Below are 72,089 nucleotides of genomic sequence, written 5' to 3'. Positions count from 1 at the left end.
AAGTGTATCTTAAAATGCTTAGTTTCTTAACAAATGTGGACTTTATTCTTTAATCAGTTCGCTTTGTCCTCTCTATTCTGATTTTATTTCATCGCGCTAGGTCAAGGGAACGACTAGCACGTGTGGCCCCCGTGGCCTCCGGCAGGGAAGGCAGACGTCCTGGCCTGTAAACACCACTGGGACCCATCTCACTCTTTGTCCCCTTTCCCCACCACGTTCTCGCGGGGAAATTCTGAATCTGAACACTCTCTTTCTCTTGGTCATCACTCACACATTCTTTCAGGGCTGGCTTCCAACAAGCAAAGCTTCCAGAACAAAGCCACCGTTTATTTATTCCTCTCTCCTCTGTTGAGTGCATGCTGTGCTAGCACTCGCTTGCTCATATTTTCTACGTGTCTGGTTAGGGACTCATCTTGTTTCCTTGATCAGATGACGAGCTCGACGTGTTCATTCTTACTTGTGAACATCTTTTCTGGCCCCAGAGGGCAACGCCAGAGCACTGTAAGGGACTTCCTTGCTACAGGTATGGAAAGTTGCCCCTGACTTGTCTGTCCCTGTGGTAAATGGAGAGGAAGGAGGAGAAGCCCACCATGGTTCACTGGCCAGGCTTTCTCCCAGCGGCTTTTGCAGCTGAAGTGAGAGGTCAGCTAATGGAAGCCGTCCCACTCCCTCAGGTTGCACAACCCGAGCCTGGAGAGGCTGCAGCTGACCGTAGGATGAGGAGCAACAGGATCCAGGAGCTGCTGTGGCCAAGTGGGCAGAGAGGGTCTGTGCAAAGCCATGCCCTGCCCCCAATTCCCTCCAGTTCTCCTCTGCAGGGGAACACGATATTCAGTCTCTTGAGACAGTCTTCATTTTTATCAAGGTATGGAAAATAAATTTAAGAAGGCATTGGCATTATTTTTTTCTCTTTTTTAAAATTTCAAAATATTAAGGAGGTACGAATGTTTTTGTTACATGGATACCTTTCATAATGCTTCAGTCAGGGCTTTCAGTGTGCCCTTCACCTGAATAGTGTTCACTGTACCCAATGGGTAAGTTTGTACACCTTTCCCTCCTCCTTGATTTCCAGTGATCTTTAAATCTCTTTGTGCCCATGTGTGCTCATCATTGAGCTCCCAATTATTAGAGAGTATATGTGGTTTTTTTTTTCCATTCCTGAGATACTTCACTTAGGATAATAGTCTCTAGTTCCATCGGAGTTGCTATAAAAGACATTATTTCATTCCTTTTTATGGCTGAGTAGTGCTCCATGATATCTATATCTATATCTATCTATATCTATATATCTATATCTATATATATCACATTTTATTAATCCACTCATGAATTGATGGGCACTTAGGTTGATCCCATATCTTTGCAATAGTGAATTGTGCTGTGATAAACATTCAGGTGCAAGTGTTTTTTTGACAAAATAACTTCTTTTCCTTTGGGAAGATACTCAGTAGTGAAATTGCTGGGTTAAATGATAGCTCTACATTTTATTTCTGTGGGGAATCTCCATACTGTTTTTCATAGAAGTTACACTAATTTGTACTCCTACCAACAGTGTAGAAACATTCCTTTCTCTCTGCCTCCATGCCAGCCTCTGTTGTTGACTTTTTAATAATGGCCATTCTGACAAGGGTAGGGTAGCATCTCATTGTGGTTTTAATTTGCATTTTCCTGATGATTAGCAATGTTAGCATTTCTTCATATGTCTGTTGGCCATTTGTCTGTCTTCTTTTTCAAAGTGTCTGTTCATGTATTTTGTCCACTTTTTAATGGGGTTGTTTGTTTTTGTCTTGTTGATTTGTTTGAGTTCTTTGTGGATTCTGGATATTAGCCCTTTAACAGATGTATAGTTTGCTAATATTTTCTCCCATTCTGTAGGTTGTCTATTTACTCTGTTGAGTATTTCCTTGGCTGTGAAGAAACTTTTTAAATTTAATTAAGTCTCATTTATTTATTTTGTTGTTGCTATATTTGCCTTTGGGAGTCCTAGTCATAAATTGTTTGTCTAGGTTGATGTCTCAAAGAGTTTTTCCTAAATTTTCTTCTAGAATTTTTATTGTTTTATGCCTTACATTTAAAGCTTTTATACATCTTGAATTAATTTTTATATATGGCCATAGATAGGGGTCTTGTTTCATTCTTCTGCATGTGGCTATCCAGTTTTCCCAGCAGCCATGTTTTCCTATTTTATATTGTTGAAAATGAACAGAACTTTCAAGAAAGAAAGTATCTAGAGTGCTCTACCTGCTCCTCAGAATTGGAGATTGACTTGGGCCTGAGAGAGAACACCTTGAGGAGATATGAGTCCTGAAGTGGCTCTAAAGCTCGGGGGGCTATTTAGGGATGCAATGTGACCTAATGGCCTAGCACCAACCCACCTTGGCCCAGCATGAACACTACTGGCATGTCTGGCCAGAGCTAGGTTGGACTGATGATCAGTGGTCCATTCACTGCCTCACAACTCTTCTCCAATCACTCCCCTGTCTTCTCATGATAAAGCCCTGAAGTCTCAGAGAGATAACCAGGACCCGGAAGTCCTGGTTTCTAGGCCATTCCACAAATATTTAGGTGCCTAATATATGCCAGGTACCAGCTAAGAGACAAGACCAAGCATTTCAAATTTTCTGCTTTCGTGGAACTTCTATTTTATCAGGATGAGACAGACAACACACAGAAAAACAAACGAATGTATATTATGTCTTCATTTAACATCACTGATAGGTTCTTGGTAACTTTGACTTTTAGCAGAAATGACAACGTATAACAAAATCAATGTTACCATAGGCTAATTGACATAAACAAGAGTTAAGTTCCTATGGCATATTTCTGATCACAAAAAAACATAACCAAACTTCTAAATAAAGACCAAAACATTTTTAATATTAAACATTGAAATGAATGTGAGCTATATGTACATTTAAGAAGGTTAATAAAAGCAGGTCGGATAATTATTTATCCAATTTGTGTTGAATCCGTGAGTGACGATGGTCTTGGTGGTGGGTTAAATCAAAGAACAAATATTTACAAAGCAAAAACTGTAAGGAGCACCTTCTGCCACCGTGCAATTCAAAAACAATCACAAATCTGGCAGGCTTGCTGGGCACTTTCCTAGCACGTGGTTTATTGTCGTGCACTTGTGTGATTATTGTAGACTTTACAAATTTTTGACGATAATTTGTGTTTATTAATTCACTCATTATCTAACCCATTTATTCCAGTTCAGGGTCGTGGGTGGCTGGAGCCTCTCCCAGAAGCTCAGGGTGCTGAGGCAGAACCAGCCCAGGCCAGGACGCCATCCCATGGCAGAGCGCACTCACACACCCCACCCTCACTCACACTGGGACAATGCAGACATGCCACTTAACCTAACATGTTTGGGATGTGGGAGGAAACTGAGTACCCAGAGAAAACCCACGTAGACATGGGAAGAACCCATGCAAACTCCACACAGACAGTGGCCCCAGGCTGGAAAGAGATTTTTTTTTCTCATTTATGTTATAGCAAAATGACATTGAATGGTACGACATTATTTGAGAACCTGTAGTATAACATAACGTCAGGTATAACATGAGATAAAGAAAACCAAGGCTCCATAAATGGGTAGAGGGTGACAAGATGAGGGATGCTATTTGAGGTCACGTGGTCCAGGCATCTCTTTTTGAAATGACACCTAAGACTTGAATATAGTGAGAAAACAATCTGTGCAGATATTTAGGGATGAGCATTCAGGCAGAGGGTCAGCAAGTGCTGACCTGAGTTAAGGGTGTACCTGATCTGTTTAAGGCTGAGTCAGGAGGCCCATATGGCATGGGGAGAGGAATGGCATGAGATGAAATCCAAGAGGGTGGCAAGATCTAGATCTGATAGGACCTCGCATGTCACATCAAGGATTCAGAATTCCTCTGAGTGTGATGAGAAGCCACTGGGGGATACTGAACAGGAAAATAATTAATTTGACATTTTGAAAGGATCACTCTGGCTGCTGCTTGGGGAGTCAGGGAGCTGGAATGGAAGCAGACAGATCAATGAGGTGATTGGAGCAGTCCAGGTCACAGTTAACGGTGGCTGGGCTGAGGGTGGCATGGGGACCATGGCGAGCACCTGTCAGATTTGGGCATATATTGTGAAAGTCCAGCTAACAGGGCCTGCTGATGGACTGGATGAGGATTTCAAGAAATAGAAAAGGATGACTTCAAAGCTTTTGTTTTCAAATATTTTTTTTTTCAAAAAGGAAAGGGTATCATATTAGAACTTAGGATGGATTTTTTTTTTTTTTTTTTTTTTTTGAGACAGAGTCTCACTGTGTTGCCTAGGCTAGAGTGAGTGCCGTGGAGTCAGCCTAGCTCACAGCAACCTCAAACTCCTGGGCTCAAGCGATCCTCCTGCCTCAGGCTCCCAAGTAGCTGGGACTACAGGCATGCGCCACCATGCCCGGCTAAGTTTTTCTATATATATTAGTTGGCCAATTAATTTCTTTCTATTTATAGTAGACTCTTGCTCAGGCTGGTTTTGAACTCCTGACCTTGAGCAATCTGCCCGCCTGGGCCTCCCAGAGTGCTAGGATTACAGGCGTGAGCCACCGTGCCCAGCCAAGGCTGGATTTTAAAAAAGAAAAGAGAGAGAGAGAGAGAGAGAGAGAGAGAGAGAGAGAGAGAGAGAGAGAGAGAGAGAGAGAGAGAGAGAGAGAGAGAGAGTAATCAGCTCTGTGAATGCTGCTGAGAGATTAATTAAATCGAGGAGCCAGAATTAACCATCGGATTTAGCGACATAGACATTATTCATGATTCCCGCATCAGTGACTTCAGGGAGTTGACTAAAAGCGTGATGAGGATGGTTCCGAGAGGAAACGGGGTTGTCACTGGGAGGCAGCCTGATCAGATAAGGGAGCAGCTCATGGTGTAAGCTGAAGCCATTGGTGATCTTCAGGGTGTGTGACAGGTTCACGTGGATTCACTAGATTAGTGTTAATATGTGTTATGTCTTACATACATATTTCATATACAGTTGATTTTTGAACAACAGGGGACTGAATTGTGGTCCACTTATACACAGATTTCCTTCTGTCTCTGCCACTCCTGAGACAGCAAGACCAACCCCTCCTCTTCCTTCTCCTCCTCAGCCTATTTGACCTCAAGACAACAAGGATGGAGACCTTAGTGACGGGCCACTTCCACTGAAGGAATAGTAAATATATTTTGTCTTCCTTATGGTTTTCTTAATAACATTTTATTTCCTCTGGCTTATTTATTGTAAGAATGTAGTATACAATACATATAATATCCAAAATATGTTTCAGTCAACTCTCTATGTCATCGATAAGGATCGTGGTCTACAGTAGGCTATTAGTAGTTAAGATTTTAAGAAATCAAAAATTACACATGGAGTTTTGACTGCATGAGAGGTTGGTACTCCTAACTCCCACGTTGTTTCAAGGGTCAGAGGTATTCTTTCCTATAAATCAAATGTTACATTTAAAAATATTTTAGATTTAATAGAGAAAGAGAATGGAAAGAGGAATATAGATCATTCTTTCAAGGAGGTTCGTTGCTGAGAGTGGCAACTGGGGGTGCTGTAGGGGTGTGGTACCTCTATACAGCACGCCCAAGGTGATGTATTTGCTTGTGGATGGAGATGATCTTCTAGCAGAGAGGGAAAGAATGACAGTGGAAGAGACAGGTGGGTCATTTCAAGAGTGGAGTGCTTGGTTATCAAGAGGGGATGGGATGGGGAATCCAGCGACAAGAAGAGGGTTGACCCAGGACAGGGCAGAGCAGTCTCTCTGCTGTTGTAAGAAGGTAGGCAGAATGCAGAAGCACAGATAGATGCACATAGGTTGGTAGATTTGTTGAGGGAGCTCCAGAAATCTTTTCTCCAATTACTTTTGTTTTTTCAGTGAAATAAGCAGCAAGGTCAGCATCTGAGAGCAGGAATGGGGGAGGAGGTGTTGGAGCTTGGAGAAAGAGAGGTGTGAGTGAGGGAGCGGGAGAGAGAAAGGACGTGGGAAAGTGCAGGGGGGCTGGGCTGAAGGCCCATCTGTGGTTCGTGGTGATGAGTTTAAAACACACCAGCAGCGTGGTGGTGTTCCCTCCAGTCCTGTCCAGCTGTTCAGGGTGGACTAGGAGAAGGTTGAGAGTTGGATTTACCCAGGACTGGGTTTTTGCCAGGCTAGTGTTTTGGAGGGAGGGGGTAAGGTCATTGAGAATGAATGCAAGGAAGTGATTATAATGGTAGACAAAGGAATCTGAGCTTTGTCAGGAGGGGAGTGAGGCCATGGGTGGGGTCAGGGTGAAGGCCAGTTGCGAGGCAGTGGGGTCAAGGGATTACCAGTCATGGCAGGGTCAATGACGAGCTGCCTGGGAAGTGCTAGAGGAAATATGATGGAAAGGGGGCAGCTGGTGTTTAGACAGTAGGACGCTTGAATCTGAGATTTTAGAGGCAATTCAGTTATTGATGATGACGAAATCCAGGGTATGACATGGGAGTCTGTGGCAAAAGCAGGTTGGAGGCCAGGATCATTGGAAGTGAATTCAGAGGCCAGAGTGTTGCAGAGCCAGTCTGCGTGAATGTTGTCATCATTGCACGGGGAACAGAGTAGTGATAGAGGGAGGGGCCCCGAGTCCAGAGCTGAAGTCGTCGGTGAGTGAGGAGGAGTTTATAAGGCTGTAATGGGGAGGAAATGCAGACGCTACAGTCCTTTAAAGTCCTGGGGGCTGCCAGGAAGATGGTGCCCACACTGCCCGGAAGAGGCGGTGAGGAGCAAGGAGGACTCCTGCTTCCCACAGTGTTCCTTGTCTGTTTCCTTCCCATTGCTCTCCGCCGTGCCTGCTTTCATAATTTGCTATTATGATTCAAGATATGTTCATTCTTTGAAACTCAACTTCTGCCCTTGGAGAAATGACTAAATGAGTCATTCTCGAATACGTGTGTCATCCCGATTCTGATTCTCCGTCCTTGACAAGGGATGCCCAGGAAGAGATAATCGGCTGCTCGGAACTTTCCTGTGGAGATGGAAGTGAAGCTGGAGAAGGTGCTCTTTCTTTTGAGGGGGGAGGTGTAAGAGACAGTGTCTTGCTCTGCCATCCAAGTTGGAGCGTGCAGTGGTGCAATCATCGCTCACTGTAACCTCAAACTCCTGGGCTCAAGCCATCCTCCCACCTCAGCCTCCTGAGTAGCTGGGACTACAGGTGCATGCCACCATTCCTGGCTAATTTTTAAAAAAAAGTTTTTGTAGAGACGTGGTCTTGCTATGTTGCCCAGGTGAGTATCATAGTCCCGGCCTCAAGCAATCCTCCCATCTTGGCCTCCCCAAGCACTGGGATTGCAGGAGTGAGCCACCCCACCGGCCCTAAAAGGCCTTTCAAGCAGGATCACAAACAAGTTTCACCAGCAGAGACTGGAGCAGGGAGAGACTGAAAGGAAGGAAGCCAGCCTTCAGGGGCGCTTTGGCAGTAGTTGCAAGAGAATGGAGGTGTGCAAGGAAGGAAGGAAGGAGCAAATGCAAGAGGCGTTTTGCAGAAAGCACCCACAGGATGTGGTCATTGCATACAGGAGTCGAGGGAGCGGCAGAATGAAAGATGACGCCCAGGTGCTAAGCCTAGAGGTGGGAGAACACTGGCACCACTGAAGGAAAGAGGGGGATGACCAGGAGGGCTACGTTTGGAGGCTAAATAATTTTTTTCATTTGTGAAAATGTGTATTTTTTGTTAACCAAAGGAACACATAGTCATTGTGTTTTTATATTAGAAAATATGAGGAAATATGAAAAAAATAAATATTACTCAAGGCAAAATCTTAGTATACGTTTTTCCAACTGTGTATGAGTGTGTGTGTGTGTGTGTGTGTGTGTGTTTTAAAGCTTTGGAGGAAAGTTTGGAGGAATGAATAAATGAATGATCTTCCGATATTTACTGAGCACTTTTCAGCGTGAGAGGTTGACATGTGCTTCATCCAAACCATGTGGAACACAACTCTAAGCGAGCGGCTCTGTGTGGCTCCTGGGGACAGAACAAAGACTCCCTGGTAGAAGATACAATGGAGCAGATTCTATAGAAGGAATCATATTTGTTCTGTTGTAACTGCTCAGCAATGGTATGGGTAGCAAATTCCCTATTATAGGAAATGTTTAGGCAGAGGCAGAAGAGGTTTAGAGAAGACACTCACGTGGGTGGGAGTTCAGACCATATGACTCCTAAGCTTTCTTCTAGGTCAAAGATGCTGGGTTTTTTTTTTTTTTTTTATTAAGTTGGGGTTATGAGGCTGGATAAAACCATATGGTAAGTATACTGGTCACTGTCAGATGCAAACTGACAGTGACCCACTCTGGTGGCCCAAGTGGAAAAAAGATATGTTTAATAACGGATATTAGGCTGCTCACAGAATGGTTGGGATGCTTTTCAAAACACGATGGAGGCTGAGCTCCAGGAACTGAAAACCACCAAGGGCTGGATGCCCCCATTACCAGGAGAGACTCAATGGCCCAGGAAATGTTTACCAAGACCTGGCCTCTCTCTTTCCCCTTCTTCCCTTGGCTCTGCACCTGTGTCTCCTTTTCGACTCCATTTTTTTCTTTTTTGACAATTGCCTTTATAAGATATAAGTTCCATGTTTGCAATTTCTCTATGTATTATAATACATGTATTGCACCAAATCCTTTCTTCTGGGAGATAAACAGAGTTGGAAAAGAAAAGTTAGTGAGACCAGTGATTGTGACCACACATGTAGCATCAATCTTTGTTGGTGTCTACCTCCTCCGGCACCACACAATTGAGTTAATCCCAATGTGATTATTTGGCCCATATTTGTCTTTGTTTTCTCTCTTCCTTTTCTTTTTCTTTTTCTCCTTAGGGGTGAGAGATGAGGAGTAAGTATTTATAAAGTAAAAATAAAAAGCATAGGAAGAAATTTCCTCCTTTAATCCGTGCCTTAGAGGTAAGCATTTGTCATATCTTAAAACTAGGAGATTTTTTTTTAAGGAATCCAAACTTGCAAAATACTGTATTTAATTTTCTACTATTGGTAGGCATGGGGGATTTCCCTATTGATTGTTATTTCACACAGTGCTACACTGGGCACATGTATCTGTAGGCATTTGCTGCTACTGTTGTTATAGGATATGACAATCTTTGTTAAAGAATCTTTGAATCCATCTATGACCTATACACCCCCACTTTGAGAGGTCCTGCCTTTTCAGTACAAACCAATGTATACCTTCCATATATTGATTTATGATTTTACCTGCAATTCCTGTCTCCCTAAAATACATAAAACCAAACTGTAAGCTAACCACCTTGGGACCACTTGCTCAAGACTTCTTGGGTGTGGCCCCTGGGTGGGCTGTGGTTACACACATATTGGCTCAGAATAAATCTCTTTAAAATATCTTACAGAGTTTGAGTTCTTTTCTGTTAGCAGATATTAATCCTTTGCAAATATTTTCTTCCTAGTCTGTCATTTGTCTCTAATTCTATTAATAGGGTCTATAATTACGGTTAACTTTGTCAGTCTTTTCCTTTATGTTACCTGGGTTTTGCTTCATGCTGTGAAAGGCTTTCTTCACCATGAGTTTATAAAAATATTCTCCTACATTTTTCTTGTATTTTTATACATTTAAAAAATTTTGTTATTTAACCAATTGGGAATATTTTGTTAGTATGATGTGAATTGGATTTAACTTTGGTTTTTCCTGAATGAATGGCCATTTTCCCTGGTTTTTAAAAAAATCATTTTTTGCCCATATTTTAGTTTATGCTAAATTACCACAAATATCTCCAGAGCTGTTTAGTACATTCTAATATGTTTTATTGCGTTTCCACTATTCTTATTTCAGTAATATATTGCTTTGATTATATTAGTGTAAATTCCTCCCTTATTCTTCTTTCCATTATTTCCTGGACTACTTTTGCATAATGTACATTTCTTTTATCACTAATGATGTTCAATATTTTTCATGTTTACACTTTGATTGTTCGAATGTTAATTCTTTGTGTGCTTTGCCCATTTAAATATGTTGATGATGAGTTGGAGCCTTGATATTTCCCAACCGATTTGCTGGGCAGACGCAGAAAGTGTGAGTTGGGAGGGTAGGGATGAGGTCCTGGCTGGAGAGACTTAAATTTGCGAGTCATTCTCATGATTGAAGCCAGGGAAGAAGTTGAGTTTGTAGGGACCAAGGACCTTGAAGCCCTAAAAGTTTGCTGAAAAATCACTGACATGAGGCAGATCGATTAATGGGAGAAAAGGGCATACGAATTTATTTAATGTGTATGCACAGGAATCAGAATGAAGATGCAACTTCCCAGTGAGGTACACAAGTTTATGAAGAATGGGGGCTTGGATTGTGGCAAAACAGGTTTCAGTGGCAAGACAGGTAGCTTACAGGAAGGAGAAAGGAAGAGACTTGGCTAGCACAAGCGACGTTGTTATATGAAGCAAACCTTACTGGATGCAGCCCTCACAGAGAATAGATGGTAAATGTTTCTTTTTAGATCTTTAAAGACTCTCAGTTACTCTCTCTTTGACAGGATAAGGAAAAGCCTCGCTGTGCCAGGGCAGATTCTTTACTACTTTGCCGAGTGACTTCTGTCTGCTGGACCTGCAGCAGCACATTTCAAAATGTGTCAAAGAAATACACTTTGGAGTAAAATATTCTGATTTTTCCTTCAGCTCTCGGAAGAAGGCTGTCAGGAGAGAGATGAATAGGGGGCCAAGCACTAGGAAATGGGGACAGTAAACAAGGGGAAGAGGAGCCCGATTAGAATCACAAGCCCAGAATCAACAAGACTTGCAATGTGGGAAGTAAACTATACAGATCAGAAAAAACAAAAAAACAAAACCTAGGCCATGTGGGAAGCTCTTGCTGAAAAAACAAGATCTTCAGGTTCCCTCTTTATGGGGATGACCAAAAGGGTGCAGGCGTCGTACTGCCAGGCGAGGATGTGTAGGCAGCTCTGCTGTCACGTGGTCAAGGGTTCATACCCTACATCCACGTTTATTAGTCATACTTGGAGGATGATGTTTTTTGTTCTATTTTTCTATGCTGGTGAAACATTCCAACTAATTAATGTACTCTGTTCTGGCCGATATCCCCTGATGACTCAGGACACCAATTTCAAGCCCACAGCTAGGGACAGAGCAGCAATCTGTGAGAATGGGCTGGATGCTAATTGGGCCACCCAAATTCTGAACTCTTGCCCTTACTCCTAATCAACAAAAGAGAGTGATTGTATTCAAAGAAATAGCAAGTCTGATTTTGTGTTATGTGAGAAGTGTATCTGTTTTGTTATTTAGGTGAGAGGTAACAAATTTTGGATTTCTTCCAGAATTGTGGATTTTAAACACTGGCATATAGACAACCTGAAATACTGTGTAAGGCATTTGAGATAAATGTGGTTTATATAGACAGTTACTTTAAAAAATGCATACTGTGTGGCTTCTATCCTGCTGTTTAATGATGTTTCAATCATCTTTTATTGACTATTCAGGAAATTCACTATAGTGGCTCTTTTACTTTTTTCATACTCACTCAGCTTGCTCACTTTCAGCAGTTGATTTAATCTTTTATTCTACAAGAAGATGTAAGCCATTAGTTTTAAGTTTCCTGTCATTCCCCTCAGCCCCTGTCAGCTTCTCACCTCAAAATATATTTGTCTATAGCCTTCATCTCTGCTGCTGAGTCTCTTTGTACTTCTACCCACCTCTCTTCCTTTCTCCTTTTAGGAAGATATAATCCTTCCACATTTTGGAATGAGTTATTGACATGCACTTGCCTTAACCTACACACAAATTAAAAAGTCAAATAATGTTGAAAGGTTTATTGAAAAATCATCAGTCCTCTGGTTTTACCCCGTTCAACTCTTCTAACTGTTTTTTCTTGGTATTTCACCTCCACATTTAAACAACAACAAAAAAATACATCTACCACTTTCTCTTGAATCATTTGTGCAACCGCCCAATAGAGTTATAATCACAATTCTCTATTACATTCATATTAAGTGTAAATGTGTAATTTTCAAGTAGTATACTATGGTAACATTTTCTGCATCACATAATCTTGTTTTCTGGGAGAAGTACTTACCTCATTTTTTTTTTTCCCGTTAATTTTGTTTTGTTTTGTTTTGATGCTTGCATTGTCTCTTCAGATTGGTTTTTTGTTTGTTTGTTTGTTTTGTCCTTTTAGCATGCCTTATGATTTTTTGTTGAAGGCTGGGGCTGGACATGGTGTATCAGATTAAAGGCAGATAGGCCCTTCGTGTGAGGTTTCATGTTTATGTGGCTGGGAGTTAGGCTGTGTTTACCGTTCGTTGCAATTGTGGGTCAGAGGCTAAAATGTCCTCTATAGTCCTTGTCTTTGTCTCTTCTATCATCTTTGGGTTTCCCTAGGGACTTCTTCTTAAATAGAGTCTGAGGCTTTAGCTATAATCCCTTGTTATTATACATGTGCCCTACTGATGTGACGATAAGGAGGAGGGAGCAAAGTGTTGGAAAAGGGGAATTATTCTACAGTCTTATGATTGGATCTCAGTCTTATAGTAAGTCTGAATTGGGTATTTCTCTTCCTTCATATTGAAAGCCAGAGGGAGCTAGGGTTGGGTATTTATTTTCCCCCTGGGAAGGGACCTATGGGGTTGGGGACGGGTAGTGCCTGACTATGGTGGGCAAGAGTGGTAAACTGGGCCGTATTATAATTGCTCCTGTTCTTTTAGGCCTTCGCCTCCCTGTCTCCTGTCATAGTATCTCAGATCTTGACCCTTTCTGGAGTGATGCCGGGTAAATCGCCTTGGTTCTCATGCATATCTCACTCAGCTAACTCACATGCCAGCCACATCTTTGTTCCCTTTCCATATACTAACTCCTCTCAATTTCATTGAAAATAGCCATGCCTCTTATTCTCCTCATTGCATCGGGGGTATTTTTGAGAGACAAAGAGAGTCAAAACATCTTGACTCCAGCAACCCAATGCCCCAAGTCCCTGATGTGCATGTTTCCGGCTTCTAGACATAATAAGCCTTGTGTCAGGACGTGTTTAGCTGGTGTCCAAACCAGCGTCAGTCTATGGCAGCAACAGTGTTACTTAGGAGGACAGGACAGGGGGTTGGGGTTGGTGGATCCAAACCCTCAGCCTCCCTGCTGCACTTGGAAGATAGGGGCCATTTAGGAGCAGTCAGTTTTTGTAGGATGCAGAAGCAACCCGGAGTCCAATCCAGTGACTCTGTGGTCTGCTTCAGCTCCAGAGAGCTCAGCAGAACTGCACCTTCCTGACAATCCATTTGCAATTATCTTAAAGCCTTTATGGAGCTCCATTTTTTGCCTTTTTAGTAGATTTTTGTCCACCACCTCAATATGCTTATGTTCCCTTCTCCACCTCTGCAGCGTTCCAGCTGCATCCTCTTGTTGTTACGGACTTTTTAATATCTCCAGGTTTAATATCTTGGGACATTAAAAGTCTACAATCAGCACTACTTTAGATCCCAGCTGGTGCTAGCTATGCGATTTTGCTTCATGTTTCCCCCGAAACTGCCAGTTCCCCCTTTCCTTAAGCTTTCCTCTGTGCACAAACATGTGCAGAGTTCCCCATCTTGAAAAAATTTTCTCTGAATTCTGCTAACCCCATGAGTGACATCCTTTCCCCCTCCTTCCACTGGCCAACTTCTCAGGAGAGCGTATACTTGTGGCCTTTGTTTTATTTTTTGCCTCCTACAGCCTCTCATTAATGCCTTACATTGTAACCCGGCTTCCGTCCTCATTACAACTGAAAAATCTGTCTCCAAGCTCATCAAATGGACTAACTTCTAGGTCAGTTGTTTTCTCTCAAGAAGTTGGATCATCTCCGTTTTGAAATGCTCATCTCCTGAGCTTGAAAAAAACTTTATCCTGGGACTCCTGTGTGAGTTCTCTTTTTTGAACCTTCTTACTCTACCCCGTCCACCCCTCTCAATGGAGACGTACACCAAGGCTCAGCCCTTGACTTTTAGTTGTTTCTTTTTTAATACCTTTGCCTTACCCACTATCCTAGTATCAAAGTGTCTGGTCCAAAGTTCCAGGCTATAACTGCCTGCTGAGCTTTAATTCTGTATCTTCATTATGTGCTTAATGTCTTTACTTATATCTTTGACTGGCACTTCAAATTCAACGTATTTAACACTGAACTCATCTTTTGCCAAAATTAATTACATCTTCTAATGTACTTAGGTATATCTCTGGTCTTACCATTTTATTTTCAAATAAGCTCAAAATCATCTTTTAGCCCTCCCTCCTTCCTTCCTTCCCATATTCAACTGGTCGTTTTTCAAATTGCCTGTATCTTTCCCCTCCTTTTCTTTCTTTCTTTCTTCTTCTTTTTTTTTTTTTTTTTTTTACCAAGGTAGGCACAATAAACCTCATTATCTAGGTTCCTGTGGTTGCTTTCAAAGTGGTCATTGGGTTCCAGAATCTCTTCTTTCAATTAATCCTGTGTGTTACTCCCAAATCAATAGACTTTAATTAATATTGTCCTGTCTTAAAATAAGCAGAGGTACCTTGCTGTTTGCCCTTATAACTTTACTACTCAAAAACCTTCAGTGGTTCCTGAGTTGGGCTGGGCCCTTATAGGTTTGAATCTTGGAATGTAAACCACTCTCACTTTTGTTTTGTTTGCAAATAAGCAGAGTGAGGATACTAGTGGGTAGGAACAACTCCCTTTTTCCTCCCTAGTATTTCATGGAAATGTGCTTGATATTTGCTTGTTCTGAAAACTTCTATGGAATGAGGAATTTGTTAGATCAGAGAAGCTCAGAACCCCAGTGTCACTTCCTTTTCAATCCCTTTGGGCTTGTCAGAAGTGTACTGGGAGAAGTGAGGCATGCTGGCGCCTAAGCCAGTCCGCAGTTACACAGTTCTGTGTTGTATTTATTGTTGTACTGTCAGACCTATCTGATGTTTCAGCAAAGGAGGCTTGGGCTATGGCCTATCATAGAACCGTCATCAGATGTGAAATGCGGTGCTGTTGTGACCACTTCCCCTCCCTGTTTACAGGGCAGACATTACTAATCAATCACAGCCTCTTTTCGTAAGCCAGGCTGTGGTTTGAGAAGTCTCAGCATTCTGTTTCGGCCCTTAAGAAGGGCAATCCATCTCTTACCAATGGATTCATTTGTCCACTCACTTATTCCACAATTATGTGTGGAGCACCTACAATGGGCAAAGGGTGATCTAGGTGTTGGAGACACTGCAAAAAAGAAAAAAAAGCCAGATGCTTGTTGTCAAAGAACTTATATTCTTGTGGGAGATACAGAAAATAAACAAGCAAACAAGATAATTTGAGACGGTCATAAACTCTATGAGAAAAATAAAACAGGGCAGTCCAATTGGGAGTGGCTGGAGGTAACTACTTTGGACAGAGGGGTCAGAGAAGGCGTCCCTCAGGATATGGTTTTTGTTCTAAGACCTGAATGAGGAGGGGCAGGCGGTCCAGTGAAGAGCATTCCAGAGACCGAGCAGGGCAAGTCAAAGGCTGTCAAGTTTGGCTTGTTCCAAGAACAACTAGGAGGCCAGTGTGGCTGGAACAGAGTAAAGAGTGGGGAGACTGGTGGAAGAGGAGGGGAAGGACAGCCAATGTCACAGTCCACAGAGTGAAGTGACAACTGACGGGGTGGGAGGAAACATTCACAAACCATATATCTGATGAAGGGTGAATATTCAAAATATACAGACAACTCAGACAACTCAATAGCAAGAAAACAAAAGACCTGATTAATAAATAGGCAAAGGATTTGAATAGACAGTTCTCAAAAGAAGACATACAAATGGCCCACAAGTATATGAAAAAAAAATGCTCAATACCACTAATCATCAGGAAAATACAAAGCAAACCCACGGTGAGCTATCACCTCATCCCAGTTGCCAAGGCTGTTATCAAAAAGACCAAAGATAACAAGCGTTGGCGAGGATGTAAGAAAAGGGAACCCTTGTGTGCTGTTGGGGGGAATGTACATTAGTACAGCTGTTATGGAAAACAGTATGGAGTTTCCTCAAAATATTAAAAACAGAATTATTATGTGATCCAGCAATCCCACTATGGGTATATATCCAAAGGAAATGAAATCAGTATGCCAAAGAGAAATCTGTATCCCTGTGTTTATTGCGGCATTATTCATAATAGCTAAGGTATCCACTAGTGGATGAGCAGATAAAAAAATTGTGGTATATATAACCAATGGAATGCTATTCCACCATAAAAAGAAGGAAATTCTGTCATTTGTGACGACATGGATAAAATTGAAGGACACTATGTTACGTGAGATAAGCTAGGCATAGAAAGACAAATACTACATGGTCTTACTTATATGTGAAACAAAAAAAAAATGTTGAACTCACAGAAACCGAGAGTAGATGGTGGTTACCAATGGCTGCGGTGGGGAGATGTTGGTCAAAGGATGCACAATTTCAGTTAGACAGGAGGAATAAATTTAAGAGTTCTATCGTACCACATGGTGACTATATTTAATAATAAGGTATTCTTGAAAATTGCTAAGAGAGTAGATTTTAAGTGTCCCCACCACAAAAATGGTAAGTATGTGAGGTAATACATATGTTAAGTAGCTCAATTTAGCCATTGCACAGTGTATGCATATTTTAAAACAACATGCTGTACATGATAAATAATACAATTTTTGTCAATTAAAAAATTAAATGGTTAACTAATTATAAAAAGAGGAGGGCAGAGATTGTTTGTCTATTTTAACTGTTGCATTCCCAGTACCCAGAATAGTGCTCAGCGCAAAACAGATATTTGTTTAAGGAGTAAATGAAGGTAGATCTGAATTGATGTCATGATGAAACCTATTAAAGGCTCTTTCCTATCTGACCCCAAACTACTTTTTCAGTCCACTATTTCCTTGCAAAAAAACCCACAACTATCTTTTTTCCCTACAAATACACTGTGAACATTTTTAAATTTTTTTCTTTGATGCTTTGCTTCCCTGGATTCCCTGCCTCCAAGTATCTTTTCTAGTTTTCCTCTCTAAATCCCAAATATTGTCATATTTTTCTTTGTGAAACTTTTCCAATCAACTCAAAATAGGGTAATTTCTCCTTCCTCTGAATTTCTGTAACGATTATTCCACGTATCATTTAGTGACACTTAACATAATGAACCAAATGACTTATTTATTGTCATCTTTCTTTATCCTGTCTCCCCAGTTCAGCATTGTCTTTGAGGGCAGGGGTTGTCATCTGCATTTTGAAGTCTCCAAGCACCTCACTGTTGTCTTGCCCAGAGTTGTGGTTCAGTGAAATTGTCATTGATGGTGTAAATTCCTTCTCGTTGAGGTTGAATATCTCACTGGTGAGCTGAGAGCTCCTCAGGTTGGTTTTGTGTTTGGGCCCACGTGTGTCAGCCAGCCTCCTTCTGCTCCCTTGGAGGAGGGTTCCCATGGCCCTGGGAGCACGGTTGGAGGAGTTGAGGTGAGAAAGGCCTGGGTGAAGGCACATGGACCATGGAGGAAAAGATGATCAGATTGATGACCACCTTTGCTGAAAATCATCACCACGACCAAATTTACCAAAGTAAATTTAAAAATTGTCCTTTCTTTTGATGCATCCATAACTTGACCGTCATATTCAAAGCACAGCAAGTGATTAATCTCTTATCTTCCAGAGAACAAAGCATTTGAAGCCAACAATGTAGATGTTTGAAGGTGGTTGTAAAAAACAAAAAAACCAAAATAAAACCAAATAAATGAGAAGCAGCAGTAGCAGTTATTCACACTTGAGAAATCCAGAACTTAATAACCATGAACAGAACCGTAATAAACAGAAAGTTCTGGAAATAAAGTTTAATTATCATGGAATCTTTATTGTTGGGTTAAATGAATTATCATCTGGGAACAGCTCTGAGAAAAGCTTTGATGTCCACCTTAGGAGATGCATATGCCTTTATGTGCCCCTCAGAGACAGATGGATTTCAAATGTGAAGCATTTAGTTAACTTGGTCCAGCTTTTTAATCACTGCTCTAAAATTAAAAATTAAAAAAAATCTTTTTTTCTTGTTGGTTAAATAAAAATAGGAATAGATACAATCTGCCCCGAGCAAACAGACCATATATCAGTAAATGAATACTTAGCCTAAGCTATTTTCCACGAGACCCATGAAGCATTTCTAATTGAAACTTAACAAGCTACAACCCAGCAATCACTCTCATCTTCAGCTCTAGGAGGAAGATGTGATGTTGGATGCGGCTGTAGCTTTTTACATTGTAGCTGGGAGACAGTGTGACTGTGAAGTTGTGTGGTGTAATTTTTTTAATTGCTGAAGTGTCATTGTTTGTTATTTCACATTTATTGAAAAATGTAAATGCCACATTTAACAGAATAGCAATAAGTTTTTGTTCCGGTCTGATGACTTAATTTTACTAATCATGATAATAAATGCTAGCTTGAGTTGGGAATATTTAATAAAATACTGGAATAAATTTATTTTGTGCTTACATTTCAAGGGAATTAATAAAAGTACCTTCATCTGCAACATTTAAAACTTTATTGGCTTAAATTTTCATGACATAGTGCAGGGAAGATCACTGCAGGGGAGAATGGCTGTACCTCTGTGAGGACCTTAGTCATTCAACACACGTGCAGGTGTGTGGAAACTGAGGCACAACTTGCTGGACAGAGAGGTAGATATTTGCCCATCTTTCATTTTTCTGGGTTTTCCATCTTTGCGTCACCTTTGTGCACAGTGTTTCATTTGAGCTTCACAAGCTTCGGAGGCTGCCAGGACAGGCAACCCCATTTTATAGATGAGGAAACCTGGGCTTAGAGAGACAGTCCCACCCCAAATCACAGGGACGAAGCCCAGGCCTTCTACTCCCCACCAAATGTGTATCGGTTATTCACAAATCCTATTTGCATACATAGCAAATGGATCCTGTGGCTCGCAACTTATGTCAACAGGGCTCTTTGGCAACTGGAAAAAAGTCAGGGCTCTATTGTGGTGCAGGGGATGGGAATGTTGCTTGGCCCAAACGCCCTCTCCTCTTTCCCTCCACAGCTCAGGTGGCAAATGTGGGACCCAGGACCTCTGGCTCCAGCAGAGTTGTGGCACAACTTCACACACATAAGCTACTTGCTAAGTCAGAGCTGAAAGCCAAAACGTGTGATTATTCAGAAAAAAGATGCAAAAGGGTAATAAAGATGACAAAAATATTACCCAAAGGAGAAATCTTGTTTGTGTCTTTTTCTTTTTTTTTTTTTCCGGGAGAACAATCAAGAACTATGATTTGAAGTTCACCAAGTTCACCGGGGAAGTGAGAGATCCCATTAAAGAACAAGTACTGGTTTGCAATGGTTAAAAGGTAACAGTAAAAGGGAGAGTAAAGCAAAGTCCCAACGCAACCCATAAATCTACTTATATTCCTTGAAGTTCTCCTAGACTGGGAGGCCGAGCAAGGGCCACCCCTCCTGTGTGCTGGAGGGTTGCGCCCCACGCCAGCATCTTACCTAAGGAGGAACCCCTTCCCTCTGCACTCGGCCAAGGTCCGACTTGGCTCTCCCCACTGGCCCTCCCTCTAGGACTCCAGCCAGGTCCCGCTGGGCTCTAGCCATGTCGGTCTGGAGTTTCTCCGGCCTCGGAGGGGGAGAAAGGAGAGAACAGGTGCTCCCCCGCTGACGCTCCGCGAGGGCCGGGCGAAGACCCCGCGCCCAGGTCGGGGAAGGTCGCTCGGCCGCTTCCCTCCTCGACGCACCCCGGCTCCCCGGCTTCTCCCCGGAGCGCGCGGATGGCGAAGGGAAGGCGGCGCAGAGAACTTGAGCGTCGCGGACGCCCCAGCGCGGCTCGCCGGAGCTGGGAGGAACAGGTGCGGTTTCTCCGACGTCCGCGAGCGGCGCCTGCCGCACCTTGCCCGCGCCGCGCCCCCTCCCGGGCGCCCCTCGCCCTCTGCGCCCCCGCCCCCCAGTGCCAGGGCGGGGGCCGGCGCCCGCCCGCAGGTAATCATTGCCCGCGGAGCCCGCGGGGGCGCGGGGGTGGGCGCGCGGCGGGGGGCGGGCGGCGCGGCGGGGCGCGGGCATAAAGGGGCGCGGCGCGGGGCCCCAGCGCCCGGCTCCCGCGCAGCATGCCCACCAGCGCCCCGCCGCGCCGCCCGCGGCCGCCGCCGCCGCTGTCGCCGCTGCTGCTGCTGCTGGCCCTGGGCGGCCGCCGGCTGCGCGCCGAGCCCGGCGACGGCGCGCAGACCTGGGCCCGCTTCGCTCGCCCTCCCGCCCCGGAGGCCGCGGGCCTCTTCCACGACACTTTCCCCGACGGCTTCCTCTGGGCCGTGGGCAGCGCCGCCTACCAGACCGAGGGCGGCTGGCGGCAGCACGGCAAGGGGGCGTCCATCTGGGACACGTTCACCCACCAGCCCCCCGCGCCCCCGGGAGGCCCCCCGGTCGCCGGCCTGCCGTCGGGCGCCCAGACGCCGCTCCCACCGGCCACCGGGGACGTGGCCAGCGATGGCTACAACAATGTCTTCCGAGACACGGAGGCGCTGCGCGAGCTCGGGGTCACCCACTACCGCTTCTCCATCTCGTGGGCGCGGGTGCTCCCCAATGGCAGCGCGGGTGCCCCCAACCGCGAGGGGCTGCGCTACTACCGGCGCCTGCTGGAGCGGCTGCGGGAGCTGGGCGTGCAGCCCGTGGTCACCTTGTACCACTGGGACCTGCCCCAGCACCTGCAGGACGCGTACGGCGGCTGGGCCAACCGTGTCCTGGCCGACCACTTCAGGGATTACGCCGAGCTCTGCTTCCGCCACTTCGGCGGCCAGGTCAAGTACTGGATCACCATCGACAACCCCTACGTGGTGGCCTGGCACGGCTACGCCACCGGGCGCCTGGCCCCTGGCGTCCGGGGCAGCCCGCGGCTCGGGTACCTGGTGGCGCACAACCTCCTCCTGGTGAGTGCGAGGGGCCAGGCGAGGGCCGCGCAGGGGAGACGGCGCCCCTGGAGGTGCGGGGCGAAAGCGGGCCGAGTCCCCAGCCCGGACGAGGCCTCACCTGAACACACGGGTGAGGTCACCTCGGATTTGCACGGGGGAAACAGGGCAGCTCCTCCTTCCCACGGAAGGTGTGGAGCTAGGGATGCGAGGGAGATCCCGCAGCGGGCGCGCCAGTGAGTGCCACTGTGCAGCCTGTTTGTCAAAAGGCAATGGGAATGATTTCCTCCGATAAGGAAGGGGCACGCCTTTCTCTGGGTGTTGGGGAATTCCTAGAGCTAAGGGCGGAGAGGATTTACCTCTGGTAGCTGCAGGGAGAGAGAATGAGGAGTTTGGGATGTTCGGAAGCCGCACGGGTAGCATTACTCTCTGCCAGAGTTTGTGGAGATGTCACAAGTTCAGTGTTAATCCAGTAAGATCTGTCTTGCTCGTGGCACAGATTCACACTGTTGCAAAGGTGTCAAAATCTCATCTCCCCGAGAGACTCAGGTTGACTGTGTTTGGAGGTCCCGTCTGCGGGCAGGGTAGGGACCTGCATCCATCAACCCTACTTGATCACCGGAGGCCGAAGACCACTTTGTACAATCTTATCCCTTGGCATAAAATTGCAGAAACAACTGCAGGGTGATATAGATTGTGTTCTACAACATCTGTGTTTCCACCGTGCTCTCTCCAGTTGAAAGGGTACCTCGCTTAGGAGATTACTAACCCGGCAAAATTAATTTTAACACCCTTGTACAAAAGATTTCATACGTTTTGACATAAGGAAATATTGATATGCCATGATAAAGTTGTCTCTCAAATATTTCTTTCTTCTTTTGTCTCCTGAGTGCTCAAATTTAGGCATCCATTGGTTTGGGGGTTCATTTATAATGATATAAGTTGTTGGTATACTTTAAACAGGGTTTTGTATCATGATAGAATATTTTATGTACATGTATAAACATTTTAATAAAAATGCTTAAATGTGCAATTTTTGATACCCTATTTTGGTGACTTGGAGGCCTACTGGAAGACCTTTTCTTAAATTTAGAATTAAGCCCCATATCCTGAACAAATTCGATATGAAGACCATATCTAAACACAATTAAAGCCATAGATAATATGGGCCAAACAGTACTGGGTTACTGAGGTGACTTAGTGCTCTGAGCTGCTGGCAGTGTTGTAATAATGGCTAAATTAGATTGTATGTCAGCTCCACAAAACTTATTTCTTTTTTTTTTTTTTTTTTTTTTTTGAGACAGAGTCTCGCTTTGTTGTCCAGGCTAGAGTGAGTGCCATGGCGTCAGCCTAGCTCACAGCAACCTCAAACTCCTGGGCTCGAGCGATCCTTCTGCCTCAGCCTCCCGAGTAACTGGGACTACAGACATGCGCCACCATGCCCGGCTAATTTTTTATATATATATCAGTTGGCCAATTAATTTCTTTCTATTTATAGTAGAGACGGGGTCTCGCTCTTGCTCAGGCTGGTTTTGAACTCCTGACCTTGAGCAATCCGCCCGCCTCGGCCTCCCAAGAGCTAGGATTACAGGCGTGAGCCACCGCGCCCGGCCTCACAAAACTTATTTCTGACCACCGGTCATAAAAGAATATTGGATTTGTTTGACAAATTGTGAATTTAGTGATTTCATATTGATACATATCTTTTCATACTGGTACTTTAGACCAATGATTCTTAAACTTTTTCAGTTTGTCAATCCTTTTAAGGAATCAAAAGACCCTACATACCACCAGTTTATGCTCCGTGATAGAAAAACTATGGGAACAACTATCTCATCTTTTGAACTAAACAGAAGCAAATTATCAGAAACAAATAAGAGATTTATGCATTGCCTGGAGAATCTAATAGAGCTGTCCTGTAAAATCACTACGTTAGACTTAAATCAAACAAGTTCTGTTTTTCAGAGTGCACATAACAAACTCTATGTATACAAAATAGTCAATTGTTATTTCAGTGACTTATAAGAGCTCATGAACTCTCTGGTAACTTGGTGTTTTAAATAATCAACATGCTTTAGATCTTTGTGCCCACTCTGGGCCCTCTGATTATCTTTTCAGGTATAGTTTTGAATCCTTACACACAAAAAACTTGCCAAAGTTAGTTGGTTAGTTGCCAAAAACTAACCATCCTTCCCAGAAACACAGTGGACTTTGTATTTATACGAAATTAGTAACAGGTGGATGCTTGGTTTTGCTGATGCTGCAGACAAAACATTAGTTGCTGTAAAATATTAATTTTGCTTTCAGATTTCTTTGGGTTTGACATTGAGTACTTGTGTTTTATTTAGAAATAAGTTCCCATCATCAAAGAAAGTATCCTAAATTAATTTTCTTGGTTGAGATACTTTCATTCTATCTTCAGTGTTCTCTCTTGGTATGTAAATGGGGGAGAGGGGAGACAGAGAAGTTTTGACTGTATCTAAAAAAGGATAAAACATATCCTGTGGATTTTGCTAATAGGATATTTTGGCTGGACCTTAGATATTGCTGTTGCACAGACTTAGGGGCCACTGAGCCCTTAGCAGAGTCATTTGCTTTTAGAGTCTGATTTTCCTGAAGGATGAAGCAGGCCAGCACCCCACCCCACCCTACTAATTTAGGAATGGGCTAAGGAGACACCCTGGAGAGATGGAAACTTGAATTCCACTAGAGATCCCAGAATCATTGTCCGATGGCCTAGAGGATAGGGGGAAGGCCACGCAAGCTGCAGGCCAATTGATGGAGGTAGGGGGCCATGCTTAGAATGGAGGTCTTGGGTGTGCGTGTGTGTGTGTGTGTGTGTGTGTGAGAGAGAGAGAGAGAGAGGGAGAGAGAGAGAGAGAGAGAGAGAGAGAGAGAGAGAGAGAGAGAGAGAGAGAGAGAGAGAGAGAGAGAGAGAGAGAGACTTAAAGAATGAGCTGCTTTGCTCATCTGAGTATAACTCAGAAGGTGGACATACCTTCTCTCTCTGGCTTGAAGATGAACCATTCAGGTGTCACAGATATTGAAAGAAGGTTCTTTATGTCCCCTCCCTTCCCAAACCAGCACTAGGGCCTGTAGTTGGAGAGTCCAGCCCCAGCAGTGCCTCTGAGTTTTTGTTCTGTCCATGGGTTCCTAGGAGGACCAGAACCAAGTTGAAGATACATGTGTCCCCCTTCCTTCCCTTTGTCCCCCGCTCCCCGACTGAGATTCTTGCAAATACTTGTGCAAGGAACCTGAGAAAAAGACAACTTCTTTCAAGTAAGGAGGCAGGGCTAGGAGATGGGAATCTGGGCATTGCTGTCTGGTACAAACATGGCTGGTATTGAGCATTAGCATCAGTGCTCACATCTTAGGTGATCTGTCTGCAGCATTTGTTGAAGCCATCACTCTCTTTTTCTTGAAGTACTTCCTCAGCTTGGTTTCTAGATTCCCACTCTCTCTTGCTTCTCCTTTCAGCTCCCTGGTGATTCCTTCTGTCTCCTTTGCTTCTTCCTCCTCAGCTTGCTGTAAACAGCTGAGAGCCCAGGGCTCTGTCCCAGGGCCTCTTGTCTAGATTCACTTCCGGTGATCCCTGTGAATACCATCTGCATCCTGATGACTGCAAATTTTGAGTCTCCCACCAGGCCTTCCTTGAGCTCCAGACTTGGACAGACAATGGCCTTCTCCACTTGGATGTCTCATAGGCATGTCACATTGAACGCACCCAAAACCAAACTCCTGCCCACCCCCCTTATGGCAGCTTTGCTCCTCCAGTTGGTTGGGTCCCAAATCTTAACTCCTCCTTTCCTTTCTCATCTTGTTTCTAATACATCAACAAACCCTACAGCTCCATTACTTTCAGAATGTGTCCTGAATCAATCCACTCCTCTTCTTATCTACACCTATAGCTGAAGGCCAATCCACCATCCACTCGCTGCCTGGGTAACTGGGACGGCCTCACAGCTGGCATTCTTGCTTCTGCCCTTGCCCTCTGCCGTGTGCCACAATGGGTGTTCTCCTGGCATCATTATGTGTGCACAAGACACAGTCTCTGCTTATTAAAGTTCCACCTATTCTTCAAGAAGCAGCTCATGCCTGACTGCCGTCGCTTCCTTCTGTGGGAGCCCACACCGTGCTTTGGTTTGCTCTGTTCCTCCTGCCACTCTCTTCCTTTCACCTAACTGGTTTTCTCCTTTGGGCCCCTGCACTAGCTGAGCCAGTTTCTTAAGTGAGGAAACCTCCTTCACTGCACTTGTATCTCCTAAAATGGCATCTCGCCCTTGGTAGGTGCTCATGCTTCTAGAGTTTTCTCTCCTTGTCAATCTTTCTAGACACTTTCTGATGGAATGGGAAATAGCAAATCCTAATCAGATACAAAAATCAGTAAATGTAATAGTGCAGAAGTTGACATCTTCAGTGAAAATTTAACATTCATCATCAAATTTATGACTGCATTGTAAAAATCTGCAAGTAAAACCTATCTATAGTCACAGGCAGTATTATGAAGAGGATTTCAGAATGGGACCAGGCAGTAGAATCACCTGGCTAGCTTTAGGAATATATATGGGAAGGGGCTTTGTTATCTGGTTAAATTTTCATGCCCATGTAATAAGTGTATTAGGTACATGGCTAGAATAATGAGCTGGGTTGATAACTAATGTATTTTATAGAATATGACTGAATTCAATAGAATGTTTAATCAGAAATAGTTAAAATATCTCCCAAAGAGCTTGACTCACTCTTCTTTGAATACCTGATTGAACACAGTATTTTTTTTAATCTTACAGTTAAACTCAAGGAAAAATTTAAAATAGGAAAAGAACTAATAAAGTAATTTTCAAATCATAGCAATGTTTTAACAATGTCTATTATTTTGATTTGAAAAAAGGAAGAAAATCTAAGCTAGTAAGCATTCAAATAATGCCAATGTGCATTTCTTAGGTGCATAATGAATAAACACACAACTGTGTTACCTGAGTATTTTGTCAGTCTTGGCTTTTGCACACAGAAGCTTTCTGAGCTATCTTTTTTTTTTTTCAAAATATATTGCTCTAACATAGAATTTTATCATAATTTGTGTCAAAGGTGCCTTTCTTTCAATGAATGTTATCTTATTTAAGAATAAAAGAAATTTTAGGTATAGAAGGAGAATAGAATACATGCCTATTGGGAGGACAAAAAATAAAAGAGTAAATGAGTGAAAACACACACTGCTACTGAACCACATCTTCTCAAGAAATGCCAAAGTTATACTTGTAATCTATATTTAAACAGATAAACATAATGTACCTTTTATATACTCTATTTTGTTATGGGCTGGGCAGGAATTAATCTAAGGAATTCCTATACACTTTCTCCCCTCTCTCTTGGGATACTCTCTTATTTACCCTTCAAAGACTTGACTCAAATACTCTCATTTTGCAATAACCACCGGCAGAGTGGATCATTTATTCAATTGTGGCTCTCTGAGAGCACAGACTACATTTTTTTTTTTAATTTTTAGTGTTTCTGTCTCTATGTGGCACAGAGGAAGTATTAATAAATGCACAAATGCAGATGTAAAATAATTTCTTCTGGTTTCATTATGTCCATTTCCTTTCTTGTAAATTGAATACTGGACTTGAGAGAAAGCAATCTGCTTTCTCACACAGAGAAGGAGTTTAAAGCGTGAGTAAGGACAGTGAAAAATGTCCTAGCCAGATATGTACATGACCTTGATCCTTTGATTTTTCAGAACAGATAATATCCAATTTCATCTGGTAGACAGGGAAAGAGAGGAAGAGGGAGAAGATGGCCTCTTAAGCGCCTTCCCAGGAAGCTGTGCCTATAACTGTCCTATGGGCAGAACTTAGTCACGGTGCAAAGGGGTCTGGAACTATTGTCCCCTGAGGAGCCGTGTGCTCAGCGAATGATTCTATTATGTTGAAATCAGATCACTCAGGACAACCAGCAGTCGCCACCACGTTGCCTAACTCCCAGGCATATTGTAGGAATTAAAACCAAATTATATATGTCAACATGTATCAAAAAAATTTATATTTTTATGTTTTATAATAGTAATAATAGAAAAAGTGCCTCAAAAATGGCTCTCTCGAGCTGTTTAGAAGAAAGGAATTAGAAAAATGCACTAGCAATTGTAGCCTCACTTAACTTCTTAGTTTGTGCCTTCTTTGAAATTATTTCGATAGCATTTGATCGAAGACTATAAAATTATTTTTGAGATAATCTATTTTATATGAAACACATTACCAAGTTCCTTTCTGGACACAGGTTGGTGTTTAAAAGATATATCCTAAGGTTTATGACTGATATACTTTCACATATTGACTAAAGATAAATATTTAGTGAACTTTTGTGGCCGCAGTGTGAACAGATTTTTTAATTGTTTGAAGCGTGGATGTGACAACATCATCCATGAAGCAGTGTCGTTATAGTTTGACAAAATGCTCAAACCGATAGCAGTGATGTGTATCAAGTTTAAATGTAATGGTTAAGCAAATGTTGTCTCCATGCCTATAAGTGCACTTTTCTTTGAAAATTAGAATGTTATTTTAGGATTGGAAGGGACCTGGGAAATCCCAGGTCAGATTTCTCCCCAGGACAAACTCCTGCAAGTGGCCGTCCCGGGGTCGTCTAGTGTCTGCTTGACTGTTGGCAGCAAGAGGCACTCAGTTCCTCTCAAGTGACCCACTTGATTTCGTCTTTTACACCGAACTGAAACCTGCAGCCGCACAGGACTCGTCTCTGATGGTCTCTCTGCCTTCCTAAATCTCGGAGAGCAAAACGAGTCACTCTTTGGAGAGACAGCTTTCACACATTCGAAAAGGACACTATGTTTATTCTAAGTATTTTCTCCTTCACGCTAATATGCGTTCCGAGAAGCCGTGGAGGGACTAGACATGAGGGACATTTCCAGAGCTTCCTGTGCAATAGGCAGGTGCCGTGTTGCATTCTGAGAATAGGAATGTCCCTTTGAATGGGGATCTTTGTTTTCTGACACTTGCAGGTGAGGTGGAGGGGAGGGGACAGAAAGTTGACCTGTCTCTCTCCTCGGCAGGGAGGGGCTGGGGTTGTCTGTGATGGGTGCAGATGACTGAGGACAAGTGGAAGGAGGTCTCTCCCTTGGCTCCCAAGCTGTGTTTGCAGGGCTGTTTTGGGAGGGTCCAGGGGCTGCCTGCAAAGCCACAGTGGAGGGAGGGGGGGGGAGGCCCGGGCCGTGGCCTCTAGGCTCTGCAGAGCCTTTAGGGATGTGCCTCCTCCTCCCCCCTGACCCTTTGCTCTTTGGATTCCTCATATTTGTGGTCCTCTTCAGCCCCGTCTCCTAGTCACTGTCCCCAATTCTTCCCCCGTGTCCTGTGTCCCTTTGCCCCACGCCAGGGCTTTCTGCCAGCCCTGCAGAGGTGAGGGGACGGTGGTAGGAATCGTCTACTCTGGGCTCAGGTATGTTCTTGCTGAAATTGTCTGGAGTCAAACACAACTCATAGAGGGGGTATTTCTTACCAAAAGCACACTGTTTGGGCTGCATGTGAGACTCAGTTTCCTGCTGTTTACCTGGCTTGGGCTGTTAGGGGGCCCTAACACAGAGGACCCTTTACACATTCCTGGCTGGGGTTGTATTTCCAAGTCTCTCTGCACTGATGGGAACAAAAGGCTTCTCTCTTGTTCTGCAGATTTGCCCCTCACTCCAGGAGGGGCTGGGGTTGGGGATGGGGCTGGGGTTTAGGGTGGCAGGTCTCACTTAAGTTGCCACAAAAAGAGGGATTAAATTAAGACCCCTGCCCTCATGTCACTCACAGCTTCATAGGAGAGAGATAGTAGTTGTCAAAGAATTACAATAAAACGTCTAAGTGCCTTAAGAGAAATAAGTATCTTCTCTCGAGCAGGCACCAAGAGAGCTAGGTTAGAGTTTTGGGGGCATGGTAGGGGAAGGGAAAACTCTACTGATGAGATCAGAGGCTGGCAAGGCAAACTTTTCCTGTGCAGGGCTAAGTTTTAGGCTGTGCAGACCCCACAGTGTCTGCTTCAGCTAGTGCTCAGTTCTGGCGTGGCAGCGTGAAAGTGGCCACAGGCGATGTTATCAGTGAAGGGGCACAGCTGTGTTCTAATAAAACTTTATTTACAAAAATAGGTGGCGGGTGCTACTGCTGGGCTGGGCGTGCCAGGCACGCAGAGTAGGAAGAGCACCGTGTCCTTCTGTGAAACAGCCCCTGCAAAGTCGGAGCGGGTGAGACGGTGTGGCTGTTCCTACTTCCGCGTATGGTCCCTTGGAAGGGCCGAAGCTTCCGGTGGGAGAGGACAGGAAGCTGGGGGAGAAAGCCTGGGAATTTCCAAGACCTTTCTTAACAGTTGCTGTATAGAACCAAGCAGTGCTCCAGATGTTCAGAGCAGACTTGAGTGATTACATTTCTTGTTCTGGACACTGAATTATGTTCCTGCCGTCCAAGACTGCATTAACAATTTTGGCTGTCACCTCACTGCAGACTCAAAGTAGTTTGTAGTCAGTAAAACCTCTCAGGCTTTTTTTTTTTTCCCCTCTCCCTATGTGAACTGCTGTTAAGCCAGATGTCCCCTGTCATCTCCTTTTGTAGCTTATTTTTGAACTTTTAATCTTCTTGAGTTTCACCTTCAATGTGCAAAGATAAGAGGAACTTTATTACAGGTAGTGGGTTATTCTTAAAAACTGGACATAACCTAACTGTATTAAGGTGACCAGTGACAGGAAGAGTGGCATACCCCCACAGCGGAATACTAACCGGCTATGGGAGTGTTGACGTATATTATTAAACAGTTGCCCATGGCACACTGTGAAGAAGAATCAGCCAATTGTGTTATACTTTTGTGTGTCTCTGCTGCATGCATACTGTGCTCTTGGGCCGGGCTGGCTCCAGCCTCTGCCCTTCCTTCCCCAGGAACCCCTTCCCCGGCACCTGTGCCCAGGATTGGGTTTGCCCAGGCACGCCCAGTAACTCACAGAATCAAGAGAAAAACGTAAGTTCGTAATAGTGCAGTTCCCTAAATTGGGAGGTGGTCTATGTCGCAGGAATAGGTAACTGAAATAATGAGAGAAAGGAAATAATGAAGTGATTCCAGAAAATTTCCTAGAACCGGAGGGCCCCAGTTTCCACAAGGAGCGGGAAGTGCTGGGGAACCACTGCAGAGCACACCCGCCGTGGTGGCCCGGCGTCCTGCCTCCCAGACCCGGCCACCTCTTCAGCGAGTGAGCGAGAGATTGGAAACTGGCTAAGTGTGGGGACGGACCAAGGGCCATCACTTTTTATTTCGCTCTGATCTGTGAGCCGTCCTCACAGCTCCCCAGCTCTGGCAGTTAAGCGCCACTTGCTACCTGGCCTTCATCACTTCAGGGTCTCAACAGCCCCATGGATGGCAACAAGCTCAGCTCTGTGGCCACCTCCCCTACCGTCTGCCTTGGCCTGGAGAGGAGCACCGCCACTGAGTTTCTTGTGATGCTGGTGCACCCTGATTTAGCCTATTTGGTGAATGATGGTTTGGTGAATGGGTCTCTCTGCTTGGGACTCCTGGGAAACATGGTCTTGTTGGTTCCAGCATGCCTGCTTATCTCAAAGGTCTCATCTTTTTTTTAAAAAAATAAAAATAAATTTTTTTTTTTGTAGAGACAGGGGTCTTGCTATGTTGCCCAGGCTGGTCTTGAACTCTTAGGCTCAAGCGATCCTCCCACCTCAGCTGCAATTACAGGTGTGAGCCACTGTGCTTGGCCTCACCTCTTAATACTATTCCAATGGCAATGAAATTTCAGTGTGAGTTTTGGAGGGGAAATGCACTCACACCATAGCACTATGTATAATAATACTATAAAAAGTATCTGAGGCTAGTTTGGCAGACTTACTCTATGAGTCCATGTTGCCTCCTAGCTATCCTCTCTTCTTTAGAACCATTGTGTTTTTATTAACTATTACATAATTTTGCTTATGGGATTATTGTTTCTGAAATCCATGTTTGTTTCCCTTTTAAAATTAAGAAACTTTGCTTTCTTCAAGCACATTATTTTTTATGGTCCCTCCAAGTAACTGATGGCTTTTCCATGATCATGAGTGCAAATTGTTTTGCTATGCCACTCTTGGAGGTGATGCATTTGGAATGGCACACAGACTCCTGATGTGCTTGTCTTCTGAAATAATGAGGAACCTACATTTAAGAGGGATTAGATACAATAGAAGGGCAAGGTGTAACAGAATCAAAACTGCTCTGGCTACAACAGCTAAAATGATGCCTCATGATACATGAGGACAATCCAAGAAAGATCTCGAAGACACGGGCAGAGCTGATGTTCCCCAAGAGACTGAACAAATGTAGGGAATCAAGAAAGTCAGAGACTCTGGGAGGCTGAGGCGGGCGGATTGCTCGAGGTCGGGAGTTCGAAACCAGCCTGAGCAAGAGCAAGACCCCGTCTCTACTATAAATAGAAAGAAATTAATTGGCCAACTAATATATATAGAAAATTAGCCGGGCATGGTGGTGCATGCCTGTAGTCCCAGCTACTCGGGAGGCTGAGGTAGAAGGATTGCTTGAGCCCAGGAGTTTGAGGTTGCTGTGAGCTAGGCTGATGCCATGGCACTCACTCTAGCCTGGTCAACAAGCAAGACTCTGTCTAAAAAAAAAAAAAAAAAAGTCAGAGAATTGGAAGGATCGGAATCTGCAATCTCCAAGTGCAATGTTGACTGCCAAATCAGCTTTATTATGTTGGGGTGATAAACCGATTTTGGAAATATTTACCTTTTATATAAAAACAATCAATCAATCAAATATTAATGAGTGCCTGTACCTAGATGGGGTGTTGCTGTGTTGCCCAGGCTGGTCTCGAACTCCTGGCGTCAAATGATCCTCCTGCCTCAGCCTCCCAAAGTGCTGGGATTTAGGTGTGAGCCACTGCGCCTGGCCTCTATTTTACAACTAACATATTGGGAACAGCTTATAATCCTGGATTTTCTTTCATATAGATACAGTTCTGCTGAGGAAGCTTGAGTAACATGCGGGTTGACGTTGAAGCATTCCTAACCTGCTGGCAGAGCTGCTGCAAAGTTGATGCCCAACAGGAGCCAACAGCTCGTTTTACTGGGTGAAGTGAGGCAGGGATAGAAATGGCTGTGGCCTTTGGCCAGCATGGGTCCCAAATAAATCCCTTCTGCAGATCATTGTCAAGAGGGAGGAAGTGTGATCCTGCCAGATTCTCTGAGTTTTTAAAAGAAACTAGAAATTAAGGATTTTGTGAGAAATTTCCTGATTTGTCAAGGTGAAATAAAAAAAAATTTTTTTTTTTTGATATGTGACAAAGGCCAAACAAATCTTCTGTGTGGACTTAGAGTTTATAACCTCTGACCTGCAACCTCTGGCTCACCTGGAAGCCCTGGCAGCAGTGTGACTCCAGACCCTCCAGTGTACCTTGTTCGTCATCATCTGCCTGGGGTTCTAGACTGGGGCTGCAGCATGCAGGGTCCTGCCTGGGATTCGCCTCCCACTGGAGTGGTGCTCACAGACAACTTAATTTTCCCAAATTGAATGGTTACATATGTTGGAGAATGTAGATTCTGAGCATAACGGCTCCTCAATGTATGCATTGGATAGTGCCAGGCATTAGACCCTGAAATATCAAATACATAATGGATATTAATTTAAATTTATTTTATTGATGAGATAAATAGAACTTGTTGAGTCATTACACAATCTACTTGATCACAGAGGATGCTCACGCTCTGTTGCCACTCCCAGGCCATCAACTGGAGGCTTGTTTTCTGGAGTAATTGAAGAGAGGGAAGTGGAACTGTGGGGTACTGGGCAGAGCAAAGGACAGGGGTGAGGCCCAGGCCTGAGCACAGGGGTGCAGTTGACATGTGCTTACAGGATTCCTGTCACCTCCTGGCAGCCTCTTCACTGTCAGCAGATAGCTTCTATCTCCCTGGTAGGAAAAGGGAAGATTTTTTTTCCTCTCTGAAGACCCTGAATGGCTCCAAAGTAAGGATCCTACCCACTATCATCAGGTTTGGGTCCCCAGTGGAATGATTGGTTTTCTGACAAATCAACACAGTATAGAACTTATTCTCCCTAAGGTGCCCCTATGCCCATAATTTTTGACCAGTTTTTAAGTACTTTTAAATGTGAATGGATATCCAAGCATCAAAAGACATTTGCGGAAAGCTCTCAACATGAAACAGACAAGAGTAAAATAAATAAACAGAAAAGCAAACCAGGGAAAAGAGATTATGCAGGAAATTCAATACGCACCCACAAACTGAAAAAGAAACAGAGAATATGAAAAAGATTCTTGAATCAATAACATAATTGTTGAAATAAGATGTTTAGTCAAAAGGTTGAAAAGCAAAGTCCAAGCAATGCCCTAGAAGTAGTGCAAAATGACAAAGAAATAGAAAGTATTAAAGAAAGGTGAAAAGATTTAAAAGCGTTTTACAACGATCCAACATCCGACTAATTGGAATTCCAGAAAGAAAGAATAAGGAAATGGAGGTCAGGAAATTATTAAGAAAGAAAACAATATAACAACATGCCCCAGAGCTGAAAAACATGAGCTTTTAGCTTTAAAGGGTCTACTGAGTTCCTAGCACAACAAATTCACAGACATTTAGGGATTTTGAAAGCTCACCTTCGATGTAATGCTTCCTAAGAGGCTAATGGAAGACATGCACTAGCAAAATTACAGTAAATAAAGAAATGGGAAGAAATAGGATGCAGAAAAGGTATGGTTTCAATTCATAAGAAATAAGGAAAAATCCCAGGATAAGAGCAGCTATAGACAGCGTCTAGTCCAGACTGGACTAGAAGGATGGATGGTATCAGAGAAGGGAGAGCTCTGAGGGAAAAAGTAGACTCAGCAGAACAGTATGGCAGACAGCGTGGTGGAGAATCACAATTTTTTTTTTAAAAAAAAACATCCATCTTCTGGTACTTTCACCACTTTCAATCTTGTACCATTATTATTTTTGTGCCTATGCCTTGACCCCTCATAATGCCTGCATAATAACTTGCCTATTGAGTAAATATGCGCTTCATGAAACAATCATTACATGAGAACTCAAACAGCAGTCCTGAAAAAATGCGTTTCAATTCAGCTCTCTTTTTCTTTTCCTTCCCGATTCTCATTTCTGGAAAAATGAAAGAAACCAAAGGATCTCCCATGAGGAGTTACAGTGTAAGCTATGCGTGGCTGTTCCCCGTGTTTACTGCTGCTCCGTGAGAAAGGAAGGAGACGGGGGAGTGAAAAACCATGTCATTCACAATTTGATTAAAAAGCTTTTTTTTTCTTTTCCTTTTATGTTTAAGCCCTGCAGTTTTAAAATTTCCCTTTCGTCATACAGGATCAAGCAGCTGTTACTGCTGCAGTTCACTGTTCTGGAAACACCCTTGCAGGTGTTTAAGAAATTTGGCCTCAACTCTGGCTCCTGCCCCCAACTCACCCTCATCACCATCAGCCACACTGAAGGTCTTGCCTTGTGCCTTGGCCCCTATTTTTCTGACTCTTCTCTACCTGGAAGGTTCTCCCCACCTTGCCTTACCTCCATAACCACAGAACCCACTTCCTTTAAGTCTGTGTTCAGAAGACATTTTCTCAAAGGAGGCACACCCTGACCACTCCATTTAAATCTGTTTCTCATTTCCTCCAGCCTCACAAACAGTAGAGAAGACTACTTCCGGGGGTGGGAACGGGGGCTCTAGGAGACAGGAAGTCACCAGATTTATAGGTACTGCCGAGGAAACCCTGTGATGATGAATTTCTCCCGCATGGTTTTTAGCGTCTGAATAGAAGAACTAATAAGAGCAATTTTTTTAAAAAAAGATAACGAAAACAAACAAAACCCCTCTGGCATAAGAGTGACCATTGAAAATGCAATCTGAGATTCCTTACAAAGTCCCCAGACAGAAGCCATTTCTTTGGATTTAGTAGTTGCTCCACACTGTAAGGGCTAAGAGGCTTACAGAGTGTTAATTAACACCCCTTGACAAACATTTGTGAATGAATCTGACCAAAGCCCAAGGAGACCAGGTTTTTTTTGGTGATAAAAAAATAATCTTTGAAGATTATTTATGATCACAAAGGGAGACTGTAAGAAAAAATTTTCCTAGACTTGGAAATGAGGCAGGATTACTGGTGTCCCTTCCGAGCAGGGGCCTCAGGGCAGGCCTGCCTGGTTAATCCCATTCTCTGATTCTGATTCTCTGGGGGTGAAGAGGGGAGTATGCCTTTGTTCGATTTGCTATTTACCATGGATTAGGGTGTTTAAAATTCTGTAAGGGTAGTTGTTAACGTGTAGAAAACTGATAGCGATGGGAATGATTCTTGCCTAATAGGAACACGTATGGATTTTGTTCTGCAGAGATATCAATAAAAAGATTAAACCCACAACATATTTGATGGAAGGGAAATAAAGACTCTTGTGAGTGTCACAAACAACAACAACAAAAAAACATCTTCTCTCTTTGGCACCCCTGGCCTCCCTTATCTCTCTCTCTCTCTGTTTTCCATAGTGCTCATTGTCTTCTAACGTTCTTTAGAATTTACATTTATTATGTTTGTTGCTGAGTCTTCCTCCTAAAATGGAAGCCGTGAGGGCAGAGGTTTTTGATTTGTTCACCTTTGTATCCCAAAGTGCTAGAATTGCGCCAGGCATATTATAGGTGCTCAATAAATATTTCTGGAATGAAGATATTCTTTCACTTAGATCATTGGCTTTCAAATATTTTTGACCTTGACCTGGAATAACAAAGGCATTTTACATGTTGACACACACACAACTGAAACGAATTTTGATGGAACAAAACCTACCCGTAATATATGTGGTGTGCTCTGATATTTCCTGGTCTCTTCTATCACAGTTTAAAAAATTACTGAGGGTACTCATGGATTGATTTCACAAACGGACCCTGCAGTATCAAAAACTTTGATTTAAGACTGTGTAGAACCTGTTACCACAAAAAAGTGAATGAGAAGGAGGAGGAAAGGGAAGGCAGGTTACTTTCTGTTATCCACTATTCCATAAATCGTATTTCATTTCCCCGTAATCTTATCCTGTCTGATGATGCAGAAATCCTCACACACTTACCTGTCACTTTTCCTTTTGGTGAAAAGTGTTCTCTCCTGCATGGGGAATTGAGTTATTTCAAAAGCAAAGAGCTATAAATGAGCCTGTTAAAGTCTCAAGGAGAGTCTGTTGGCATCTCCTGTTGATAATTCAAGGCAGGAAAATTAGGTGAGGAGGCAGAGGAAGAACATTTAGAAAGTAAAGGTGACTATTATGGAAGAAAAACTCTTGTCTCAGTTTTGTTGAAATTGGAGAGTAGCTATTCCATGAGGGTGTTATAGCGTGACTTTGGTGATTATAGTAATAGATGTGTACTGAAAAGATCCTATTTGAGTGATGAACCACAGAATACTTGTGCTGACCCTGTGAATACATCACTTATCTACCTTCTTTATCTTCTTGTCTCTTTTTCTCATCTAGCTTTATGCTTCCCTACCTGCTCCCTCATGGTTCTCATTTTGCTGCTGTTAGAAAAACAAAGATATAAAAACCAGAAATTGGAAGTCCTCTGCGTCTCCAATAAAAATGCTGTGATTAATGGGTTAGATGGATTCGGGTCACAAGCTGGATATTTTGTTAACAGCCTAGCATCAGTGATTTGGAAGGATTTTCATAGCAGTGTGATTTAGTATTAAATAGAATGATTTAGCTGATGTTGATTAATTCTGAACAGATAAATTAATGAGGCAAGAAACTCAATCTCTGATTTATTGGTGCGTTTATCCAATGTGAGTTATGAAATCATTTTTATCTCATTTGAAGGAGTTTTTTTTTATTTAAATACAAATGAATAAGACTTTTATTGTAACCTACTTTGGAAAAAATCTAGAGAAAATGATCTCACGTAACAAAACTCCAAAATTACAACATGATTTTTAAAAATCTACCTTGGCCTCTATCTTGCCTGGTTGTTGGACCATGCCTTTAACTAAGTGAGTTCTTACAGAATCTCAAATTTTGTTATATGTGTATTTAAAAACCCTGTATTTGCATTTGACCTACCCCAACTTAAACTAACTTAAGGGAGAAACGGGACTTTATGAAAAAGACACAGAATTGAGAAACAACTCCAAAGACTTCAGGTTTTAGGAATCATACTTGGCTTGCAAGTAAGTAATCATCACCATCAAGAAGGGGTCTCTTTCTCCCCACTACACACACATACACACATGCACATACAACCACACCTCCCACATATACACATGCCACACGTGTACACACATACCACACACGTGCACACTTGTGCTGTGCCAGCTTGGCCCTCATGTCCCACTGCACAGGGTCTTTTCCTGCATCAGCAATTTCAGATTCACTTGCTCTCCAGGTGTGGGAGAGCTGCTTGCCTCTATTCCAGCAAAAACAAAACGAAACAAAACAAATCTCAGGGAAGATATCTCATTGGCCTGGCTTGGGTCATTCAACTTGCAGTGGAAGAAGAGAAACCAGTGTTCTTTTACTTTCCCAGCTTTCCTGTAAAACCAATGGATTACACTAAAAGCTTCCTGAGAACAGGTATTATACTATATTCAGCGTCTCTAAAGCCTAGTGTGATAGTTAGTTCATAGTAAATCCTTAATAAACCAATTGTTGAATTGTACCCTTAAAAATGGTTAAAAGGTTAAATTTTATGTTATACATATTTTACTACAGTAAAACAAAATAAAATAAACCTATTATCAATGTTATTGTCCATTTCTCAAAATTAGCATATATTATAATATTTTGCAATTTCTAGAGGACATCTAATGCCAAATTTAGTTCTTTATGACATAATAATAAAGGGTTTTAGCAATCGTATGCAGCAGTAGTTTTCAATCTGAACATCTTAACAAAGGTTTGAAATCAAATGCTATGATATGGAACATGCTAATGTTTAGGGGCTGGGTGAAATCCCTTCCTATTAAGATAGGGATTATATATTTTCTTTTTTGGTGTGTCTTGGGGACATTGGAGGATCAGTTTTTCTGTCTATACTAGTATGCAGTAAGTAATGGCACACAGGGAATCCCAGAATTTTGTTCATTTAGTTATTCTCAACACTTATATGTCTGGCATATAGTAGGTGTTGAATAATATTTGTTGAATAAATGACAAAAATTTCATGTAAGAAAACACTTTCTGGTGGAGTCAAGATGGCAGACCAGAGACATCAGCTGATGGATTGTCTCAGAAGGAAAAGTTTTAGATGAAGAAGAAAAAAACAAACAAACAAATATAGGTTGGGTATAATTCTGAGGGAAATGTGCCAGAACCTACCAGAGACTCCACAGGAAGAAGTTGAGGAGCAGAACAGGAAGGAGAAAGGTATCAGCAAAGATCAAAGCACTAGAGGCTTGAAGTTCAGTGAGAAGGGTAGGTGGAGTGGTTATTTTCTCCCTGCCTTGCATCTCTGATGGATAGTGGGTTCCTGAGCTGCTGGAGAGACCTTCAGCCCATGCGAGCCCAGAGGCTGTTGCCACCAGTGAGCTGGGACCTTCTTGTGGACAGAGCAACCAGGCTCCCAGCCCTCCGGGGTGCTTCCCACCCCACAGAACTGAGCTGGGATGCAGGCACCATATTGCTTCTCTACCCACTGTGCACCTTTGTCCTCCCCAGTGGGCTTCAACTTCTCAGGTTTCATCTTGCTTGTTCCCACACAGGCATTTTCCAACTCTGGCCCAGACTGCAGGAGCCACAGTGGTCCAGTGTGTCCCAGGTTACATGTATGACTCCAGAGCTTGGACATTCTGTGTGGGCAGCCTCCTAGGGGGAGGGTTGGAGATGACCAGAGTGCTAGTTTTACTCTATCAAGACTGTCTTTCTTCCTTTTCTCTCCCTAACCCATGGCTGCCCAGAGAGATAATTAAGCTACCACATTGAGGCTTCCAAAAAGAGTAGGTCTCAGACCTTTCTTCTTGGGGTTCTGTAGCACACTGAGGGATGCTTGGACTATGAGCTCCCTGCCTGCTGGCCTTCAGTGGTGCTGCTTGTCCAGTGACTCCATCTGAGTGAGGCATGTCCTGAGGCAGAGGGACATCAAATCTGCTTGGGTACCCCACAGGCAACTTAGGACCAGTGTGCTTCCCCTTGGCATGGTCAGGGATTGATCTTTGGGGACCTGGGGATGGACCCGCAGGCCAGAGTTCATACTCTCATATCTCAATTGTATTTCTTGGGGGTAGGGAGGTGAGATTTGTGAATAAGTCTTGGGAGGCAAGGGAGCCCCATGGGCAGAGCAAGGGGAGAGTGCAGTATGAGTCCTAGCTGCAGGGTGCTCACAAGGCATCCCTACCCCTACAGGAGAGCTGGACTCTCAAGTTAGTCCAGGATTCTGGGCAGGGAACTTCCTGGCCTGCATCACAGTCATGGGGGAACTCGGCTGGCTTGAGCTCCTGCCTACTGGCAGATGCCGGCTGGGAGAACCTCAGAGTAGTGGAGGATGGAGAGGAGTGAAGCCCACTCCAGATCACCAGATTGTGAATCTCAGATGGTGCCTTCTGCACAAGTAGGACTTTCTAGTTGGGTGGGGCCACTTCAGCCCAACTTTTGTTGCTTTTGAGGCTTTGCCCAAAAGCTGGAAGCAGACCTTTGATCCCTTCTGAAACAGATACCTTGCCAGGTCTTGTGGAGCCCAACCCAGCCTGCCCATCCATACTCCCACACCCTCCTCTGCTGTGGCAGAGAATTAGGATTCATCTGAAGTTCCAGGACCCCACTCACCATCTGGGGCATTCAAGTGTTTATCTTGAGGGACTAGAGCTGGTCATAGGAATCAAAAACAACATGGCAGCTTGTTCCGTCCAGCAAGCGCCACCTACTGACAGTCAATTTGCATGCACTTTACAACATTTTCCGACTCAATCATACAGGGTATGGTTGATTCTCACCCACAAGCACCACCACCTACTATCTCAGAGATTAAACTGGGCATGGCATTATTTAAACAAAAGAAAATCCAAAAATAAGAAGCAACAAATGCTCTAGATGAGAAGGAATCAGTGAAAGAACTCCAGAAGTATGAAGAATCAAAGCAAAAGGTCTTCCCCCAAAGGGAACACTAGCTCTTTAGCAATGGATACCAACCAAAATCAGAATATTGAAAGGACAGATAAAGAATTCCAAATATGGATTATAAGTAAGCTCAACAAAATACCAGAGAAAATGGAAAACTAACACAAAGAAACTACACACAAAGACTCAGGAAATGAATGAAAAATTCACTAAAGAAATTGAATTATTTAAAAAAATTCAAATGGAACTTCTGGAAATGAAAAATTCATTCAAGAAAATGCAAAACACATTGGAAAATCTTAAGGATAGCCTAAACCAGGCAGAAGAAAAGAATTTCAGAGCTCAAAGACAATACCTTTGAATTAAACAAGACAGTCAAAGATAAAGAACATACAATTAAGCGGAAGGAACAAAACCTATAAGAAATATAGGAGGGCATATTTCAAATATAAAGAGACCAAACATAAGAATTGTAGACATACATGAGGGTGATGAAGAAATCACACAAAGGTTGGAAAAATTATTTGAGGGAATAACAGGAAAATTTCCATGGTCTTGCTGGAAATTTAGATATCTAGGTACAAGAAGCTCAAAGGACACCTTGGAGATTCATCACAAAGACACAATCACCATGACAAATAGGCATCAGACTGGTCAAAGTTAACATGAAGGAGGAACTTCTGCAAGCCATAACGTGAAAACATCAGGTGACTTACAAAGGAAAACCCTTCAGACTGCAGACTTCTCAACTGAGAACTTACAAACCAGAAGGGATTGGGTTTACAAATCTTCAGTTTTCTTAAACAGAACAATGGTCACCTAGAATTTTGTATCCTGCAAAACTAAGCTTTTTATATGAGGGAGAAATAAAGACTTTTTCAGACAAGCAAATACTGAGGGAATTTGTCAAGATCAGACCTGCCCTGCAGGAAGTAGTTAGATCTGTAGATCTGTATTATACATCAATCAGCACAATAGACATCCACCAGCGTAAAATCACCCCAAAGCTAAAGCTCAGATCTCATATATAATAATGGTTCAAGAGGTAAAACAAAACAAGATTCTACTCAACAGGATGAACAGAAATGTATCCCACTTATCAATCCTTTCAATAAAAGTGAACAGAAATGTATCCCACTTATCAATCCTTTCAATAAAAGTGAACAGCCTGAATTTCCCACTTAAGAGACATAGGCTGGCTGATTGGATAAAAAAATACAGCCAAGTATCTGCTGTCTACAGGAAACATATCTAACCCACAGGACTCATTCAGACTCAAGGGGAAGGGATAGAAAAAATACTCTATGTAAATGGAAATCAAAAGAAAGCTGGTGCCATTTTTGTATCAGACAACTTAGGCTTCAAATCAATAATTGTAAAGAAAGACAAAGATGATCATTATATAATGGTAAACAGAGCAATTTATCAAGAAGACATAAGAATCCTAAATATTTATGCACCTAACACAGGTGCACCCAGATTCAAAAAGCAAATCCTACTTGATCTAAACAAAGAAATAAACAGCAACATCTTAATTGCTGGGGACTGCAACACCTCACTGACAGAACTGGACAGATTCTCCAAGCAGAAAATAAAGAAACACTGGCTATAAATGGGACTCTAGAGAAAATGCGCCTAATAGACATTTACAGACATTCTACTCCCAAACTACTGAATATACATTCTTCTCATCAGGACATGGAACATTGTCTAAGATAGATCACATCTTAGACCACAAAACATGTCTCAACGAATTAAAAAAATAGAAATTATACAAAATCATACTAAATTCTCAAGGGTATTAAGTTCTTAAGTGTGTAGATTGAATCCTCTCAACTCATTCTATGAAGTCAGTATCACCTTAATACAAAAGCCAGGAAAAGAGACAACAACAACAAAAAAGAAACCAATATCACTCATGAATATAGATTAAAAAATCCTCAATACAATTCTAGCAAACTGAATTCAGCAGCACATCAAAAAAAATGATAATAATAATAATAATTCACCATGACCAAGTGTGCTTCATCCCAGTGATGCAAAGATGGCTCAACATATGTAAATTCATAAATGTGATTCACCACTTAAACAGAAGCAAAAACAAAGATCAAATGGTCATCTCAATAGATGCATTTGACAAAATGCATTTGACAAAATTCAGCATGCTTTTATGATAAAAACTCTTAACAAAATAGGCATAGATGGAACATATCTAAAAATTATAAAAGCCATATACAATAGACCTATGGCCAACATTATACTGAATGGGAAAAAGTTGAAAGCATTCTCATTCAGAACTGGAACAAGATAAGGGTGCCCACTGTCACCACTTCTATTCAATATAGTACTGGAAGTCCTAGCCAGAGAAATCAGGCAAGAAAAGGAAATCAAAGGTATCCAAATGTGGAAAGAAGAGATCAAACTATTGCTCTTTACTGATGATATGATTTTATATCTAGAAGTCCCAAAAGATTCTGCCAAGAGATTCCTGGAATTGATAAATAAATTCAGCAAAATCTCAGGTTACAAAATCAATGACCACAAATCAGTAGCATTCCTATACAGTAACAACTGTCAACCCGAGAATCAAATCCAAGACCCAATACTTTTCACAATAACTACAAAGAAAATAAAATACCTAGGAATATATTTAACCAAGGAGGTAAAATATTCTTCAAAGAGAACTATGAAACACTGAGGAAGGAAATTGCAGATCGTGTAAACAAATGGAAAAATGCTCATGGATCTGCAGAATCAACATTGTTAAAATGTCCATACTAACAAAGTGATTTACAGATTCGACACAATCCCCATCAAAACATCAACATCATTTTTTTTGCAGATGTAGAAAAAAATAATTCTGTGCTTCCTTTGGAACTAGAAAAGAACCTGACTAGCCAGGGCAACCTTAAGCAAAAGGAACAAATCTGGAGGCATCACTTTGCCAGACTTTAAGCTATGCTACACAGCTATAGTAACCAAAATAGCATTGAACTGGTGTTTCTATGGAAAACAGTATGGAGATTCCTCAAAGAACTAAAAGTAAACCTACTGTTTGATCCAACAATCCCACTATTGGGTATTTATCCAAAGGGGGAAAAAAGTCATTTTATCAAAAAGATGCCTGCACTAGAATGTTTATTGCAGCATAATTCACTATTGCAAAGATCTGGAATCAGTCCAAGTGCCCATTCATTCATGAGTGGATTAATAAAATATGGTAAATGTATACCATGGAGTACTACTCCATCATTTAAAAAAATGAATTAATACCCTTTGCAACAATCTGGATAGAACTGGAGACCATTCTCTTAAGTGACATATGTAAAGAATGGAAGGCCAAGCATGGTGACTCACACCTGTAATCCTAGCACTCTGCGAGGCCAAGGTGGGAGGATTGCTTGAGCTCAAGAGTTTGAGACCAGCCTGAGCAAGAGCAAGGCCCTGTCACTACTAAAAATAGAAAAAAAAATTAGTCAGACAATTAAAAAAAGAAAAAATATTAACCAGGCATGGTGGCACAAGCCTGTAGTCCCACCTACTCAGGAGGCTGATGCAGAAGGATTACTTGAGCCCAGGAGTTTGAGGTTGCTGTGAGCTAGGCTGACACCATGGTCAGCCTACTACTCTAGTCCCAGCAACAGAGCGAGACTCTTGTCTCAAAAAAAAATAATAAAAATTAAAAATTAAACAATTTACAAAAATAAAAGAGAATGGAAAAACAAACACCACATGTACTCACTATTAAATTGGAACTAACCTATTAGCACTCACGAGCACCGATGGAAGTAAAACTCAATGGGAATCATACAGGTGGAAGGGGGTGGAGGAGATGGTTGAAATCAAACCTAACAGGTACAATGTACACTATCTGGGTGATGGGCACACTTGTAACTTTGACTCAAGCAGTACCAAAGCAATCCATGTAACCCAAACATTTGTAACCCCATAATATTCTGAAATTTAAAAAAAATTAAAAAAAGAAAGAAAAAAATGACTAAATGTCTTGGCATGGGAATTGGCCACATATCAAATTAGTTATCTTTAAAAATCAACAAAGACTTTTGAACCTGCAGATCCAGCCAGAAAGTAACAAATATCTTCACCTTTCCAGATTGACTCATTTTTTTAGTCAAGCTCTATAATATATATGAGCTGTCATCTCCAACACTTTCTTTTATATTGCCTGCATCTTGTCAGTAACAATGCAATGTAGACTGATTGAATTAAAGGCCCTGATTTTGTCATCTCTTCATTGTACCCACACTCTTTGCCATGTAACTCTGCTGTGTCCTCTGGCTGTGCATCCAGCCCCACCTTTGACTCTGGGCTTAGGCATATATGGCTTGCTTTAGCCAGTGGAGTGTTAGCAATCAATGAAGCATTCAGAAGTGCTTGTGAGTTTCAGCTTAGTCTCTTGCTTCTCCACAATTGCAATGAGAAAATGCCCGGGCTAGTCCACTGGAGGATGAGACATGTGGAGCAGAGCCAAGCTGTCCCATTTGTCCTAGCCAACACTATCCTACATGAGCCAGATGAGACCAGGGCAGAAGAAATGCTCAGTGGAGCCCAATCCAGCTCATGAATAATACTTGTTCATGAGTGTGTGAGTGATGTGTAACTAACATACCATGCTCTTTTCATTCTGCACTTCCGAACATCTCTCAGATTTTCCTATTTTCTTATTTTCACTTTCCAATAGTCAACACCTTTGTCTAGGACTTTAATTATATCTACATTTTGGCAGCATCATTCCAACTTTCAGCGTCCAGCTGTTCACATTTTAATCCATTCTGCAATGGATGATTTTGAGCAAATGATGTTGATTATCACTGTCTCAGAAATTTTATGCTCGTCTTTTGAGACCTCTTCTATCAAATTTAACTAACTTTACATTCAAATTTTTTCATATTTGGTCTCATAAACTCTATTGTAAACTTGCTTTCTGAAAGCTACAAACTATTAATCTGTTACTCTAATTCAGCTGGTATCGTTTTTTTCACAACAAATTGGGTACATTCTTATATACATGCTCTTAATCATAATTTCCATGCTTAGATATTCCATTGCTCTCCCTAAGCAGCAGCCAAATTCCACTATTGGGATTATTTTAAAGGCTGTCTGTCCCCAACCTACCTGCCCCAGAGGTGGCACAGACTAGAAAAGAAAGCCTAATTGTTTAGCTCAATTGTTTGGATCTTACAGTTCGTTAAGAGTGTTCCAGATGATTCGATGAAATACAACTTGGTCAAACACATTTCAGTGGAGAATAATTTAGTCAACCAAACCATTTGGTTAAAAACAAATCCCAATTACTAGACTTCCTAGTATTAATAATTTTGGTGTTCTAGGAATCTTTTAGTCATTTTTAACATTTTTTTCCAGAAATTATAAGGTTAAAATGTTGTTCTTCTATGTTTGTGAGATTTCAGAACAACTGAACAACTGAAAGACATAACAATAGGAAATTTTGCAAACCAAAAATAATCACTGAGTGATGAGTGATTGAATTAGCTGGAACAATCTATGCCATCCATCCTGAGAAAAGAACAAAAACACAGCTAAACAAGTAGAGCAGGCATCATCAGCTTAGAAAAACAATGCAGCCAATAATTTGAAGCAGAAAATTCTCCAAACTTGAAAATTCCAGTTTTTCTTTTTTTTTTTTAATTTCAAAATATTAAGGGAGTACAAATGTTTTTGCTACATGGATACCAGGTATAATGCTTAAGTCAAGTATTTTGTATTTGTTTATTTTACGTTTTCTTATTAGAAAAACAATGTGTATTCATTATATAAAAGTCAGAAAACCAGAGAAGCAGGAGAACATAAAAAATGCCCAGAGACCCACTCAATAGAGATAATAACTGTCACCCCTTTAGTACAAATCCTTCAAAATCCTGTCCTACATGTATTTATTTTATATATGTACATATGGTTTCATGAATTAGGTAATACTGTCCATGATCAGTCTGTAGCTAACTATAATTTTTTAAAGTCACTGGTAATCATTTGTTGCTAATACTTAATTTGTTCCATTTCATCTCTTATTCCTAGGCTTTTAAAATTAATCCCTATTATTGGCCCTTTAGGTAATTTCAACTAATCTAAGAATTATGACTGGCAGGCACATGGTGGCTACTCAATAAAATATTTGACTGAAACAATAGATGCACAAATAATCCCGTGTTGTTGGGTGTTCAGGTTGTTTCCATTCAACTCTGTTGTTGATGAAGAGTTTAACATACTCTTGGTGAAGAGCCACCAACCGAAGAACCATGGAGAAGCGTGGTGTCCACGCCAACCGCATATGGGTAGGGTACTGTGGGAAAGGAGTGCCTAAATGAGTCTGGGGAGATGAGAATTGAGATGAATTTGGAAGGAGTGAGAATTTTTCAGTGAATAACTAGGGAAAATGGTACTAAGAGTAAGTGGGGTTAAGTAGGGATGACTTCTTAGAGGAGGCAAGTCCAAAACAGAAGGCAGAAGGGGATATAGATAATTAAGGAAAAGGAGAAAGTTACTTCAGCATTGGTAGGTTGTCACCCAAGTTAGGTACAGCCCTGGGTGAGATTTAACGAGAAATTGCCCTGGCTGTGACAAGAAAGCTGGGCTGGGGAGTGATGCGCTATACATTTATACGAAACTGTGCTGGCTCTTTCTGTTACTTTGTGGGAGGCTGTAAGGCTTGGTGCTTGGAGCCAGACATTCCACTTACTTGATTTGCTAAGAAGTCCAGAGCAAAGGCAAGGGAGCCCAGCTGCTGCCTAGCCCCGTATATTCATCTAACTGGGTGTCAGGGAAGCAGATAGGAGGCTCTGAGCACAGGTTAGACCCTGAGCAACTTTTAAGGAACTGCACACAGAGACTACTATTTTTGTGGAGAAAAGTTGTAGATGGCTATTTTTTTGGAAATTATTTGTGTTCTACTAAATGGTTGTTTTGTGGGAGGCTATCTGAAATTCTATCCTAAGGAGCTGCTGTTTATAATCCATGGAACTGTGCTAATAAAAATAGAAAGAATAATTTTTGTCTGTGAAAGCAAGCACCAAGAACCAGGCTGGTTGGAGTGCTTGTGTCAGCACAGGGTAGCAGTGACTTCTAAGAAAGTCCTCAGACATGTAATCATGATATTGTTCTTGCAGTTGAGGTAAAGGGATGCCAAAAAGAAAAAAAAAAAAAATAAGCCAAAAAGCAAATCTCTGGTTCTCTCTGAAATTATTTCAATCTTTTGACCTTTCCAAAGCATGCATATTTAATTCGGAACCACAGTAACATCTGGAGGGCTCTTGCTGGGGAGAGAGTAGATACAAACGAGCTGTTTGAATCATTTTCTGCTTATGGGCAACATTTCAGCTCTTCCACCCTTGGTCTCAGTCCATTTAATTAAGGTTATTTGTAGGATTACATTAATCCTTTAAGAACTATTCCATTTCAATTTTTTAAAAATCTAAGGAATGATAGATAAGGAAAAGTGACCAATTCAGTATTACCCCTGAAATATTAATAGATTGGAGTGATTGTTAACACCATCCATGTCTACTCCAACTAGATTCACACACTTGGCTGCCTACCAGGCATTGAGGTAGAAGACCCACAACCTAAACAGAACTCGGTCCCTTCCCTTCCCCAACTCCTTCTTTTTTGCTTTCTTTGTTGTCTTTGATTCCCTCTTCCCCTTCACAGGCCACATGAAGCATCCAATTCATCCGTAAGTTCTAGTGCGTCTGCTTCCAACGATAGCCTCAATCAATCTGCCCCCGTCTCCCTCTCTCCTCTGGCCCACACCACGATCATCTTTTGCCTGAACCACTGTAAGAACTGCCTAGCTGCTCTCCTTGCTCCCCACTCTTGCCCTCTTAGAGCCTGTTCTCCACATAGCAGCCACTGATCTTTTGAAAGTCATAAATCAAATTACATTACTATTAATGCCAGACTCGATAACAAACACTAACCTGGCACTTACTACATGCCAGTAATAATTCTACATGCTTTCCACATATTGACTTATTTAATCCTCGTAAGGATGTGGTCCTTAGGTACTATTGTTATCCCTGCTTTACAGATGAAGAAACAAAAGCACAGAGGTTAGATGATTTATCCAAGGTCCCACTGCTAATGAGAGTGCAGAATTAGAACGGCCTGACTGAGTCCGTGCCCTTAACCACCTGCCCAACTCCACCCAGAAGGCCTTTCCTTGTAGCCCCTGCCCGGTTTTATTTAGCATCCTTCACTTTGTCTGTTGCAGATCGGGTTTCTCTTCAAACAATGCCTCCTCAAAGAAGCCTTTCCTATGTAAAAACTACACTCTCCCATCCTAATCCCTGTTGCCTTCTATCTTTTCTCTGCTTTATTTTCATTCGTTATCACTCTTCCTGCCTAGAATGTAAGCTCTATGATAACGGGATCATATTTTGAATCTCTTAGAAAAGTTCCTAGTGCAATATTTGTTGGAATGAACAAATAAGTGAATGGATGAATGAATATCAATCCCTGTAATTCAAAGCTAAATAACTGTGAATTTTTTAAAAGTAACAGATACTATTGTAGTTTCAGAGACAACTTTGTTTCAGAGAAAATCAGTACTTTCTTGCCACATAAATTGCAGATAATTATATACCTTTGCCTATGACTAAGAATCACTATTTATTTATTTATTAATCTATAGACCTTTAAAATTGATGCACCTATTTTATGTGCAATTTGATGAGTTTTGACAACTGCATACATCTGTGCAACAAATATCCCAATAGAGGTATAGAACATTCCCATTACCCTGGAAAGTTTCATTTTCAGTATTCAGTACTCCTCCTTCCAGTCAATTCTAAACCTCCATCGGCAGCTACTGTTTTGATTCCTTTCATCAAAGACTGATTTGGGGGCTTTATGTAGATGGGATCATCCAACTAGGTGAATGTACTCTTTGTGTATTGGTTCTTTTGCTCTGCATAATATTTTTGAGATTAATCCATATCATTGCATAGAAGAGTTCATTCTTTGTATTGCTGAGTAGTATTCTGTTGTATAAACAGACCGCACTGTTTATACATTTCTCCTGTTGATGGACATTTGTGTTGTTTTCAGCGTTTTGCTATTGTGAATAAGATGGTGATAAGCATCTTTGAACAAATCTTTTTTGTAAGTTTTATCTTGATATTGTACAAGTCTTTTTGTGGGATCATTTTATCATTTCTCTTGGGTAAATACCTAAGTATGGAATTGCTATTTTATAGAGAAGATCTATGTTTCATCTTATAAGAAACTGCCAAATAGTTTTCTAAATTGGTGGGACTATTTATATTCCCACCAGCAATGTGTGAAACTACTTAGTTGCTTTATATCTTTGCCAGAATTTGTTGTTAGTCTTATTAATTGTAGGCATCTTAGTAGGTGTGATTGCTTATTGTGGTTTTAATTTGCATGTCCCTAATAATGTTGATGTTTAACACCTCTCTATGTGCTTAGTGGGCATCGGTGAAGATTCTCTTGTGAAATGTCATTCAACTCTTTTGTTCATGGTAGGAAGGGTGGGTATTTCTTTTTAAATATTGATTGGTAGGATTATGCATTTATTTTGGATATAATTCTTTGTCTCATATATACTAATCATAAAAGAAAAAATTGATAAACTGGACTTCATCAAAATTAAAACCTGCTCATCAAAAGTTAATAAAATAAAAAGGCAAACACATACTGAAGGGAAATGTTCAATATATATAATGTGGATGTATGTATATATTTATACTGTATAATACATATATATATATATATATATATATATATACTATGGGAAAATGTTTTTTATATATGTATATATTATGTATACAACTGTCTCAAATTTTTATGTGAGGCATTAGGTTGGGGGTCTATTTTTGTTGTACATTTTTCCCAGTTGTCACAGGGTCATTTGTTGAGAAGCCTTTCCTTTTGCCATACAATTGCCCTGGTGTATTAGTTGAAAATCAATTGGCCATGGGTTTACTTTGGGATTTTCTGTTCTGTTCCCTTGATCTATTTATCTATCATTATGGCAATATCATACTACATTAATAATTATAGCTTTATGGTAAGACTTGAAATCAGGTTTTACCTGATTTCAAATGCATCAACGTTGTTCTTTCTTTTCCCAGTTATTTTGACTGTTCTATGCCCTTTGATTTATCATATATATTTTATAATCAACTTGTCAGTTTGTTGGGATTACAAAAAGTTTGTTGGGATTTTCGATGGGATGGTGTTGAATCAATAGATCAATTTGGGGAGAACTGATAATGATATTGAGTCTTCCAATCCATAAAATTGTATCTCTCTCTATTTAGTTCTTCTTTAATTTCTGTTAGCAATGCTTTGTAGACATAATTGTAGCAGTCATGCACAATTTTTGTAAATTATTCCTAAGTACCTTATGGTTTTGGTGCCATTGTAAGTGTTGTCATATTTAAATTTATTTTCCAACTGTTTGGTGCTCATATATAAATTCAATTGATTTTTGTATTAACTAACATTGTATTCTGCCAACTTGCTAAATTCGCTTATGAATTCTAAGAGGTTTTTTTTTTTTTGATCCCTTAGGATTTCTACATAGACAATCATGTTTTATATGAACAACAGAGGCTTTTTTGTTTGTTTTACTTTCCAATCCATATGACTTCTATTTCTTTAACTTGCCCTATTGCACTGGCTAGGATCTCCAGTACAATGTGAATAGAAGTTGTGAGAATGGTTAAATTAACTTTTATGTATTTTCTTTTTTTAAAATTATTATAAGTGAAATTATGCTCTTGATTTGCTTTTGGGGTTGTTTATTGCTACTGTATAGAAATACAATTGATTTTCTTGTGTTGATTTTATACCCTGGAATTTTGCTGAACTTGTTTATTATCTGCAATAGATTTTTGTGGATTCTTTAGGATTTTCCAGAGGTAGAATTATGTCATCTGTGAACAGAGATAGTTTTACTTCTTTTACAACTTGCATATACCTTTTTTTCTTATCTTCCAATACAACATAGAAGACCAACAATGAAAGCTGGCTCCCTCTTGGTTCTGATCTTGGGGGCAGTTTTCGCTCCACTGAGTGTAATGTTAGCTGTGGGTTTTTCATAAATGCTTCTTATCATGTCAAGGAAGTTCCCTTCTATTCCTTGTTTTATGAGTGTTTTTATCATGAAAAGCTTTTGGATTTTGTTGAATGCTTTTTCTGTGTTACCTGAGATGATCTTATGGGTTTTCCCCCCCTTTACTCTATTTATGTGATGTATTACGTTGATTTTTATATGTTAACTCACCCTTGCATTCCAGGATTAAATAGTCCTGGATCATGCTATATAATCCTTTTAATATGATGTTGCATTTTTTTTGTTAGTATTTTGCTTTGGTTTTGTTTGTTTGTTTTGTTTTGTTTTTTGAAGACCATAAGGGATATTGATCTGTAGCTATTTTTTTTTTTTTTTCTTGCAATAGCTTTATCTAGCTTTGGTATCAGGCTAATACTGGTCTCATAGAATAAGTTAGGAAGTATTACTTTCTCTCCTAATGTTTGAAGGGTCAGAGGAGGATTGGTGTTAATTCTTCTTTAAATGTTTGGTACAATTTGCCATAAAAGGCACTGGTCCTGGGCTTTTCTTAGTTGGAAGGTTTTGATTACTAATTCAATCTCTTCTTACACATCTGTTCAGATTTTCTATTTCTTCTTTAGCCACTTTTGGGAATTCGTGTGCTTCCAGGAATTTTTCCAGTTCATCTGTGTTATCTAATTTGTTGGCATCCAACTGTTCATAGTGTTTCCTTATAATCCTTTTTATTATGGAAATAGATACACAGAAAAGGTCAGTAGAAATGTTCCCACTTTAATTTCTGATTTTATTAATTTGAGTCTTCCCTCCTTTTTTATTAGTCTAGCTAAAGATTTTGTTGATCTTTTCAAAGAAACAATTTTTGATTTTGTTGATTCTATAATTTTTCTATTCTCTATTTTGTTGATATCTAATCTTTATTAGTTTCTTTATTCTTCTAGCTATGGATTTAGTTTGTTCTTTTTAATTTTTTTAAGGTAGAAAGCAAAGTTGAGTTGATTAAGTGGGTCAAAGCTAATCGCGTTGAGCTATTTCTTATTTTTTAATGTAGGTGTTTACAGCTATAAAATTTCCTCTGAGTGCTGCTTTTGCTACAACATACAAATTTTGGTATGTTGTATATTTTGCTTGTTTATTTGTTTTATTTTTTATACATCTCTAAGTTTTTTCTTATCTCCCTTGTGATTTGTTCTTTGACTTATTGGTTGTTCAAAAGTGTATTTTTAATTTCCACATATTTGTGAATTTTCTAAGTTTTCCCTTTGTTATTGATTTCTATACACTTACTGGTTTATTTTTTGCTACTTCTTCAATTACTGAGAGGGGAATTAAAACCCACAACAATCATTGTCAATTTGTCTATTTCTTTTTTTTAAATTCTGTGAATTTTTGCTGTATGTAACATTCTGATGTTATTACATTTAGAATTATGTCTTCTTGATGAACCAAAGATCTTATTATTATAAAATATTTATCTTTATCTCTGGTAATACTTCTTTTCTTGAAGTCTATTTTGTTATTAAGATAGCCATGCCAAATTTTTTTATGCTTACAATTTGCATGATATATCTGTTTCCATCCTTTTTCTTTCAAATTTTCTGAGACTTTATAGTATATTTATTGCATACAGAGTGTAGTTGGAACTTAATTTTTCAAAATGTAGTTTGACAGTATCTGTCTTGTTCTTACAGCATTTAGTCCATACTTATCTGAGTATTTAGTGACATGATTGGGTTCATGTTTACCATCTTGCTATTTGTTTTCTATTTCTACCATTTCTTTTTTCTTTCTTTCTACATTCTTTTGGATAAAAATTTTTACTAATTCCTCTTTCTTATTCTATTGGCTTTTTAGGTAAACCCTTTAATGTTTTTGTAGGTTTTTAGGGATTACATTATTTATCTTTATCATATCATCTATTTAGAAATTCATATTGTTAATCTCATTCAAAAATGTTTAAATTTTATTTGTTTTACTTTTCAGATATAGAATTTTTATTTTTTTTCAGTTTCTGTTTTTCTGCTGTTATTTCCCATTTGTTCATTATATCTATCTTTTCTTTGAAATTCTTGAATATTTTTATGGTAGCTATATTAAACTCAGTCCTCTGCTAATTCCAAAATCTGGGACATCTTGGCTTCTGTTGATTTTGAATACTTTTTTTTTCATAATTAAAAGTTTCATTTTCCTGACTTTTCACACATCTAGTAGTTTTTTATTATACTCTGTGTACTATGAATGATACATTATAGGGAGCCTGGCCAATGTTGTCTTCTTTTAAAGGTTGTTGTATTTAGTTCTGCCAGGAAGTTAAATTACCAGAAGATTTGCTCGATCTTGGCAGGCTTGGATTTAGTCTTTGTTAGAGCTGGTCTTTTCCAGTTTTGTCCTTACTCTTCAAGTAATGACCTTTCCGAGTTTCAGTTGAATACCTGAAGTGCTCAGCCTTATTTCTCTACTCTGGCTACATTGGATTGCAATGTTTCCCAGCCTGGACAACCTTTGGTATTCAGCTCCCAGACCTATGGCAGCTTCTCCTTGCTAAGTTTCACAGAATCTTGTCCTGCGCACATATAACCAAGGATCCTCAGAAAATCTCCAGGCAGACTTCTGGGCCCTCCCTCTGTTCAGCTACTCCCCAGGATGTTGATTTGCTTCAGTAGTCTTCACCTTTCTTTGACTTCTGCATTTTTAGCTCAACACTACTTCAATGTATTGCATGGGCTTCATTTTCCTCACCCATGCCTGCACATGATCCAAGGCAGGGCTGAAGTAGACATGAGATTCACCATATGTTCTGTGAAATTCAGAGTATTTTCCTTGATTTTCAAAATGGTGTTATTAGCTGATTAGTAGGAAGGAATTCCAGATTCCTTTTTTTTCTAGAGTTTTCAGACCTTATAATTTCAAAAGCGAAGTCGAAGCAAGGAAGGAAGTGAGGAGGGCATCACATACCAGGATGACTTATGCCCCAAATTGGATTATTAGCACACTGAGATGATACAGTACTAGTCTCAGAGGGCTAATATGTCAAATTCCTTCCAATTTATTATTTTTATGGTATGCGCCTGAAAGTTCTGTGTTTTTCGTGGTCTTGGAAGCAAAACAGGACCAGGGTCTCTTATGAATTTTCCTGCCTTGACCCAGGAAAATGTTTGCTTTTGTCCCAGACTCTCTGATCAGGGTTTGCCCCCCATCCCCCACTCTCATCACTTCTGTTCAGTGGTAGATTTCAGAAATCAAATACTATGAGGCAATACTTAACTGCCAGCCTTCATTCCTTCATATCTGTTTGTTGAATACTTACTCTGGCCCAGACACCTTGATAGAACCTGAGGATAGAGAGACAAAAGGCCCAATCAATGCCTTCGAAGTACCTACAATCTAGATGCTTAAATAAATGTGATAAAATATGGTTATGGTCTTTGATAGAGGTCAGCTGTGTAAACACAGAAGACATACTTGACTAAGGCTGGGGAGAGGGAGGGTGTCTGGGAGGGCTTCTTGGAGGTGGTACTGTCTAAACTGAGTTTTGAAGTGGGTGAGGGTGGGAAATAGGGATTGGAAATAGGATTGGAAAATATATTAAATACCTTAGACAGCTACCTCTATAAAAATGTAGGAGCCCAGAGAAACTCAGAAATTTAAACAGGGTGCAATGTGCCAGCAACTTGAATTTGAGGTAGAGACTATAGGTCAAGTTTGAGAAGGCAGGGTCAGTTAGAGCAGGGATTTCTAATAACCAACAAACAGGGCATGTCATCCAACTGCTTTGAACCATTTTCCTTTTGTGAATTTTAATTTTTTAATCTCTAGAGCAATACATGTTTATGATAAAAATATGTAGACAGGTAAAATGAAGAGAATTATACCACTCACAATCCTGCCATAAAACTTCTTTTAACAAGTTACAAATTCTTCCAGATCAAAGTTTTATTAAACTCTGCTTGCTGTTTTATAACCTGGGATTTTGTTGTTGTTGTTGTTCAGTTAGAATTTTAGAAATACTTTTGCATGTTAATAGATATTCTTTTGCATTATTTATCATGTCTGAATAGTAGCATTTCTTTAGTTATACCATCATGTGTTACAACATTCATACATAGTTGTAAACGTATTTGAATATTTCAATGTTTGGCTATTAGCAATAGTATTTAGATGAACATTTTCGCCCATACAGTTAATTATTTCCCTGAGTCCCTGTCAACAGCTTTATTAAACCTCAATCTTAAGACAGCAAGCTTACAAAATATACATACCTAGAATAATTAGAAATCAAGGCAAGACATTACATAATCATCTTCCTATTCATTAATCATTGTTGGTTGTTGCGACACCCTAAATGGTGACCTTTCCCACACTCTGCCTCATAGTATTTGATTTCTCAAATCTACCACCTGCAAATGGGATGAATTACATCACAACGAGGTGATGAAGCAGAGTTGAATTCAGTTTAACAGGCAGCTGGGGCTCTGTGTGCCAGGGAGGGGCTGAAGGAACCCTCCCAGCTCAGTCTGGGGAGGGCTGTGCCACATTATGTGTAGTAAATGGTGTGAGAGAATTATGTCTAAAGTTCTCGGTGCCCAGAGGAAGGTACACACAGCTCAGTGTGGCAGGTCTGGTGAGGTCGGAGCAATTGCTTGGAGAAGATGCCATGCATGGAATGACCACCACGTTGGGCCACCACAGGGAGCAAACAACAAATCCAAGAGGGGTTTGGAGTGGGGCGAGTAGTTCAGCCAAATGATATCTAAGATGCTTTCCAATGCGGCAAACTTGTCCTTCTCTAAAATAATCAACTGCTTAACAGACTCTTTCACTTGCATTATGTCATTTAAGCCTCACACTGCCCCCATGAGAAAATAGATGTCATTCCCATTTGTACCAAGAAGTAACTGAGGCTCCCACTGGTCACAGACGGAGGAGTCGGGAATCCAAAACGAAGTCTCTTCTACTCCCACCACACCCTAGGTTTTATCATTACATCTCATCACTGCTGTGGGCTGAATTTCTTATCAGGTGGTGTTTCCCTTCCCCGAAGTGTTTTTCCCTTTTAGTCTGTTTATCCTTTAGGGAGAGAAGGAAGAAACATTTATGGAGACCCCACCAATGTAAGCTCCGTGTTCTGAGTTTTACATAAATTATCTCATTCAATCCTCAAAACAGCCCAACGAGAAGCACCGGCAAGTCAGGCTTGCCTGCCCAGGTTAAGTAATGTGGCCAAAGGCATCCAACTAAAAGGTAATGGAGCAAGAACTTTACCTGGAACCAGAGGCCACGTGTGCCCTGCCCTACAGCCCAGGTCATTTATCTTTTCCTTGCTGAACCTCCGCTGAGCCACGTCAGAGTCCTCAAGGTTGGAAGAGTGGTCCATGATCATAAACAATTCTATTGCATGACTTCAGCTACCTGCGTGGCTCTCACTCTGGCCTGACCCATTGCTGTCCTTATCCAGCACTTGCTCTGCAGAGGGACACTGTTAGATTTAGGACGTGACTGTCCATAGGGCCAAATTAGGACAGTCCTCCCGTCCTAGATCCCAAGTACCGGCATGGACTGCTCCTCCGCTTTTCTGTTTAACTGTTAAACAACATTATGAGATTGCCTGTCGACGGGAAGGGAGCGCTGGGGGTGGTGGTGAGGAAGGTAGAGGAGCGAAGGAGGTAGCACAAAACTGGCAGCAGCGGGCACCAGTAAGTCCTTGGTTTCTTGGATCACATGGGCAAATGCCACTATTCCTTTGATCAACATTTTATTCTCCGTTTTCCTCTTAGCATACAGATAGCTGTTTCAGGTCATGAAAAAGCACATTCAGTGAAATGAAACACAGTAGATATACACTAAGAAACTAAAAAGAAACATTGGCCGTAAACTATCTTATTCCATTGAAATGTTTGGCTGACCTCATAAGAATGTTGATGAGGCTGTTCTTGGATGCCTGTTCTGAAATGCACCGCGGGAGGAATGGTGAGGATACACCGAGAGGCTCTTTGGCTCGCTGAACAAAAGGGTTTCTTCAGGCCTCGGGAGTGGGATGAAAATTGGCATGATCATCTTGGAGAATAGACAGACTCAAATAGAGAATTAGAACAGAGTTTCCAAAAAGGACATACTAGGGGAATAAAAGGCTAATAAACAGCACTTGCATTTGTAGAAAAATAATAGGGAGAGCAAGTCAAGGAATTCAAAAGTAAAGAGAAACTCAATTCAAGTAGGGGAGGAAAAAAAAAACCCTATAGTCATCACTATTCTTTGTAAATAAAAAGGGAACAAATGAAAATAAGATATCAGAAGTCAGGAAGAATTTATGAGAGTGCGGAGTTGGTTTTGAGGATGCCAAGTTCTCATTGCCGTGGGAACCCCGCTGAGTGTTGACTCTGGTGTGTGAACCCCTCACAGCTGTATTAGCTGCTGCTTGCGCTTGGCTTATACCTTGCGGCCCAGGTCAGTGGGAAAGCCAGCACCGTCCCTAAGTTCTGGAGCGCAGGCCAAAGCCAGATAGTGGAATTGGTTTTTTAATTTATTGCGCTGGTTCTTCTTATGGAAGAATGAAGAGTGTGAGAACATGGGTTAGGATTTTAGCCATGAGAGATGACTATAAAATATTAAATTGACTCCAACAACTTGAGTCAATTTGAAAACTCCCAGTCTCTTAGGATAAAAAACATAATCCTACTTAGAAATTCCTGGTGTGATCACAGATGGGGGATTGGTTCTTTTCACAGAGCCCGTAAATTAAAAAGCACATAATCCAAAGTCAATTAAATAGTAAGGTATTATGATAAATTCTCATTTCATTAACTTTTCAAAATATGAAATAACTATGCACTCAACCCAAGAAACTGACATTTTTTCCACTGACTGCAAAAAAAAAAAAAAAAACCCACAAAAAACAAAACAATGGCAATAACTCTAGTCATGGTAGCAGCTCACTGTAGGGTGACCTACCTTTGGAATAATTTATTAGTTCCAGCTGATGTTTACATTGTGGGGTTAGTCATGATGTTAGGCTTGATGAGAAACAGACATAACTAGAGCTGGGGATTCAAATATGTATTGCATTTCTCATCCCGATCAGGGATAAATTTACTGTGGTCTCTCTCTTCGTAGGCTCATGCCAAAATCTGGCATCTCTACAATACTTCCTTCCGTCCCACTCAGGGAGGCCAGGTGTCCATGGCGCTAAGCTCCCACTGGATCCAGCCTCGAAGAATGACTGACCACAACATCAGAGAATGTCAGAAATCTCTCGACTTTGTACTTGGCTGGTTTGCCAAACCCATATTCATCGACGGTGACTATCCCGAGAGCATGAAGAATAACCTTTCATCTGTTCTGCCTGCTTTTACTGAATCTGAGAAAAAATTCATCCAGGGAACGGCGGATTTTTTTGCTCTGTCCTTTGGACCCACCTTGAGTTTCCAGCTCTTGGACCCTCACATGAAGTTCCGCCAGTCAGAGTCTCCCAGCCTGCGGCAGCTGCTCTCCTGGATTGACTTTGAATACAACCACCCTCCCATCTTTATCGTGGAAAATGGCTGGTTTGTGTCCGGGACCACCAAGGGAGATGATGCCAAGTACATGTATTACCTCAAAAAGTTCATAATGGAAACCTTAAAAGGTATGATTGCGGGTGAAGTTCTCATTTCCTGCTAAAATGCACCGGAAAACAATCTTTAAGAGTATCTATCATGAACTGTGTCGTGAATTTATACTTTTTAATCATAATGTAGAGATCAGTTTTGGCAACAGCAGGAATGCGTTCAGGTAACACCTTTCTCATTTAGGGCCTTGGGGAACTGAAATTAATTTTTAAAACTCATTTGTAAATGACAAACGGGGTTACAATATTTGCGATTATTTAACTTTCAGAGCTAACTAATTTAGATTTTTAGATTAAATTGAGCATAAAATAAATCCCAGTCTATCTAGCTTTCTATAAGTGTTTTCAAATTCTTATTGTTTCGGCCAACTAAAATACTCTTTAAAGAAAAAAGGATATTCACATTTTCTAGAGAAAATAGTAAAATTGTTCGTGCTTTTTAAAGCCTTTATTTATTGTGTCATGTGCATTGCTAGGTGCCTAGGTTGGAAAGCGAGACATCTTCCCAGCCCTGTGAAGCATAGGTTAGCAGTAAGGAACTGTCCCCTCGAGGTGCTCGGAAATCCAAATAAAAACATATTGGAGAAAAGCCTATTCATTTGTGAGGATATTAATTTGGAGAAGTCATCTAGATTTGATTCCAGCCTTTTGTCAGTAAGAAAAATCACTGGTTTACCAAACAAGAAGCATTGTACGTACTTTGTTTCTTTAAGTAGCGAAAGCCTCAGGTGTCCTTGCACCGTGAGGCGAGTGCCCAGCGGAGGGTCACGTTGCTCTTGTCCTCTCTCGCCTTTGCAGCCATCAGGCTGGACGGGGTGCATGTCATCGGGTACACGGCCTGGTCCCTCATGGATGGTTTCGAGTGGCACAGAGGTTACAGCATCAGGCGTGGACTCTTCTATGTCGACTTCCTAAGCCAGGATAAGAAGTTGCTGCCGAAGTCTTCAGCCTTGTTCTACCAAAAGCTGATAGAGAAAAATGGCTTCCCTCCTTTACCTGAAAACCAGCCCCTAGAAGGGACCTTTCCCTGTGACTTTGCTTGGGGAATTGTTGACAACTACATTCAAGTAAGTCAGCTGACAGCATCAGTCAGCAGTCCCCCCACCCGAGCCCTGTCACTAGCTAGTAGCGCTTTCTTATTAGGCTGGCGGTCATGGCGCATCCTCTGTCCTGAACCAACTCGATAAGTGCACAATTGGCGACGCTGCACCCTCCTCTCCCAAAACCTTCCAATCTTCGTCTTGCACTTTAAATTAGAGAGATCCAAAGGGAAATACGTTAAAAATATGAATAATTAAGATCTGATAAGAGATAAGTCAGCAAAAAAAAAAGATGAAACACTCTGTGTTAGTAGTGTGATTTTTCTTGTCCTTTTAAAAGCAGTTGAGTTTTTCTCATAAATAAGATACAACACAGAACTCCGAAGTCTCTGAGATACCGGTGGAGCTGCTGAGATTGAGGCGGGAACATTAGGCTGAGCCCTCCTGAGGCATAACTGTGAACCCCACGGAAACTTGCAGAAGTTCTTCCAGAAAGAAAACCCTTGCTCCAAAGATTCCCCAGTTGGAATGTCCTTTTTAATTATAGTCAAGGAAACGGTACAGAAATTATTCAAAATGATCCACCGATATTTATTGAGCATCTACTCTGTAGTGAGCTCCCCAATATTCTTTTTCATTTCCCTAATATTAAAGGGACTTGTTTTTCAGAGTTAGATTCAATAGTTGAGTAAGCATTTGTTGGAAGTCTAGTGTGTACAGCGCCCTGTGTTCGCGGCCGGGGTAGCTCGGTTAAGGCGGGGAGCGGGCGAGGGCAGGCTGAGATGGGAGGGTGACCCCTGCTTTCATAGGAGAAAGGGAGTCTGTTGAGAGCAAATGATGGACACAAGATGGAGTGACGGGCATGGTGGTAAGTACACGAGGTGGGGAGGGGATATGATTCAATAGTCTGATGTGAAAGTAGCAATATCCATAGACAGACAAGCAGCTTTAGCATGTTGGGTTCTGGAAGCCAATTCCTTGTTTCTACAAATCCCAACATTGAAAGAAGTATTTGGAAGAATGCTTGGATCTGAGGAAAGGCCTTCTATTTGAAACAGGTTGTTTTCTGGTACATATAAAATTGAGATTTTTATTTATAAGGAAATCAATCAACTCTACCCTTCATGCTTTTCTTGCTGGTTTGGATTATTGTCCTGCCTTTTTCAGACCATGCAGCTAATTTTAGAGGCAGCCTTGGACTCAAATCTCCTCCTTACGTGTGAGCGACCGAGGACCGCTGTGTTAGCAAGGGTGTCGGAACGCAGGAGAAATCCTTCTTAGCTCCATCCTGCTCTGCACCGGGGTTTCCCCCTGCTCCATCTCCCCTGCACCTCTGCGGTGTGGCATCTCCTTATCCTAACTTCTCAAAGTGGGACCTGCGTGCGATGGGGTTCAGGCAGGATCTGAGGTGGCGGAAGGTGAGGGAGTGAGGCAAGAAGGAAGGAAGAACATCTCCTGCAAGTTTTCCTTCCTCCTCCCGTTAGTGGGGGCTGCAGGACGATGGGATGGGCCTTGGTCCTTGTTCTATCTCTTGGCCGTCTGCCGCTCCCTGCTGGACATCGTGCCTTGCCACTGAGGGGCCCAGGCCCTGTCCTGGTCTGTGACAGCAGCCCGAGTCTGGCAGGTTCAGCCTGTGTGTGCGGAGAAGCTCACAGCCAGCGTCTCTGTGCAGACAGTGGGAGGGAATGCACCCAAGGGTGGGGGTGTTGGGGGCACCCTTTTTCTCCTGCTCTTTTCTTTTCTCCTGTTCTCCTGTTCCTTCTTCTCTCCATTCCCCGAAGGAGGGCTGTGTGCTGGTGAGAACTGGTAAGCAGTGAGGAAGTGTTAGGAGTACATCCTATTTCCTTGAGGGAGAAGCGACGAGTATGGCAGTGAACAGGGAGGGAGATGGGGAGGGGATTCCTTTTCCTACGCCCTAGAAGCAGTTGCTTTGGAATCTGATCTGAGGCTAGCCACTCAGCAGCCCAAGACCACCTGTCTCAGGTCACCCTGTCTTTTATCTCATCAGCTCAGACTCCCCACCCCTCCACCTGGCAGAGCCCAACAAACACAAAATTAAGTCCCTTTAACCCGAGGCAGACGTGAACTTCTCCGGAAGCTCTCTGGTGGGGGCAAGGCTGAAATTGCTATTTTCTACTTCTGGTTTTCTCCTTGGATTTTGTATGATACTGGCAGTGGCCTTCCCGATTGTCGTAGTAAAAGTAAGTTCTTGGTTATGTCAGTTCCGAGGAGTGTGCGTGTCTTCCTTCACAAGCAGTACTCTACACTTTTAAGACGTTATATTAAAGTCCTGAGAAGTTATTTTTAAGCCGCTGAAATTCATCTTTTCCTTCCTGGCTGGTTTTTCAAACTCAATATTTGAGGCATGCATTTCACCTGAACAGCTTTAAAAATAATATCCCATTAAGCACACATCCCTGTCTGAAGTCTGGCCTTAGGACGGTTCACATAGATTGTCACTTTACTCGGACCCAATTTCCCAGCTGACAGGTTTGTTTTCCCATAACCCCGAATGCTGATAGTTAATATAAATACAGAACATGCCACACAGTGAGGCTATGGAGCTGCTTTAACATTGGTCCCTGGTAGGAGAAAGTTTCTTGCATAATATAATAAATACATGCTTTATGCCCATTTCTTCTGAAAGGTACACCTTTGTTATTTCAGTTTTTCTTAAAAACTAAGTTAACAATTTAATAGAAGTTAGGTTTTAATTCTGCCTAAACACTCATTTCTATTTTTTTTTTTTTTGAAACAGAGTCTCACTTTGTTGCCCTGGCTAGAGTGAGTGCTGTGGTGTCAGCCTAGCTCACAGCAACCTCAAACTCCTGGGCTCAAGCAATCCTCCTGCCTCAGCCTCCCGAGTAGCTGGGACTACAGGCATGCACCACCATGCCCGGCTAATTTTTTGTATATATATTTTTAGTAGGTCAATTAATTTCTTTCTATTTTTAGTAGAGACGGGGTCTCGCTCAGGCTGGTTTTGAACTCCCGACCTCGAGCAATCCGCCCGCCTCGGCCTCCCAGAGTGCTAGGATTACAGGCGTGAGCCACCGCGCCCGGCCCTCATTTCTAAATGTCCTGCATTTTTAAGAAACAGATTCCTTCCCCAATCTCAGACGTTATACTCGTCTCTCACCTTTTGTTTTCAGATGGGTTGAATAAAAGCTGCTGTTTTGAAACAATTATGGTTTAAAAAAGTTCCAAATTTCATCAGCTCAGAGGTATATAAAAATAATCCAAACGATTTCTTCAAGCTCTGAACACTTTTACTCCAAACGAGCATGCAAATATCTTCTCTTGTGAAGCCGAGGAAACATGATTTGTGGGTGCATCACAGTGGAAAAATACTTCTGACAACATTCCCATAGCATTAGGGGCAATGCATGCGTGGGTGTTCTACAAGGGACAATTCTCCAGAAAAAGCAATTTCCCTTTGACACGCTGTTTTTTTTTTTTTTTTTTATTACTTTCCTTTATAAACACAGCACTTATCCCTCCAGAGAAACTAGAGTGCATTTGCAATAGGCCCGTAAAATGCAACAAAACCCCTCTACAGCTTCTGACCCCCATGGCTTACATGTGGTGGGAGAATTTTGTCATTCTGATTTAATAATCTGCCCACTTTTCCTAAATACCTATTTTCATTTTGAAGGGTTTTATATCATATGCTAGAGAACTATTGTAATCGTCATTGTTGCAGAAAAATAATTCAGGAAATATAAAAAGTATGTAAAGAAGATCCCACTAGCCATAGATGACAATATTGTTCTTTATTTCCACATTTCTCGAACTTTCTACTGTCAGTCAGAAGTAATTTGTTAAGTTCTGTCATTGACCCTAAAGCCAAAAAAAAGGCAAGAGTTTTGTTTTATTTGCTAGCTAGAGCAAACCTCAATTTAGAATGTAATGTTAAGTACAATTTAATTATAAACATCGTTTTATTTTCTGACTCTAACTGAAATTTTAAGATTGTTCTGTTTTTGTCTAGTTTTTCTTTTTTTTAAATTTGAAAGTCTCATACCATTAGTGATTTCTTATATTAAAAGAAAAGCATCCAAAAAAGCATCTGTTTGCATAATCCAGACTACGGGTGCACGAGAATCATTAGTGCTTATCACCTGAAGTGACCAAACAAATTCAGATTTTTCTTTTTTACGTTAAAGTAACAGTTGAAGATGTAGAGAGAAGCGTGGGTAAAACAAATGTGTATGCAACAAAAGTAGAATGTTTTCTTCCTGAGGAATTACCATGCATGAAAAAAAGTTTAAATTCTCAGCTAGGAATGTTCCTATTTTTGCTCATCTTGTTGCTGGTTTTGTTGCTCAATATTGTCGCTCAATAATTACATTGAGTTACTTCTTCAGAACTGTCCAGGTGATGCTAATGTTTGCACCACCCTTTGCAGGTGGACACCACTCTGTCTCAGTTTACCGACAGGAATGTTTACCTGTGGGACGTACACCACAGCAAGAGGCTTATTAAAGTGGACGGGGTGGTGACCAAGAAGAGGAAATCCTACTGTGTTGACTTCGCTGCCATCCGGCCGCAGGTGGCCTTACTGCAGGACATGCACGTGACGCACTTTCACTTCTCCCTGGACTGGGCGCTCATCCTGCCTCTGGGCAACCGGTCGCAGGTGAACCGCACGGTGCTGCACTACTACCGCTGCGTGGCCAGCGAGCTCGTCCGCGCCAACGTCACCCCGGTGGTGGCGCTGTGGCAGCCCGCAGCCCCGCACCAGGGGCTGCCGCGGCCCCTGGCCAGGCAGGGAGCCTGGGAGAACCCGCACACGGCGCTGGCGTTTGCGGAGTATGCCAGGCTGTGCTTTGAGGAGCTGGGCCACCACGTCAGGTTTTGGATCACGATGAACGAGCCGTACACGCGGAACATGACCTACAGCGCCGGCCACAACCTCCTGAAGGCCCACGCCCTGGCCTGGCGCCTGTACGACCAGGAGTTCAGGCAAGCCCAGAAAGGCGAAATCTCCATAGCCTTGCAGGCCGACTGGATAGAGCCCGCCTGCCCTTTCTCCCAAAAGGACAAGGACGTGGCGGAGAGAGTGCTGGAATTCGACATCGGCTGGCTGGCCGAGCCCATCTTCGGCTCCGGAGACTACCCACGCGTCATGAGGGACTGGCTGACCCAGAGAAACAATTTCCTATTGCCTTATTTCACGGAAGACGAGAAAAAGCTAGTCCGGGGCACTTTTGACTTTTTGGCTTTCAGCCATTACACCACCATCCTTGTAGACTGGGAGAAAGAAGACCCAGTGAAATACAACGACTACCTAGAGGTGCAAGAAATGACCGACATCACCTGGCTCAACTCTCCCAGTCAGGTGGCCGTGGTGCCCTGGGGGTTACGCAAAGTGCTGAACTGGCTCAGGTTCAAATACGGAGACCTCCCCATGTACATCATAGCCAACGGAATCGATGACAGTCTCCAGGTGGAGCAAGACAGGTTGAGGATGTATTATATACAGAATTATGTCAACGAGGCTCTCAAAGGTAAGGAGCCCCCAAAGCCGCAATCTCTTGAAGGTTTATGTCGCCAGAGGCTGCGACAGCTGATTAAACCCGCGTTAAACTCTCCCACATAAACGCACACCGTCACCCTCAGAACCAAGTGCTATCTGTTCCGTGCCACACTGAGACAGTCCGAGAGATAGCTAGTGTTTTTCCTGGTGATAAAGGAGTTTAGCTAAAAGTGGAAGACTGGCGCTCTCTAGCACCTACTCTAGATCTATAAAAGCATGACCCTCTCGTCTTCCATCTCTGCTTCATGTATATAAAGATTTAACCCAAGTACATCATAGTAGGTTTAATTATGTAAAGCCAGCTGTTAAATGGAGCTCGGCATTTGTCTTGATGTTTGCCTTTTTGTCTCTGAAAAAAGAAGCCTTTTCGATGAGATCTAATTGAGTCTGAAGTTTTCTTAAATGCTACTGAAAATTTCCCAGATGCACAAAGGTTATGTAAACGTGGTGTGTTGTGTGCCAACTATTTTAATAACTACTCTCCTGCCCTTTTGTTGTTCCAGCCTCCATACTGGATGGCATCAATGTTTGTGGATACTTCGCTTACTCGTTTAATGACCGCACGGCGCCGAAGTTTGGCCTCTATCGTTACGCTGCAAATCGGTTTGAGCCCAAACCGTCCATGAAACATTACAGGAAGATTATCGACAACAATGGTTTCCCGGGCCTTGAAACTCTGGGAAGATTTTGCCCAGAAGAATTCGCTGTGTGTACTGAGTGTAGCTTCTTTCACACCCGGAAGTCTTTACTGGCTTTCATAGCTTTTCTATTTTTTGCTTTTATTGTTTCTCTTTCTCTTATTTTTTACTACTCAAAGAAAGGCAGAAGGAGGTACAAATAGGTCTGAACATTTTCGTATTCATTAGTTTTGAAATAATTATGCACACACATCAGCTGTTAACCATTTGCACCTTTCAGTGTTGTAAAACTATAAATTTCATACATCTGACTTCTAGAAACCTTTTCTTTGTGGCTTATGAAAGAAGTTTTTTTTTGTTGTTGTTGTTAGAGGTGAGGTCACTCTCTGACACTCAGGCTGGAGTGCAGTGGTGTGATTATGGCTCACTGCAGCCCTGAACTCCTGCGCTCAAGTGATCCTCCTGCCTCAGCCCCCTGAGTAGCTGGGACTCCAGGTGCAAGCTGCCATGCCAATTTTTTAATTCTTTGTACAAAGGAGGTCTCGGTATGTTGCCCAGGCTGATCTCAAACTCCTGGCCTCAAGGGATCCTTCTGCCTCGGCCTCCCAAAATGCTGAAATTATAGGCCTGAGCCTCTGTGCCTAGAATAAAAGAGGTTTTGAAATTGGCATAGGTGACTGTATAATATCGAATAATGTGAATAGTGCCTGAATTTGTTCTCTTTTTGGGTATTAAAATTCTGACAGGTACCATAATTTCTGTAACACATGCTGTGATGAAAGGTTGAAAAATGGTAACCATACCAATGCCATATTTGCCCAGAAATTTGAACGACAAGACTAGGAATAGTTTCATGTGCACCCATTCCTAAATTTAATGTTTTTCTGGAAGTAGTAATTGCAAACGTTAGAATAAAAAGTTAAGTCCCAAATAACCATCTTTCATTTCAACTCTCATGACACTGCCTAATGGCCACACCTCTGTTGAATCAAGTTTCCCATGAAAAAGAAGATGGCAGAATATAGGAGAGATGGCAGAGGGCCCTGGGCTGGAATGTTCCTTTTAAAAGCAGTGTTTCCATCCAATATGGCTAATGTTAATTTACATATCTGGTGAATGATATACTTAGCAAATTATGGAAGTTTATACTTTATATGACTTTTGAGGCTCTCTCGAAACCCTGGGTTCTTGAGTGTTTTGTCTCACTGGCACCCTGTGGAGGGCCTTGTGCCTGGGAGGCTTTTGTTAAATGTTTGCAGAAAAATAAACATGAATCCTGAGATGCTGGACTCTTCAGGAAGCATAAAGCAATTGTGAAATTCAGCCTACTGAAGTGGCTGTAGGTGTTGGAAAAGATGGAAAATTGCTTATTATGAGCAATATTATGATTAATTTGATTATACACCCTTTTATTTTTGAGCAGACCCTGGAATGAATGAAATGACCTTTCCTGAGAGAGTAAGGATGAAATAATAACTTCTTCAATGAAGAATGACAGCACTTTCATTCTTTCTTTAGATGTGCTGTAATTTCTTTGAATTGGTAGTTTTTAAAACTGTTAATAGATTCAAAAGCAATCAGTTCTGAACAACACTGGAAGATTTGTTTTTGTGATCTCTGAGGTCCACTTTATGTTTCTGCTGCTACTTTCTGTGGAAGTGGCTTTGGACTAGTTTTGCTTGGAACTTTTATATTGAAACATGCTACTGATTTTTGGAAAGGGCTAATTAGGTCTTATCCATTAATGCTCCTTAAACAAGTCTTGCGGGTTTTCAGACAGGGAAGTCTCTCTATTACACTGGAGTTGTTTTATAGATAAGTCAATATTATATCAGGCAAGATAAACCAATGTCATAACAGGCATAAGTTACCTCGTTGACACAGGGTCATAGTGTATCATAAAATGCTGTACTGTATGATATATCATCTTTAGAGGTGGTATGATTTTTTCATGAAAGATAAGCTTTGGGTGATATTCTTTCTAAAATTGGACTTATTAAAATTGGATACTAGAGAATCAATAGTTTATTTTATGTATATATTTTTTCTCATTACAAGAGTAATATATGTTCATTGTAAAAAATTTAAAAACACAGAAACTATATGTAAAGAAAGACTAAAAATTATCTATAATCTCATAACCCAGAAATAGCCATTATTAGCATTTCCTTTGTATTTTATTTTACACTGAGTCAGAGAATATTGTACGGAATATATCTATTAATTTTTATTGTGCAACTTTCCTTTGTCATTAATCTTCAAAAGCATGATTTTTAATAGTTGTATTCTACCATATGAATATATCACAACTTATTTAACCATTCTTATTTGTTAGACTAGTTTCTTATTACTGTTAAATAATGAATACTGTTTAAAAATAATTTTCTTGCTACAGTATTTACTTTCATTTCCTTGAGTATAAGAGAAGTAATTCTGCTCCTTGGAAAAGTATTATAATAAATCTGCCTGCAACTTTGCCTTCTTTCATAATCATATGAGTAATTGCTAGCTAATTTTCAAAATTAAAAAAAAAATTGAGTTGACTAAGCCATACAAAATACAGTGGGAGCAGTGAAGAAATGGGCATGGTTGCAAGAAGCGTGAACTGCCAGGCTGGAAGCTGGTAGTAGCCAGGGAGGGGCCCCGGCTAGTACACCTGCTAAGCTGAGAGAGAATTTCAGTCCCTGAGACAGCAAAACAGAGGAAGAGCTGAAAGGGACAAAACAGAGGCGACAAAATACTGAAGAGAAGTGACATTTCAAAACCACTCAACTACGTTATGATGAGAGCTTCATGCCGACTTTGAGTCCTGGTGGGCCTTGGGAGGCGGCGGCTCACCAGAAGAATGAAAGGAGAGAGGGGCCTCTCAGATGGGTCCTGGGAACACGCCAGGCAGACGGGGAGGAGCTGGAAGCAGGAGCCTTCTGGTCCGATGGGGTGGAGTGCTCTCATTTCTTAACCCACTTCTGAGAGTACTTGGTAAAACTGAAAAAAAAAAAAAAAACAAAAATCACCAAAAACCAAAAAACCAAAAAAAAAAAAAAAAAAAAAAAAAACAAATCCCCACATTTACTTAATAATACTAAATTATTTTCTTGGATTCAAATTTTACAAATGTTGGATTGGCAGAGTCCTGAAGATAATTTGACAGAAGATATTTCTATATCAGTTTGCTGCACCATCTGCTCTTTTGAAACAAACTAATGACACAGAAAACATTGAAATTTGTATTTATTTGTTATTTAGTTGGTAAATAATTGAAGGCTCATTAATTAATTTTTATGTGATTCAAAAATTTGAGGTAGAAGTTCTGACTTTAGTATAATCTTGCAGTGTGTTTATTTTATGGTAAAACTAATGTTGAATGACCTTATTTGTCTTGTAGAAATTATTTCCCACTGAAACATTGCTTCTCAGTAAATTTCTAGCATAGGCTGACCTTTTTTCTGTTTAAAATCTCAATCGATCAGTTTTGTAAGACTTGGTTTCCTTTCAATATTTTAGCAGTTATTGTCTAATTATGGCCTTGAGCATGTATGTTGCCTAAAGCATGTCGGCTTGTTTTGATCTCCAACTGCATGTGAGTCAAACTTTTGGCTAATTTATATCTAAGTTATTAGATGGGAAGTTTCATGGTGTTTCAAGGCCATGCATGGCATTGCATTTAAGATAGGAACGTTTATAACTGTTTTTTTTTTTGCTTTAAATTATGGCACCATGAGTCTTTGGTACTTAGCTCCAAGGCGTCAAAGTACAACATTTCAATCAACAGGGGGCAGTAGTGGTAAGTTAGAGAGGAGCAAAACAAAGATATAATTAGAGAAAGATTGATGGGTCGGGTGGAAATATTCAATTAGTAAAAGACAAGAATGAAAATGAATCAGCCTGTATTCCATTAGAACCTCAGAGCTATGAGGAAGAGTGCGGTCAAGAGCAGGTCCAGTGGGTGCAAGAAGGGGAGGAAGATCACAGGCAGTTGAGCAAGAAACTGGGATGCCAGAACCCAAGAGCTTAGAGGCGAAGCATTTCCAGTGTGCGTCAGGAAGACGGTGTTGAAGGAGAGGTGATGCCATGGGAGGTGGCGATGGGCAGCAGAGTGTCCATCTTGGTGTTGGAGGGGTAGGTACAAGGATGCCACACAGGATGGTTTCCAGGCTTGTGAGGCTGGGCATTCAAGTGCATCCAGAGAGCCGAACATGCTGTGGTGAGAAAGGGGAGCAGGTGAATGGAAACGAATGGGCAAGGATTATGCCATGTCTCAAAGACAGAGACCTGCAACCCTGAGCTTTTGGAAGGAGTGAGCTTTTATAGAGTGGAGCCAGCCCCAAACCAGAGAGTGATCTTCCGTTCACTAGTTCTACTTGCAAATTTGCTTTATAACCTGGAGCAAGTCACCTAACCCACTGGGCCTTGTTGTTCTTGTCTATAAAAAGAGGGAGTTAATCAAGACCAGTGGGTTTCAACCTTGCTTACACATTGGAATCACCTGGGAGCTTTTAACAGTCCCCAGACCAATTAAGTCAGCTGGGGGGAACCCTGTTCCTAGCTGAGATTGAGAATCAGCGCTGCACTCAGCTCTCTCTCTGACAACTTCAATGCATATATGAATCACCTGGGGATCTTGGCCAAATGCTGGTTCTGATTCTGCAGGACTGGGGTGGGCCCAAGATCTTGCATTTCTAACAACCTCCCTGGGATGCTGTTGTTCTGTGGACCACACGTTGAATAGCAAGGGGCTAAGGGCTTTGTGTGTGTGGCTGATTGAGGGATAGTTTGTTTTAATGGGGGGGGGAAAAGAGACAGATAAGAACTATTGGTCTCTTTGTTGGGATGGTAGAAGGGACCAGAATGCAATCAGTATCACAGGTGGCAAACTGGTGCCAATTTAAGGCTGTCGCAATCAAAACCTTAAAGCACAATGTTCTAACCATAAGCAAATTCTCACCGTTAAGTGTATAATCATTGTTTGAAACAGAACTTTTGGGTCCAGACAACTATACTTTTTACAATTAAAAAGACAGACTTCTGAGTCTAAATAACTGAACATTTTAAAATTTAAAAATAATTTCAATATAAAAAATGAAAAAAACACAAAATTATCTGCTTTTTATCTTCTCCTTATTTTTAACGTATTAGAAGAGTAAGAGCCTTATGCTACAAACACGCTATATGCTCAAACATCTTCTGGTGAGCTATGTTCAACATGAGAGGATAAAAGCAGAATGAAAAATAGCAGATCCAGATTTATAACTAAATAAAATTATGTGTCTATTTACTGATAGACAAGATATAAATTATAAGACATAAAAGTTTTAAATGTATTGGAACTTTGTTCATCTAAAGAATATATCTTAAAATTTTACATGTTGAATGAAGACAGAATGAAACTAATCTTGAAAGAGGATTGGCTGGGTTGGGCAGCTTGAAGTCTGAAAAATATAACATGTTTCCGGAACAAACTCTTCTGAGCCTGTCATAGACCTGCACTTTCGCACCTGGAGGGGTCGTGAGACCTGGGTTTCATTGCCACTTCTTTTCTGTGTTTGGTGCATCTATCTACAATGTACCCATATCCCAGGATTACTGGGGTGCTAAGTGTCTTAATGGCTTATGGGAAAATATTTTGTAAATGTGAAAGCATTGTCCACATGTAAGTTATTATTATTATCTGGGTTTCTCTCACTGAATCCATTTCTGGACCTCTAAAGAGACAGAGAAAAAGGAGGAAGAGTCAATAAAATGCTGTCATGCTTATAAAGCAAACTGTGGGGCTCTTGCCAACCCAACTGTGCTACAATTGCAAGATACAATCTCCCGTGTCTCAGTTGTCTCTGCAGCCCTGGCCAGGGGAGCACCAATCTACAGTGTGCCGAGTCAGGCCCCTCACTGCTCATCACTGCTCCCACGATGACCACTGGATCTAGTTTTTTTCAACCTAAAAGCCTGGACAATATCTTCGTCACCATCATGATTTTGTTAAAGCAAAGTGGAAACAGTACATGTTTGTTGCATATAAAGAGGGCTTGCGCTGCTATAAGAGCATTCTGTTAACCAAGGGATTTATACTTTTATCCAAAATGTTTTGGACTATGAGCGACAAGTGAATTTTACTTCTGGATACAGGTTACACAATGACAATGTCATAATAAAACTACTTTTTGAACAGTATGAGTTGTTCAGTGCGTACGTGGTGGATGTGGCTTTTTGGATGTCTATCCAGCCTGCAACCAGATGTGTCCGAAAGGGAATATTTATTGTCTTTCT

The 72,089-nt window shown here is 41.5% G+C and overlaps 1 protein-coding gene across 1 annotated transcript; it reads left to right on the top strand.

Moving 5' to 3' along the window:
* Positions 1-20,066: 20,066 nt before the first annotated feature.
* KL (klotho) lies at positions 20,067-68,835 on the top strand. Its single transcript, XM_012752159.2, has 5 exons — positions 20,067-20,894; positions 58,116-58,626; positions 59,407-59,675; positions 64,057-65,158; positions 65,691-68,835. The coding sequence occupies exons 1-5, from the start codon at positions 20,079-20,081 to the stop codon at positions 66,026-66,028; spliced, it is 3,036 nt and encodes a 1,011-aa protein (XP_012607613.2). The 5' UTR covers positions 20,067-20,078; the 3' UTR covers positions 66,029-68,835.
* The last annotated feature ends 3,254 nt before the right edge of the window (positions 68,836-72,089 follow it).

Source organism: Microcebus murinus, chromosome 13 (genome assembly GCF_040939455.1).
Source record: "Microcebus murinus isolate Inina chromosome 13, M.murinus_Inina_mat1.0, whole genome shotgun sequence".
Classification (NCBI taxonomy): Eukaryota; Metazoa; Chordata; class Mammalia; order Primates; family Cheirogaleidae; genus Microcebus; species Microcebus murinus.
This window is presented reverse-complemented; position numbering and strand designations above follow the sequence as displayed.

Excerpts from the sequence above, each read along its gene's own strand:
- KL (XM_012752159.2), top strand. The coding sequence starts at position 20,079 with ATGCCCACCAGCGCCCCGCCGCGCCGCCCGCGGCCGCCGCCGCCGCTG. Across the intron at positions 58,627-59,406 it reads CATAATGGAAACCTTAAAAG|CCATCAGGCTGGACGGGGTG; the intron begins GTATGATTGCGG and ends TCGCCTTTGCAG. Across the intron at positions 59,676-64,056 it reads TTGTTGACAACTACATTCAA|GTGGACACCACTCTGTCTCA; the intron begins GTAAGTCAGCTG and ends CACCCTTTGCAG.